Source organism: Amblyomma mixtum, chromosome 5, assembly GCF_055824585.1.
Source record: "Amblyomma mixtum isolate Tamu chromosome 5, ASM5582458v1, whole genome shotgun sequence".
Lineage (NCBI taxonomy): Eukaryota > Metazoa > Arthropoda > Arachnida > Ixodida > Ixodidae > Amblyomma > Amblyomma mixtum.
Genome location: NC_143016.1, coordinates 46580367 through 46640879, shown reverse-complemented (window position 1 = coordinate 46640879; position 60513 = coordinate 46580367). Strand labels below are relative to the sequence as shown.

General features: G+C 48.0%; 1 protein-coding gene across 1 annotated transcript; it reads left to right on the top strand.

Moving 5' to 3' along the window:
* The first annotated feature begins 2178 nt into the window (after positions 1-2178).
* LOC149341984 (arylsulfatase B-like) lies at positions 2179-32115 on the top strand. Its single transcript, XM_089542057.1, has 9 exons — positions 2179-2271; positions 11273-11432; positions 16139-16251; positions 20195-20305; positions 20807-20932; positions 21043-21169; positions 27656-27949; positions 30433-30860; positions 31981-32115. The coding sequence occupies exons 1-9, from the start codon at positions 2179-2181 to the stop codon at positions 32113-32115; spliced, it is 1587 nt and encodes a 528-aa protein (XP_089398183.1).
* The last annotated feature ends 28398 nt before the right edge of the window (positions 32116-60513 follow it).

The window sequence follows — 60513 nt, the reverse complement described above, 5'->3', positions numbered from 1 at the left end:
CAAGGAGACTCAACTGCGCACGGGCAAGCTGCCCAATTGGTCTTTTTAAAGCGGTACACTGCGGCAAGAGTATATAGCACGAGTCTTTTTGTCAAAGCTTTGATGGGAGCGACATATAGTTTGCCTACTTTTAATTTCTAGATTCGCGGCAGTTCCAGCAGTAACAACACATAGTAAAAAAAATGGTTAATAGACACGCTGTACACCGAACAAACAAGCAACATCGTTGTCGAGTCGACGTTTACGTGCTTGTTAAGGACGTAAGCGCCTCACGGCCGCTGGCTTCCAGAAGGGGAGAGATTTCAAGAGTCCCTCTTGGTTTGGTTTGCTTAGGTTAAGTTACGATAGGTCGCGAAAAAAAAAAAGAAAGGCAACAGTCCTACTGAGAGAACACCGCACTGTGAACGTCGCCGAAACGTGCTATGAACGGAAAGATGAAGAGGCTGAGAGAGGCATTAAGGAAAAGTGGTACATACTACACATCATTTGGGAGAAGCATGGGTGTGTCCAACACGCATGTGCTGATGACACTCGTGTCATAACTCAAGCTGCGCGTGCGCACAGCAAACATGCCTGCGGACCTTTGGACTATAATTCAGAGAGCGCCGATAGTCGAAGAGTCTTGAAAACGTAATGCGCTCAGCAGTAGCCACAATAGAGCACTTTATAAATGCCTCAGAGTGAAAAAAAAAATTGAGTTTGTTCCCTTCCAAAACTACATGTGAGCTACGCAACTTGTAGTATAGAACTCCGGAGGAATTTTGCACATTTCTGGTCCTTCAATTTGCACCGCAGCGTCACAGAACGGTCGTTTCTACATTTCATCAAAACCGAAATGCCACCGCCGAAGAAGGGAATTAGTTATTAGACAGGCATTATTTAGTCGAACAACCTGCTTTCTCCGGGATAAATATGACAGTATTGGTTGTGAAGCCTTTCCGCGAATGCTATAGGGGTTTAATTTTTGTAGCCAAATGTCGTCATCGACCACGTCGAAAGGCTTTCAAAAACCGACAAATACACCAAGTGCCGCACACTTTTTTCAAACTGTTCTGGAATAAATTCTTTGTGTTCAAGAAGTGCCCGTTCATTTGATTTGTTTTTGTGAAGCCAAATTGATGTGAAATCAGCAGCACCTACTTTTCAATGAATTGTGATAAGCGCATGTCGAAGAATTTTTCAAGGAATTTTGAGAACACAGGCAGTATGGAGACCGTTCTATAGTTGCCCAAATCATTTTTTTTTATTTTTTATATATTACTGTCACATTTGCGGCCTGCATTTTCGTCGGAAAGACTGTTGGTATTATAACCGCATTAAATAGTATGATGGCAAGATCTGGCGCAATGATATCGTCTACATGTTTCACAGGTTGTACTTGGAGGTGATCCATAGCGCGGCATGCACATGTTTGTAGGTTTTATAATACAGACAATACTTCCTGAGCAGTTGCAGGTTGCAGAAATACAGAGTCACTGTTCGTATTACTCATATATTCTGAACCGTCGAGTGAGCCATCGTGGTAGTCGCACAAAAGAAAATGTTAAGTGCGTCAGCTAGTCCGTTCTCAGGTAATTCAAGGCTACTTTACTAAGAAAGCCGAAAAACCCGAGGTACTACGTGTGAAACCTCAACCTTTGACGTTTGACAGAGCGCCAGCGGTGGAGGTGCGCAAATGCGTCAAGGCGCGCAACCGCCACCACCCCTGCGCGGCTGCCGATAACGGCTGACGATAAGATGATAAGACGATGCGATAAGACGATGCGGTTGCCTTTGAGGCGGTGCGCGCAAGGGCTTTCGCATGTCCCAATCGGTTAAACTACTTTAAAACCCTACCATTTTTTGTAATCAAATAAAAATTACTAGTGTAATCATTTCTTCCCGAAGGATAACTTGCTAGAAAGTTGAAGGAAGGACAATCCGACTCCGTATTTGTGAACTTAGCCATCCCAGCATCTCACATGCGGCGGAAGCATTGAGGCTTTAGTTATCCTGCGCTAGGAAACGTCAGGGCGTGCTGTAATGAAACGAGAGCGACATGTTGGGAAAGGAAAGCTTGGCTTGTCACGCTCTGCTCATTCCAGGGGCAGAGCAGCAGGACGATAATAGTGGCGGTGTGAAGGCTGGCCTACACAGTTGCGCGGTGCCAATTTTAGCTCCAGAACTTCACAAGGCAGGATGCTTTGTCTGGCGCTTCTGCTTTCGGCTCTGCCGGCGGGTCTGTGCTCTAAAGCCCAGCCGCACATCGTGTTCCTCCTTGCAGATGACATGGTGAGTGTTCGGCGTTTATGCCGAGCCATACGCTAACCGGCAAGCAGTAAATGAGCAGTTTTTGTAATAGAATCTTGTTTACGGTTTCCTCCATCGTAATTTTGCACGGTGCATGTCAAGGACGGTGCTATTTGTGTGCACTGGTTTGAAATGCACGAACTTCCGTTTCTTACTGGACAACTCTGTTAACGTTAGACGCCAGGCTGACCACTGCGAAAAGCTTTTCAAAAAATGAGTTAAGTGATGCTGATATTACTTCCCGCCGGTAAGTCAGTGCACCCAACTGGTTTCAAGCTGAACCACTGCAGCCAACAAATGAAGTAATGTTTTGAAACAATGAGCGATACAGATATAACGAAGGCTAAGGAAACACCTGTTGTCATTAGGCGAAACCGTACAAAAAGGCTAGAAGTTGATCTCTTGTGCTTTCGGATTATGCTCGGGCATTACGAGCTGATTGGAGCCCTGTTTGTGTCGCTCGCATTACCTGGGAGGCAGCCACACGGGGCGTCTTGTGCAGACGAATATGCACTTCCGTAATCCATGAAAATAGGCAGAAAATCATGACCAGGCACGTGGCAGGATAACGATGTTAAAATTTCAAGGTAATATTTTTATTGAGAAGTTATTGTAGCTTGGCTTGTTGGTGCAGATTTTGGAAAGACTTGCGAGTGCAAAAAACGAACACGCACGTAGTGAGAGAACGAGCTCGTCAATTACCTTTACTACGTCTGTGTTGTTTTTTGCGCCCCTAAGTCTTCCCAAAATACTTTACTCGATTCATTTACATTTTCTGCAGCGCCGTGAAGGTACAGTTGCAGGGGGATATTTGCATGCACAAGTCGAACACATGGCATGGGTTAACCATTTCAACAAGATACAATGAATAGCGGGCCAAAAAGGAGCCTGAAGTGCGCATTCACATTTGTAAAAGTTTTCACAGAAAAAATATACACGAAAGAAGGGTTGAGTTGAGTTGAGTTTAATGACGCATAAGCGACTAAGGCTGTCATGCGCTAAGCTCAACGCTTGGCGCATGATAGAAGGAAAAGCGCGAAACACCAACTGAGCACTGAACATGTGACAAGCCCGACAGTAATACTCGGAACATAGCCTCGGACTGGCATTTCACAGCATGACGGAGCAGCCTGTTCCATTCATTGATGGCACGTGGAATTTAGCAGTGCCGAAAAGTATCAGTACGGCACTTTGTCTTGCGTATTTCGTATTCGTGGTCGCACCTTCTGAACTGGAATTGCAGTGGCAGCAAATAAGTTTGAGGGTTCATACCGGTTTTATTGAAATAGAAGAGGGTAGAGAAATTCCAATCTATTTAGCAAACGTTCAGGTGGCATTTGATTGATTGATTGATTGATTGATTGATTGATTGATTGATTGATTGATTGATTGATTGATTGATTGATTGATTGATTGATTGATTGATTGATTGATTGATTGAAAACATCTTTGTTTGCTGAATCTTCTGGGAACATGTGGGTGGGCCGCCTAGTCCGGTAGTCCACTGGTTATTGCTGCTGCGCTGGCCCACCCCACCAGCCAGTGCTGACGGTCAGGATCATCGCTGAGCAGAATAGCCTCCCACTGCTCCTCTAAGAGGTTTGTAATGAGGTCAAATAAGGGATTAAATTGGCATGCACACTATGTGGTAGAGGTTAACTACCTCTCCACAGTGTGGGCACTGCGGAGAGTATAGTGTAGGGTACCACTGGTGTAACTTAGCTGGCGTCGGGTATGTGTTGGTTTGTAGTCTCCTAAGGGTGTTCTCTTCTAACTTATTGAGGGATTTGTGTGGTGTTGGGTACTCCTTTCGGGTTGTTCTGTATGGCGCGAGATTGTCAGCATACACTGCCAAACCTAGTAGGTCGCGGCACCCTTCATGGTCATCAGGGGGAGACGCCCGGTATAGACGAGCTCGGGCATGCCCGTGAGCGGCTTCGTTTCCTCCTGGTACTTTGACTATCAAAAGACCGCGAGGCGAAAGCTTTTCCACGCAACTTTGGCTGCTAACGAGACAACGGCCGTAGGCGCACACGAGGCGGCTATGGGGCGACTTAAATTAGCTAGTCATGACCCATGACTAGCTAGTCATGGCTCTCGATGGCGGCTTCCGCCAGTCGGACGACGCGTAGTTTAGTTTCCGGGTCGGAGCTCAGTAGTAAGGCCTCCCATTGGTCTTTCGACGGTATTGAACAACTACAGATAAGAAGACGAAATTTTCGTTTACATTTTCTTTCATTACTTCTTAACGATAAGCTCAGAGTTGACCCTTCTGCTTATCTTTCGCCAATATCAACACGGAATACACGACACTATCACAAAGCTCTTTTAAAACCACATTTTGCGCGCACAAACTCGTACAAGTTTTCCTCTTTTCCACACACCATATCCGACTGGAACCGAACCTCATCAACCCTGAAAAATCAGACGCGTTCCTCAGCCATGTTTGATATTGCGTATTATGTATTTTTTTCTCCTTTGTCTTGCACTGCTGTATTCTTGTATTACTACATTATTGTTGCTGTATTGTTGTATTTTTGTTGCTATAATTTTTCTTTTTGTGAACCTGCCCTTCCTGCTTGGACCTAACCATGGTCTGCAGTATTTACATGAATACAAATAAAAATATATATATCTCGTCCCTCCCGGGGGGCATGAGGACATTCCCATAGTATGTGGTCCAAGTTGGCCCTAAGTTCGCACTTTGCGCATTTGTCTGAAAATTGTCCTGGGTACATAAGTCTCCAGAGGGCCGGGTTTGGAAATGTGCAAGTTTGTAACCGGCGCCAGCTGATGGCTTGGTATCTCATTAAGGATCTATCCTCTGGAGGAAGTCTAGCTCTTTGAAAACAATTCTATTTGCTGTGTAATTTCTCTGCATCCCACCATGCGATCCTTCTTGTGATCCATGACTAACTAGTCATGACTGGTTAATGACTCACGAGTTAGCCATGACTAATTAGTTGATGACCAACTAGTCATGATTTTTAATGACCAACTAGTCATGATTGGTTAATAACCAACTAGTCATAACTAATTAGTTCATGAATTGCTACTGACTAGCTGCTCATGACTAATTAGTTGATGACTGGTTAATGACTAGTTAGTCATGACTTGTGACTAGTAATGAATAGTTATGACATTCACTTCAATTGTAACGGACAGACAGAGTCATGGCCGTAAGTATAAACCATTAAAAGCTTGCGCCTTAATAGGCGCTCCTCTAGTGATTCCCATTTCAGCTCCTGTTTCATATTGCTTCTACGAACATTAATTTAAAACAATCCACGTTAGGAACAACTCGCGAGCGCAGTTTTGAAGAGGGATCCCAAACTTCACAGGCATGCTCCCTAATTGGTCTGATATTAGTGAAATATAAGTTTGCCTAACTTTCTGAGGAGCATCCCAGAAATTCCTTTTTAGAAGTTTATCATTCCTGATATCATTTCAGAAATAATGTATGTAATTTGTTTTTCTTCAGGTCAGGTCAGCCGAAAAATAATTATGGAGATATTTATAGTAATTGGTTTGAGAGAAAGTCTAGTTGTTTGAAAGATAATCTGACACAATAGGAGTACGCCCGTGCATGAAAGAAACAAAGTAGCATTTTGTAGCATTCAAAGCAATGTCCCAGTTTTCGCACTAGTGTGTTCTGGAGAAGATCTGTCGCATATGGGGCTTTAATTTAATAATACAAAAAACACAGTCAACCGCGTGCAACCGCTTCTTGCAAGTAAGATTTTTCACTATGCCGTTGATAAATTAACTAGAGCACAGAACTAACACAGATCCCTGCGGGACATCAGAAGTGAGCTATGTCTGAAAAGTGGCCGTTGATCAAGATTCTTTGCTTGCTCCGTTCAAGGTAATTTTGGAGCGAAAAGCTTCACTAAGAAGGTCGGAGCAGAGCTTCGCGTGAGCCGGTGCACAGATTTGCCAGTTCTGCGCATGTGCGAAACCGAGTGACGTCACACGCGGCGCAGATGGGAGCAGCCGTCGCCGCCGGCTCCGTCGCCTGACCTTTCGTCGCGGCCGCGCGCTACTCCTCGCCACCGTCTGACCTTTCGATGCAGCCGCGCGCTACTCGCAAAGAGCAAGCTTAAGCGATTTATTCATCAAAACAACTAAGTAATAAACAATCATACTGAACTACGTCCGCAGGGTATACTAAGAAAGACCGTCAGGCCTACCTGCAGGATCAGCTTTTTTGTGCTGTCGGCGCTAACCAGCCCAGCTCATAATGCCGACAGGCCCCTCGCGAGTCGGATAAGATGAATTTAGATTGAGGGTAGGAGGCAGCCAGGGTGACTGCTACCTCCTCCGCTGGGTTGCGCTGGGGGCCTTAAAAGTGAGGCCGTCCACCTGTCTTTCCTAGTGAAAGACTGCGGCCGTGTACCATCCCTTAGCGAAAAAGAGGATGTGCTAAAAATGCATTTCAAACGTATTGTATTAATTTCATATTTATTTCGCATTTTTTTGTCCCTATGCTTAAACTGCAATACGAATGCTTTCTAAGTATACTAGGAATAATTTTTTTGAACGTTCTTAAAAATACGTGAAAAGTACATTTTTGCCCGCTTAGCATATTTATAATGCATTAAAAATATAATAAAAATATACATTAGAAATATACTAAAAATATACATTTAATACATTAAAAATATGTGTACTCGCGCTTGCAAAAAGTCTACTGGGCGGCTCCATGGAATGACACGGGCTAATTCTTCAACTGGAGAACAAATCGCACACGGGTATTTATCATTAATTAACAGGAGTCTGATATTATAAGGTGACGTGATTGAATGGGAACGGCAGATACGTACACATAGCATACCAAGACGACAGCGACACAGCAAACCACAAATTCTATGACAAGCGCTATACTTGGCTTGCAGTTTATATACCCAGCGAAAGCGACGCACTATTTTGCGCGGTGAGGCCTTTCTTTGCGCAAATACTGTGGGCTGCCAAATTATCGCAGAAGTACCCTACTGGTCGCGTTCCAATCTGGGGTTAATTGAGAACGGAATTGCTAGTTGAAACTTGCGTCAGACACAGGTCAGGAGTCGAACTGTCAACCAACAGATACATGGTCGTGTAAGGGAGCCGGTCTGCCCTGCCAGACGGGGTCCTTCCCGCTGGCTTATTCAGACCCAGAAGTACCCAAGGCGCTTTTGCTGGTATAATGCTATCACGTTCTCACACGGAAATGTTCGAATGACATTGAGCGGAATGACATTCGGATTCGACGGACTGCCGCGGTGCTGCACGACACTTTCGAAACGACGACGGCGGTCACACTAGTCCGACAACGACAGTATATATCAAGCTGAACAACAGCATGTAATTATAGTGAAATATCTAGTTTACTATAATATGATTCTAGAGGGACACGTTTTTCAGGCCGACGGCACCGACGAATCCGGTCGGCGGACGGTCAGCCTTGTCGGCGGCTGAGCGAGAGCACGGTGATGAGGCGGCGGTGTGTATATGCTCGTGCTTCTAAATGAGCGAAACGAACGGCTATATTTCACGTGTGCACACCTGAACACTCACCAGCGATAAGCGCTTGCCAAATCAATTTCAGTCGACGACGGCTCTGTTCCCTTCCGCGACGACTAGGCCCAGCGAGTTCGCAGGGATTTCGGCGGTTGTGAAGAGCGAATCACAAGCTTTAGCGAATGCAAATAGTCACCAGGTGTAGTTTTGGCAACAGTGACCTGAAATCAACTATTGCTTACATCGCAGGGCACGCGTACGATGAACGGGAATTGCCGGTGTGACCCAGACTGCCGAGCCGTGCTTTACGGCCAGCAGCAGTCGTCGCCGTCGCTAGCTTGTGGATAACAGTCGCCAGACATACTTCTGGATAAAGTAGATTAAAAAAAGTACTGGTCGCGTCGGAGAAAGCCGGGACAAGAAGCGAGTAGCGCCAGTCCTGCGCGATGCCAACAACCCGGTTTTCTCAGGCGTGCGATCGCATCATCGCTTCCCACACATTGTCGCACTGTGTAAACAAGCACGAGTACAACCAGTAAAAAAGAAAACAGATTGTTTAATAGAACGAACGCGCAGATTGCGTTTTATGTTATGTAAACAAGCGATGTAAACAACAGTATGAGTGCAGTCGTCCTCATCGGCGCACTCCCGGGGAAATTTCATGCTGACGCGGTTAATATTCATTGGCGTAATATTATCTTCAAGCACTCCCTTAGACAGAACACGTGTAGCATCGTTAGATGACATTCGGTTTGAAGGCATTCGAAGCGCCCGTGTAGCAGGAGTATAAGTGGTGATCACCTTCCTGCTAGAAGTTACCACAAACGAAAGGATGACACAAAAGGGAAAGTTTTCACTCCTCGCTGAATCGTCATTTCGATCCCTAGATTGTTGCACGGCAGTTTGAAGTGTAATGCAAATATGTTTACGCGGACAGCCCATTTGTTAGAATTTAAGCATACTTCAGACGGATTAATTGCGTATTTACGAAAGTACACTTTAAATAGATGGCCAGCACCAAAATGCGATCCCGAAACTCGATTTTGAGCATTAGATTGTTCAACGACAGCTTGTAGTGCGCTGCAAACATGCTAATGCGGACTGCCAATTTGCTAGAATTTCAGTGTTCTTTGGACGAATTAATTGCGTATTTATGGAAGTACACTTCAAATACATTGACGACACGCAAATGCCATTTCCCGAAACGCGATTTCGAGCACTCGACTGTTCAACGGCAGCTAGAAGTGTGCAAAGACGTTTAAAAGTACTGCCCGTTTGTTAGAATTGAAGTATATTTCTGATGAATTAATTTCATATTTACGAAAGTTCACTTCTAATACATTGACAAGATGCTAAAACTACATACATATACGTTTACAAGGGCTGCCCGTTTTCTAGAATTAAAGTATACTTTCGATGAATTAATTTCATATTCCTGAAAATACACTTTTAATACACTGACAAGATGCTAAAACTTCATACATATTTTTTCACGTATTTGAAAAGTGCTCGAACTATGCTTTAAGTGAGGTATTTTTGGCACATTTTAAAAATATATTTCGAATACCAAGCATGAATTTTCAGGAACGTATTTCCTACATATTTTTAGTGCATTCATGAATACAAAATATGTTTAAAATGCAATTTAAATAGCCCACCGTATATTCGAAACGTATTAGTTTTTGCTAAGGGATCCTCCCCTGGAATGGTGTGGGCCCGCAACGTCTACGTAGAAAACGCTGTGTTTGGATCAATAATGGCGGTGCAGGGCATTCGCTCGCGCCTGACGCCGTCCATAGTGGTCTTCTGCTTCTCTGTCCATTTTGGTAGGAAGGGTTCGAACATGGAGGGCGCCTCTCTATAGTTCGGGGGAAGGTACTGCCCTATATCCAGACGACGGTACTGTGTGTAGCGATGTACATCTATAAGTTCTTGTATAGTGTTGTGCATTCCTAACTTTAAGAGCTTGTCCGTGCTAGTGCTCTTTGGTAGGTTTAGCGCTGCTTTGGTAGCCATGCGGATTAGAGCATTGATCTTACCTTTATCCGCACAGTAGAGGTTCAGGTAAGGAGGGGCGTAAAGAATGCGACTAAGCACAAAGGCATGCAGCACCTTGAGATTGTCTGCTTCTTCTAGACCGGCTCATGAATGTGAAACCCTTCTAAGAAGATGGATGACGGAGTAAGAGGACTGTTTTAGTGCTTTCAGGGTAACGTTGTTTTTCCCCGTGTCCTGTAAATGTAGGCCAAGAATGTGGAGGGTAGGTGTTTGCGGTATGGGAGTGTCATGCAGGTAAATCGTGATGGGGGAGGTAGGGACGCGCCGCGGGCGGATTAGGAGGAGTACTGACTTTATGGGGGAGCATTCAAGCCCAATGTTTGCCGCGTGAGTAGCTATTGTTGTGGCGGCTTCCTGAAGAGTGGATTCTATGCCGCCATCCGAGCCATATGTGGTCCAAACCGTTATATCATCCGCGTAAATTGTGTGTCCTAAGTGCAGGATGCGGCTGAGAGCCTTGGCCAGGGGGATGAGGGTGAGGTTGAAGAGGAATGGAGATAACACTGCCTCTTGCGGGGTACCAATGTTACCAAGCGTGAAGGAGAGGTCTGTGCGCAGTGCACTTCGCACAATCACAATTAGGCTGCACATATGTATTCAAGGATGCATGAATTCAGGGGGCAATGATTAAATTTTTTCGTTAATATTGCCTTCCATTTACTTTTGACGGCACCTACATATTAAGACAAACAGGAATTCCTTACCACTCATGTGGGAGAACGACCCGTTCCTCTCGCTCGTAACGCCTCCCACGGCTGCGACAACCTCGTGAAATACTTGCATAGGCCTCTTTTTCGAGAACCAAGCATTGGTGCAGAAAAGTTGAGCACATATTTATTTATTTCTCTGATCACAAAACTTCCTTCATGACAATCAAGAACTGTTAGCGGAGTGTTTCTTGAGCAAGGAATATGTGTGAAAAATAACAAGTTGTCCGTAATTGTACACACATGTCTTGCTCGGATTCTTTGCCTCAATCTATCGAAAAGGTGAAACAGCTGATGTGATGAGTTCAAATTTCGCATTAGGAAGTAACGGAACCATCTACATTTTTTTTTATTCTCATGCTTATCGGTCACGATTCATTTCACGTTAAGAGCTGCATATGGCACGTTCGGAGAAATCGCGGCACCGTCCGGGCGCCCTAATTAATCCCTCTTCTCACAGCCCATGTGGCCAACACCACGCTACATGGTTGCTAACTGCACCCAACTATTACAACAAGACAGCAAATGGCGCTCACTAGAACTTGCGCATAGAGCTAATGAGATTGTAGCACCATATGAACGCAACAGGCGTTTCTGAACTTGGCCCACAGTCACTGAACACTCCGACTGATACGAACTTTGCCCGCAACTGAAGCAGTTGTTGAAATTCGCATTGCCGCAAGGGGAGCGTCCGGTGAATTTGCGTTGTTCTTTTTCAGGGATGGGACGACGTGAGCTTCCGCGGGTCTTCTCAGATCCCTACTCCCAATTTGGACGCTCTGGCCGCGGACGGTGTGATCCTGAACAGCTTATACGCCCAGCCCGCCTGCACTCCTTCGAGATCCGCAATCATGACCGGCCTCTACCCGATACGCACAGGTGAACCATAGAAAGAGAAACATAGATAACAGTATGGGATGTTGAACGCCTCAGAACGTTGGTAAGAGTAGCCCTGCGCGGAAGAAAACACTCACGGAACGAGTAGAAAGGTTGAGACACGAATGATCTGACACGAAAATCTTGATGGCCTTTCAGAAACAAAATTTAATTCTGCGTCATTTAACGTGCAAAAGTATTGTCACGTATCTGTAGGAAAGCGAATAAAAAAAACTGTATGTTCCTCGTACTTGGGCAGTAATCACTCACACCTTGCTAATGATGAGTTGAAATTCATATTGGTTCTAGGTGTACATGGCGCAAAGGGCATTCGTAAAAAGAAGTTGAGCATATATTTTTCTATTTCTCCGACCACAGAGCTTCCTTCCTGACAATCAAGTACTGTTAGTGGAGTGTTTCTTGAGGAAGGAATATGTGCGAAAAATAACATGTTGTCTGTAATTGTGCATACAAGTCTTGCTCGAATTCTTTGCCTCAATCTATCGAAAAGTTTTGCTTTACGGACAGCTCAGCTCGCCGGCCAGAAATGGCTGGTGGATCGGGCTTTACGTGAAGCACATGCCCGTGGACTCCTGGGCCAGTAGGGGACCACCTTGGAAGAAATTTTTGTGTAATAAAGTTGTTTCCATCCTTCCTATCGAAAAGGTGAAGCAGCTGATGTGATGAGCTCAAATTTCGCACTGGGAAGTGACGTAATCGTGGGCAATTTTTTTTCTATCATTCAACCTGTGGCATGTTTCGATGAGTAGGCTTCATTTTCTTGTAACATGCGACTCTTATGAAACGAAGGTGTTGATGCAGACTTCAGGGCTCTCTTTACGATAAGTTGAAAACACAGGACGAATGAAAGCTAAGACACAACTCACCAACGCAAGTGTAGCCGTTGAATGTGGCTCTGTGTTGCCTTTCGTGTCCTGTGTTTCCGAGTTATCGGAGGTGTCATTCACACGTGCTCTTCACCGCGATGAAGTTGGAAGACTCCTTGACCTTGTAAGTGAGGGATCCGTGACCTAGCGCTTGCAGCCGCTGTCGCTATCAGTGTCTACTAAAACAACCGCAGTCCAAGCTGCTGTGACCACCTGTTACGGCTCTCCGGGAAACATGTCTCCCCAAGAAGCTGGATGGTGTTACTATGGAAGAAAGTACGCTTCCGAAAATTCGAGCCGTATAGTACGTGGCTCAGTGGTTAAGGCGCTCGTCTACCGAGCCTCAGTACCCTGGTTCTAACCCGACCGCGGCGGCCGCGCTTCGATGGAGGCCGAACGCAAGTCGCCTCTGTGCCGTGTGATGTCAGTTCACGTTAAAGGTCCCCAGATGGTCGAAATTATACCGGAGACCTGCGTTACGGCACTTCTTTCTCTCTTTCTTCTTTCACTCCTACCTTCCTCCCTCCCTTTACGGCGTGGTTCAGGTGTCCTTCGAAATATGGGAGACTGATACAGCCCGATTTCGTTGCTCAAACAACAATTTTATCTCGGTCATGAAAAACAAGCACGTTCACTTTCAGTTTGAGAGAGAGGCGCGCTCCTGACTCGCAGCAGGTGCTCCCGGCTATGTGAGACAGATACTGCGCCTTTTCCTTTCCTCACACAACCAATTTTTATTATTTAGATAGCAATTGCCGCGGCCGGCAACACTCTTTTGCTTCACTTTTTTATTTACTTATTTTTTAAATAAACCACTACCACCACCATTAATATTATAGTACGTGGCTCATAATGCGTTCATTTGTTTCTGTGGTTCTGTGCGAATTTAAGGCTTAGGGAGAACTTGCAACCCTAGCTTTTGGTCTACAGGTGTTTTTTTTAATAGTTTTTGAGGAACGGAAATGGTGCAGTAATTGTCCAAGATCCCGGTGAACACCCGAACCGCGCCGTAGAGAGGAAGGTGAGAGTTAAAGAAGAAAGAGAGAAAGAAGTACTGTAGTGGAGGGCTCCGGAAGTCCTTTTATTTATTTAGTCATTGTTATTATTAATATCATGCTTGTTGTTTTTGTTGTTGCCTTTATAATTTTGTTTAATTTATTACATTTTTTTTTACGTTTTGAGCACCTGTCAAACAACAAAAGCAACAATAATTTCGACCACCTGGGGACCTTTAACGTGCACTGACATCGCACAGCACACGGGCGCCTCTTGCGTTTTGCCTCTATGGAAATGCGACCGCCACGTGTATTTGTTCTCGCTTCGGCGAGCGCTGCTTCGGCCGCTTATCTTTTTTCAGCAGCGTCGATCCGCTCCGGCGGACGCAGTAGTTGCTGCGACGCGCGTCTTTTCTTTCCTTTTTCTCTTTCCTCTGATCTTTTAACTCTCCTCTATCTGCACGTGGCAGCGGTGGTGGCTTGGCTCGAGCCAGTAGGCAAGCCCGTGCAATTGCCTTTTCATCCTTCTCTCAGTCACAACAACAAAACTCCGGCTCAGTAGCCGAGAGCGCTAACACTCACAAACTAAGTTCTGTGTCCAAATTTTCGCAACTTCTCGTCATGCAGAGGGAAGCAACGGAAGCAGATAGCTGGCTAATGATGAAACCATGCAATAAGATACACTTTGAAACATTATTTGGCCGGTTCTAGGTATCATGTGTTTATCATCATGCCCTTAGCCTTAGCAGGAAGTTTACAAAAATGCAGCTCGTACAATAAACAGGTTTTGAAGTCTAATTAAGTACTGCCGTCAAAAAATAAGTCTGAACTCCTACAAGAAGTAAACTGCCTTTATGAAAAATTCGACTCGTGAATTTACTTACGGTACCGTGAAAACATGACAATTTATTCTTGTATACGTCCTCACAGCTATTTGGCAGCGCTGTACGACAAGGCTTATAGTGGTGGGGTTTAATATCCCAAAGCTATATTTCATAACGCTATTTCGCCGTGCGCAAGGCGGCCGCTAGAAAGGTGTTTTGTTCGCACAGCTCGGCCTGTTTTCCCCTTCTTTCTCTTGTAGACGGCACCGCGTGATTAAACGCAAAGAGTGAATTGCAAATAGATAGTTCGCACACGAGACCACAGCGTCTGCCGGGCACTTCCACGGTCAGAAAACAAATTAATGACGCGCACCTAAAAGTAAAGAAAAATGAAGCTGGGATTGTGATCTGCGCGCGCACATGCATCAGCACGATACCCGTCATTCGTGACCTTCAGTGAAGGTTTGCTACATCGGATGAGAACATGTGGGTTCGCAGCTGAAACAGTTAGGGGGGGGGGGGGGGGGGGTTGAGACATACAGAGCAAGAAGTAAAACATGGGGATTGTTTGTCTCAGTCAGCCTCTGCACACTGCTGAGAGAGATATGAACTGACTGAGCGTTACCAAGCACACCAAATGGAACTATACGGGGTGTTTCAAGGAACAGTTTCAAAAATTATCAAAAATAGGCTTTTTTGGGTAAGAATATCGCTTCGACGGCACAGTATTACCACATACACCAGAAAACAGAAGAACTGTCTTAAGTAGTAAGCTGGTTAACTAATTTTTAATAATGAACTTTTTAACTACTAGAGTTAGGCGCCTAGTTGCAAGTGGAGATTTGTAGCCGGTAGCCAGTAAAAGCCATATAAGTTTTTAGACTTTCAGCACCGCGATTACACTCGCCGCTGCAGCTCGACAAACTTTGGCTGCATCGTGCGAACTTGCATGCGCTTTCGAAAGCATGTAGGCAAAGCAGCGCTTCCAATGCACGTAACTAGTCGAAAAAGCCAAAATTTGTCGAGCCACAGCGGCGAGGGTTAGGGCGTTATCGAAATTTTAAAAACTGATATAGCTTTTACTAACAACCGGCTACAAATTTCTAAGTGCATCTAGGAGCGTAAGTCTACTAGTTAAAAAGTGAATTATTAAAATAAATTTAAAAGCTTACTACTTACGACGATTCATCGGTTTTCTGGTGTCCGCTAACACAGGTAATATTATGTCGCAATATCCATATTTTTACCCCAAAAAGGGCTGAATTTCGATGGAGACGAAATTCTAGGGGCCCGTGTACTGTGCGATGTCAGTGCACGTTAAAGAACCCCAGGTCGTCGAAATTTCCGGAGCCCTTCACTACGGCGTCCCTCATAGCCTGAGTCGCTTTGGGACGTTAACCCTGGGATAAACCAATAAGCCAACTATTCTTGAAAACTTTTTAGATTGTTCGCTGAACCACCCGGTACAACAGGTGCGCATGAATGGGTTGGAATTTCGCGCGCATATTCTGTGCATTTCATCTGAGAAGCTAAATAACGCACAATGTGACATTTTAAATTGTAAATTGCGACGTTTAATTTCGCGATGCGGCACATGGGATATGAGGCAGTCTTTAGTGGAAAGTCCGGGGTTAATTCAGACCACTTTCGCGCATCCTTATTACATATTTGAATTTCGTCTCTAACAGAATGCGGCCTCTGCGACCGGGATTAATCCTGCGAGCTCAGTCTGAGCAGTACAACGCCAAACCACTAAGCCACCACGGCGAGTGCCAAAGCTCCCATACACGCTCTAATGGTGCTGTTGATTTGTTTGTGAAGTGTCCTGAATTCTCTTAATGGACTGTTGCTTGGACCCTGTACCACTATTCTCATTGGATGTATTTTTGTTGACGGTGTATCATGTGGATGCTACGCAGCTTGGAAGCCAGCTATGCAGAATGTTTAATTACCTCTCATCGCAGGTATTTTCAATAAGGATTCTATTTCTATATTTTCTTCAGGCATGCAGGGCGTCCCAATCCTAATAGGTGAACCCTGGGGACTGTCGTCGGGCTTGCGGATTCTGCCCGAGTATCTCAAGGATCTTGGATACGAAACTCACCTGGTTGGAAAGGTAATCTCTAGATATCCGTTGAAATGCGCAGTTTACTTTCGCATTGCATTTGCTTCGTTTTGAAGTAAAATGTATTTCGATTCAAGCCAATTATTTGAATTATAGCACGTAAATGGAACTACTTAAATACTAGGCGATTCTGCTCTTTGATCTCAGCCAAAAGTGGTGTCCACCGAGCTATGTGAGACAGATACTGCGCCATTTCCTTCCGCCCCCCCCCCCCCCCCAAAAAAAAAGAATTATTAAATACTATGATCTTGGTAGTGTTAATTAAACTCATCAAGCACGACATGTGGATTAACAAAGGAAGTTGGACAAATCGTTTAATCGTCTAGGCCGATGCCCCGCACCGTTTTCGCGTGCCTCATCTAAAGCACAGTTGTGGATTTCGTGGCTATTTCCTATTTTATTAAAGCTTGTCATTATTTGCAGCCAATGAGGTACTTATAACGAAACCCAAGGAATGTACGTCAAGAGATTACAAAACTTGAGTTTTTCATTCAAGTTCTTGAAGCACTGCATTATGTGCACTCCGCATAAAACGGTCCGATCACTTTCTTTTTCAAAGCAAATTTTGAGGCGCAAAATCCACGATATTAAGCAAATCAGCGCTAACAGTGTCGCTCGCAACACACCAGCTCTTAGTAAGCATATATGTGTACACTGCCATTGTCCACCATATATTCAGCCCATTATTGTATACAGCCATTTTTCACAGTGAAATGCGCCTACTGGCTTTGTCGCCAAAACCGTTTCTTTTCCTGAACGTTTCACAATCCTGAAGTAAATAAATTGTTCTTTCGGTTTCGTTTTTCCAGTTTCCGCGGAATGGACAAAAAAAAAAAATGGCTGGGGCTTAGCTAAGGTTAATCCTGGATATCTCGAAGCGAAAAGCTCCGGTGATGCTTATGGTTAAGCTTATGGTTGTGCTTTATGATCACTTCTGTTCGGTAGTATCCCTCTCTTCTCCTTCCATGTTGAATGCGCACGCCTATTCTCTGGCAAGCGGTTACATAGCCGGCCTCCGCGATAAACACGCGCTTGCGGCAAACGTCAAACGATGACGCATAGCGCGCGGCAGCGTGCGCCTGTTCTATGGACAAGAGCACCTTATATACTTTCAATTGCGCACTGCGCACGGCTGGGGCAAAAGGTCAAACTGTGGCGAGGAGGAGAAGCGGCGGCGCACATCCGCAGTAGCCTGCTCCGTGCGTGACGTCACTCGTGCTCCGACATACGCCGGCTCACGCGAAGCGCGGTGTTGACTAGCGTAGGGAAGCTTTTCGCTTCAAAATTTGTGGAGCTAGCTTTCCGGCCTAGCGCATTTTTGAGCGAAAGCTGGTTGGAATTAGCGGCGTTTGGGGCGGGCGGTCTGGCGAATGCATGAAACGAGGACGGCAGCGCTCACACATCATATTTGCAGACAGTTTATGCACGCGACGAGCCAACCTGACACACATGTAGCTGCTTCTTTTCTATTTCGCGCACGTTTACATGTGTGGCTTCGCCTCTCTTTTGGAGCATGTTTAGCTGCTTGACTTTCGCCTGTGCATTTCGAGCACGTTTAGGCACTTAGCTTACACTCTCTGTTTTGAACTAGATTGGCCACTGGGGTTCCCCCCCCTACTCAGCCAGCACCATCGCTAGCGGTGCGGTCTTGCAGGTTCTGATGGGATGTAAATGCGCTTTTCACGAACATTCCTCGTGGGCTCCTTCTCTTCGCATCTCGGCAACGCGGCACTGAACTACGTACTCAGTTACGTCGTACCTAGGTGCACACCTTATCCGCGGCCAAAACTTGTGTTGAGTGGACAAGGTACAAAGGAAAAACGCAGAACAGCGCCGGAGGGAGCGGGGGGGGGGGGGGGGGGGGGGGGGTGGAGGTGCGAGTGCAAGAAGAAAGAGAAATAGAGGTGCCGCGGATTGCCGATGCTCCGGCGGAACCCTCCCCTACGGCACCTATTTTTTCCATCCTTATTTCCCTTTATCTTTTTCCTCGTGATGCTGTTCTCCTTCTATTGAAGCCCCCCCACCCCCACCGCGATGGCTCAGTGGTCAGAGCGCTCGGATACTGAGCCGGCACATCCAGGTCCGAAACCGATTGCGTCGTCCGCGTTTCGATGGAGAAAGAAAAACATTTATTCTAGAGAAAACTACATTGGCCACGAACATGCGATTTCGCTGTGGCGGTGCTCCGAGGAGGCACAGAGACCGACCTTGAGCCGTTGCCTAGCAATCGCCGCAGCTGGCGGACGCCGCGCGCTCACCGCGCCATCTGGCAAGAGGTCACACCGCGCGCCTCGACGCGGAGCCGCCGCCACCGTCTGGTATGACGTCACACCGCTTGCCTCGTCGTTGCGCTCACCTCCGCTCGCTTCGCCAGCTGTGTCGCATGCCTGATAACATGCCGGAGGATTGAAAACCAAGCTATGCCTTCGGATTCGTTACGTATATCCTGGCATAGCCGAGCTAAGCCACTACCAATTTAAAACGACCCATAAACGCGTCCGTGTTCTTATCGGAGAGGGAGTTAATGTTCCTCCCCCCCAGCACGCTGAGCAACTGTTGCAGGAGACTGCCCCAAGAAGAGGCCATTTTGCCGATGACTGCTCCATGAAGAGGCCGTTTTGCCGAGGTGAGAAACTCAGGCCTGCCACCTGGGTATGATGTGAGGGAGTGATCGACGTTGTGTGAGGTTGGCTCTTGGACAGTTCCAGTATGTGTCGACAAGCGTGGGTATGGAGGCACACACTTGGCACTGGGGTGTATTGTGTCCTGCTGTTCAGGTGGCCATGTGCCGTGCGATGTCCGGGCCCGGTAAGATCCCCAGCTGGTCGAAATTATTCCGAAACCTTCCACAGCGGCACCCCTTTCTCTCTTCTTCCATTCCCTCCTTCCTCCCTTCCCATACGGCATGCTTAAGATGTTCTCGTGCAGTCCACCTGCTGCACCTACACCTGCTTTTTCACTTATTATCAGGTGGTTCACGCACGTAGGAACGTTAACATCTAGGTTAGTACTTACCGAAGTGGTTAGCAACATAGCCAACTAAGCCTGTTCGGGAACACGTTTCCCTTCGACCTTATCTGCCATGACGTGCAATTTTCGACAAGCGCTCAACCGCTGTCCATTGCGTTGTATGCCGAGAGAGTTCTCTAAAAAAAATTGGCCTTAAGCTTTCCCTCGCCAATCAGAGGAGCAAGATTTCTAAGCCGAGCTTATTCCTCGAGAAAAGTTATCACAAGGACATCTTCAGTATCCTCTGCTGAAACCGCCTGCCTTCAGAGCGTTGTATTGTGTCCACCAGCAAAAGGATGTCCCGCGTAATAATAAATTTTTAAATCATTCTTTACCCGAGACATGCGATGGCTTGAATGCCCTCCCATAGATGGCCACCAATATAACTGAACAGGATCAGAGCACTGGTGATATACTTGGCCAGTTCAAGTGAAATATGATGTTGGTAAACCATACACTACTCCACCGATGACATAAATTTGCTCCTGTGCCATTATTTATACTTACTCTAATTAGAGGTTTCTCCTTTTGTCTGATTCAATTGTTGCGATTTTACTATCCTCTATTCTGAGAGCTTAAATCACTTATTTCTGTTTGTTTCTTGCATTAGAACCTAAATAACGCGGTGTTAGGATTACTTTCTAATGAGTTATCTTTCGGGCACCAACGGATTACACTAATAATTACCCATCGATAAAAAGCAGTTAAAAAACTTTCCCCCATGCTTTCTTACTTTCAATGACCGTTGGCTTTGATGAAACGTCTGTCTCTTAAGCATTTGTTAACCTCGTAATCGCCCACGTGAATCTCTTTGTTGTGCTCTGTCGGTAGAACGAATGGCTTCACGTATATTTCAGATACGTATACATGTTTTACATGTCTCTCTCATATATTTACAGTCACCCGCACATTGGTCTTATCGCAGTGGCATCTTGGCAGTTACATGAAAACTCTCACGCCAACATTTCGGGGATTCGACAGTTTCTACGGTTGCCTCAACGGCGAAGAAGACTACTACACCCACAGCATAACTTACGTGAGCATATGCCGGTTACGGCTACTGAACGGGTGAGCATATTATGACTTGCAATCTCCGCGATTATTCACTGCCGCCTGTGTACAATAATTAGCCCATGCAGTGATAGCGGTTGTTGCGTTCATTTGGTTTACACAGATGTTTCGCTGCGCCAGCCGCCAAGGCTGCACCGTGTTCTTGTCGCCTGTTAAGAATCCAAGGTTGTAGAGGAGGCCACAATGAGTTACTTCGCTTTCGAAAGAGTTCCTCGTCCATCTGGGTGTGTCAAAGCGCCCTCCAGCCCTTATATTACTGTGCCGCGAAAACCATCAAAGATTCTATGTTTGGAATAAGGATGTTTTTTATCATTACGCTAAAAGAGAACAATGTTTCTTTATTTTGCTACGGCCTAAGCCTTCTACTAGCCAGCTGGATTGAAAAAAATACACTTGTTACGGTATCCATGAATGTGTCCCTCTACCCTCTGAAAAATATTTCTGATTGATCCGTGTTGGTGAGCAGGAAAACCACACTGGCCTCGACTTCTGGTTAAACGTGGAACCTCGCTGGACGGACGACGGAATTTACTCAACGACGCTTTACACCCAGAGAGCTCAGTACCTGATCCGCAACAGACAAAAGGATAAGGTGAGGCAGTCGAACTCCTGGTTCACGATGGGAGTATTTGGGTGTCCTGTCTGTCGAACCGTTATTTAACAGGTTTTGCGTGACGCTGCGTATTTCTTTTCGTCCCGCAGCCGCTGTTTCTGCTCCTGAGCTACCAGGCAACGCATGGAACGGACGGCCCCATACCTCTTGAAGCGCCGCAGGAGAATATTGACAAGTTTCCCTACATAGGAGAAGAAAGCCGGACCATTTACGCAGGTCAGTGAGCTTCGTAGTTACTGCGAGGGCCATTCACACGTCTTTGTGAAACCTGCGTGGTAAATTTGTGCTAGCGCTGCGCACTGAAAGCTGTGGTGTCATCGCTTGCCACGTGCTTACTTACTCTGCGTGAGCCATGCTTCAATCTGATTACGAACAGGCAGTCATAGAGACATTAGTGATAAATCCTCAATACTGTGAAGACAAATTTGAAATCGTGAATACTGCCAAGAGCTGAACGCTTCCATAAAAATCCACTATTACTGCGCCTATTACTATTATGCACTATTACTCAGCCCCCACGGTATTATTAATGCAGCGTTATATGACTGTCGCGTCAGCAAAAAGTGCCCGCAAATTTGTCCACATGAAATGTTCGTTCTCAGAAGATGAATGTTTGCAAATGGGTTAAGTTTATGACAAAATGTTGCGGTGGGAAAATTTGGTTGATGAGGTGTACATAGTTAATTAATTAAACGCGAAGAAACGCGAAAAAGTACACTTAGATGTCTAAATAGCCATGGACGTCGATGTAGTACGTGGACGTCAGAACAGCCGCGGACGTCGGTGTAGGGTGTGGACGTATTGCTTTCGCACTGTTACAGCACGCGTCGCAGCAGTAATCCCAATTTTTTTTAGACATACGGCAAGAGTGAACTTGCCGCGTGTTATCTTCGTTGTCGTCTAGTGGAGTGCGCGCTGGCCCGTGATCCTGTGACGGGCCCGTGCCTGCCGCCCGCGCCTTGTGCTTCTAGTTATCTTCGTTGCCATTAAGTGGCGAGCGGTCGCAATAAGACTCGTGCCTAATACGTAGAAACGCCTCTCAGGAAGACATATTCAAATTTTCATGACCTGCCTCACCAGTTTCAATCGTTCCCCCTCAGAAAATCAATATTGGTGACGACTTCAACGGTAATGTAATCAAACACGTCCAATTCGTCGTCGACGCCGCATCAGGGGATTTCGCACTTGAAACCAATCCAACTCAGTCGTCAACTCTACGAAGCAAGTGTATCGATCTACATTTCTGCAGGCAGTGCAGTGCAAAAGAGATTACACCCTTATGCACACTCTCCTTACCGCAAAGACGGCATAACGCGGGAAAGCATTTTCATGCTTGTTTGTCTTTCCTCGAAGCCGTTGGCACGCGGCTTCATCCCTTTGATCATGATGCGAAAAGCAACCAGTTGTACCTCGAATCACGGCAGCCACGCTCAAGGGCTTGTATATTGTTCGGAATTGCTACGGTACTTTGCGCCTTGTCTCCAAAGTTCTTTGCCAGCTTTAAATTCAGAGGGCCGAGACGAGTTGGGTTTCTGTTCTTCGACAACCGCCGAGAACGTTTGCTGCTGTCACCTCCGCTGAGTTGTTCAGTTCTTTCTGGGCGCGAATCAGCCCAATAAAGAATTAAGCATCCCTTCAGTTCGCTCGACCATTGTTCACAACGTCGTCAGCACCACCTGAAAACGTGTAGAGGTGCCGCACCATCAAGCAGCCGTGCTTCTGAAGATGTGTCTGATGCCCAGTCCTCGTCGCCCGTCTTCCAAGATCCCCGAGAGCGGCCTACTTTCCACGGCCTGCCCAAGGGAGGTGTTGAGGAACTGTTACACAAGAGTGATCGTGCAGTGACGTGCAAGATGGTGGGGCGACCAGACAAAACTTCAGTCTATGTTCTTCGCTGCAGATGGCTAAGCCCAAGTAAGCAGAAGTCTTTTCCGACCAGGGTGGAATTCAAGAAAGGAGTGGTGAAAGTATTCACCAACATTCTGGAGCCGCCGCGGTGGCTCATTTTTTATGCTGCTCGGCTGCTGACCCGAAAAACGAGGGTTCGAGGGCCTTTAAAGGAGAAATTCTAGAGGCCCGTCTACTGTGCGCACAGTGCACGTTGCAGTGCAGTATACAGTGCACGTTAAAGAACCCCAGGCGGTTTAAATTACCAGCAGACCTCCTCTACCAAAACCAAAGCCAACATTCTCCTCAAAAACAAAAACAAACGGGGTTGCTGCTTCAGGCACGCCGTCCACTACCAAACGACACAGTCACTGCTAACGCTGAAATAACACGCCTCTTCTATGGCGCAGGCACTGAAAAGGAATAAGAGAAGAATGTCGAGTCCTTCAGGCGTGGCGTTAAGGCGCACCTTTTCGTACGTCTCATACGGAACACGTCGAAGATCGTTGCCAAATACACCACTGCCCTGCTGAAAAAAAGTTCTATGATGCAATAACCTCATAGATCATTCATCATAGAATATCATACAATCTGTATGACATATCATACGAATTGTATGATATGTCATACAGATTGTATGATATTCTATGATGAATGATCTATGAGGTTATTGCATCATAGAACTTTTTTCAGCAGGGTGAAGTACCTGCCACCGAGATGACCCTGTACACCCGATCTCGCCGGTACCGCCGGCAGCTACATCGCTTTTGAATGAGCCAACCGGACACTTTGACGACACACAATAAGAGTTTGTGGGAGGTTATCCGCAAAATCATTCGCGAAAAGCTTCGCAGAATGCGCCCATCATCAGCGCTGCCTCAAGCCCTTGCGACTGCTGATGTCGTTCGCAAGTAGGTGCAGCAAGAGCTAGGTGTTCCGAAAAAGGCGACAGCTTCAGTAGAACCAGCTGCCATGTAAGTCATGGCAGCTGCCCACAGCTAGAGACACTCAAACCCGAACCAGCAACCTTAAGTGCCAACCCAGCGACCACAACCAGCGGCCAGTTCAAACATGGAGCAACTAGCCATGCCTAGAACAGTACGCGTCTGGCGGACCTCTGATTAACGGCGTCTGCTTTGCTTCCGCCGTGGTGAACCCCATTACATTCTTCCGCACTGCCCCTACAGAAGACTGGGCCTATGTGGCCCCTGAACTGACGACTCATTACAATGCCCCGGCAAACAATTCGCGAGTAACCGCGCCGAGAGGAGTACTTGTCATTAAGCCGTCTCTCCCACTTACCAGTGCTGTCCACACTAGAGGTTGAGGTTGCGGTAGTTGTTACCTACTGAAGGTGTTAGCCTTGCAATTATTCTGTCCGCAATAGGTCCATAGTAGCGACACTAAGATATTAATTAAAGTTGGAAATTCTCGGCACACATTTGTGACCTCTGAGGTCTACACCGGCATGCGTACAGTCCCTACATCTCTGGAATCTTGGTCACAGTCTCGAAGAAATTTCGCAAGAATGTGGGAAGCTTCCTTTCTGTATGAGTGGTGTCCGCGCGGGTATACATGGTCTAGAAATGAGCCATATGGCGCTCGGGCCCCTCTTGAGGAAAGCGAGCGGCATGCACCTTTCCGCGGTGAAATCCGGGCAGCTCATGTGATAATTTGTTAATCACCACCCACATCACATGAAGAACACAGCGGAGGCGATGCCAGGCCCGTCTTGTGCATCCACGCTAGAGTACGGGCTGAACCCGTGCGAATGCGGTGCGGTAAAGTACCTTGAGGTCTATACAGTCCCTTGGTTACACACGGTTGGTTTGGGAGAACACCCCAGGGATCTGAAATGGCTGAGGACCGTTTCTTTGAAGCATCTCTTGACATCCTGAGAGACTTTTTTTTTGATGGACATGCAGAGAGAGCTTTATAGGCGAGGCTTCTCGCCACCTCGTTGCCATATACATCTACGTGCGTGGTATACCCATTGGAAACGTAATTTCTACAGTTCAGATTATGCTCCATGCACAGATATTTAGGAGACAACTTTTCAGTGAGAAGCTATGAAGGGTAGATTTCGAATATGTCATAAAGACAATACGTCGAGCCGGAAAAAAACCTTAGACTTCTTAAAGCCTCTTCAATGGCCACACTTTCAGCCGTTGGGGAGGGCATAACTCCAGCAAGGCGGAGAGACCAGGAAATATTCAATGAGATATGAATTGCCGCAGCACTAGCTTCGCTGATCATGTCCCCAGAATGTTAGTGAAAACTTGGAGATGGTGAGCATATTTTATTTTAATAGGTTGAAGAATGAGAGGGCGCGTTTCCCCCAAAGAAGTACTCCGCTTAGCACGAACGCAGAGATAATTAGTGCACTGTTGAAATTATCAGATCATCAAAGTGGGTTTAACCACTAGCTTCGTCTCCGAACTTGATACCTAGGACACTAAGAGTTTTAAATGCCAAGTAAGACCAGGACTAAAGTCAGGGCTCGTCCAGCTGCCGTCTCACCAAGACGACCAAGCTGCAATGAAGCCGCACGGTAAGAGGTTTAGGTAATGACTGGCAAAGAACTTGTCTGTTCCAGGCCCACTGCGGAACTTAAAGGGCTATTCTTGGACTATTTCGGTGCAAAATTTCAAAGCGGTCGATCTCTAAAGCAAAGGGGGATTTTAAAGGCGACTCTCACATTATGCAACTCACCACTAGGGCCGCTGTAGTCTGACCATTGAGGGGAGTAAATTTTCTAATTGTTCATCTGCGATTCATCGGATCGCATATTGTTTAGAATACACTATATGACTATGTTACAGCATTCTGTAGAATGGAGGTAATGTGTGTCGACGGACCAGAGGTATTAAAGGGCACCTGCCTAGGGTCCGGCCATTTCTGAAAAAGAAGCCCAGTGCATAGATGAGGCATCGAAGATACTAGAGCCATGCGGGCCCCGAAAAGCTGTAAAAATTCAAATGAAAGCCCGGTCGTTCTTACCTTCCACCAGCAAAAGTCCGCGCCCTCTACTCTGGCTCGTTTGACGTCATACGGGTCACTTTCGCTAAAGGCATTCCATTGGTGCGTCGTTTTGACTGACGGGAGAAGGATGGGCGTAGCCGGGGCGTCGCATCGTCTGCGTAACGGTTTCCGCAGCGCCTTCCGTTTTGGCCCATGCCTACAAACCCGCAATGTACTGCATACTGCTACTGACCAATGTACTGCATACTGCTAGGAGGAAGATAACATTGCAGGAGTCACAATTAAAGTTGCCATTGAATTTACATTTAAAACCTGAGGCTGTTCTTATTGCACAGCTTGTTGTTTGCATATGTTTGCAGACCTGGCATCTACTTTTTGCGCAGGGTCGGCACTCCAACCGGAGGTGGTTATATGTTTTTGAGTGTACTAGAAGGTTTTGAATTTTTTTCGGTTGTCTGTAGACTACGTGAGGGGGAGTAGTGAAAATCTTGGCGAGGCGCTCACCTTTCTTTTTTTTTTCTCTCTTTGTTTGTGGGTGTGTGCATGTGAGCGCATCTACAACCCACGTATGTCTAGTTAAATTTCACTCGGCCCGCCTTGGCTCATCGTGCCAAAGAAGTTCCACATGGCGGAAGTCCCCACCCTTTCCACATTTTTTCGTTGTATTTTGTTTGCTCGTTTAAGTCGACTACACGTGAGTGCATCTCATATCTATTCTGTGCTTCGGCCCCTGTCTGTTTCCATACACTTCACTTGCTGCCGCTACGTTACGACTCAGGCCGCCGTCCATTCTTCCCTCCAGCACTTTTTTTTCTCCCCTTCTTTTTCCCCTCGATCGCAGACCTGGTTGGCGGGTGGCGACATTTACTCCCCCCCCCCCCCCCCCCCCTGCCTGTTCCGTTTGTGGATCTCTTTTTTTTCTGCGTCGGCTCGCAATAAATGCTTACCTAAATGAAGCGTTTCTCAATTTCGCATTTTACCTCTAGCAACCAAGACCGTTTATCTTTTTTCATATATATATATATATTTTCTATAATTTCTGACGCTTCTTGCTGTTCGCTCTCTATTAGAGACGCTAGCGCAATTCCTCCTTCAGTTACGTTCCCAGCCGATGGCGGACCAGTTAGGGCGTCTGCGCAGGTTTCTCCAATTAGCCGGGAAGGAAGCTGCTCCCGCTTTCGTCCTCCTGACCGATGAGCTAGCGCACCTCAAACACATTTTAACTAAAGACACTAAATCGTCCGTCATTTTTGAAGCGAAAAGCTTCACTACACGCACCACAGCCGAGCTTCGCGTGAGCCGTCGGAGCCAAGATTTGCTACAGCTGCGCATGCGCGAAACCGAGCGATGTCACGCGTGGCGCAGGTGGCCGCAGCCGGCGCCGCGCCGACTCCGCCGCCTGACCTTTTCTGCGCAGCCACGCGCTACTGCGCATGTGCGCCGCCTCCTCACTGCCGCTTCTACTGCGCGCTCGCCTCCTCGCCACCGTTGGACCTTTCGTTGCAGCCGCCTGTTTACCACAGTTAGTACGCAAGCGAAAGGAAGGCTATATAACGCGCTTGCCTATCAGTGCTTTGTGCGCGAACTGCGACAGCCATGGCGTGAAACAAATCATAACTGCAGCTTTTCGCTGTGTATATCCAGGCTTAACCAGAGCTAAGCCACTGCCAATTTTTTCTTGTTTGCGTCTCGCTTCTTACTATTAACCAAAGATGCTAGGAACACTATGAATAGTACTCTAATGAAAGCGTTACCCTATTTTCGCAAAACGCCAAAGGTACACTCCATCCAGCGAGGCCCCAATGCTATCCATGTGCGCCATCTTTACTGCAGGCATGATGGACGTGCTGGACCAATCTGTAGGAGAGGTGTTCCGGACGCTCAGCGAAGAAGGAATGCTAGACAACGTCGTCGTCATCTTCATGAGCGACAACGGCGGCACACCGTTTGGCAGCCACTCCAGCCGCAGCTTCAACTGGCCGCTGCGAGGAACAAAGGCGTCTGTGTGGGAAGGTTCAACAAGGGTGCCAGCTTTCATCCGGAGTCCTCTGCTTTCTAGGAGACGAATGGTGTCCCACCAGCTCATGCATTTCACGGACTGGTTCCCGACACTCTACAGGATAGCCGGTTGGTGCCATGATGTTCATTCATTCGTAATGCAAGCTATGTGGAAGTAAATGATAGGCGTGAGCTTAAGACAGGAATAGAATAACGCTGGCCAGAAAGAACTTGAGTTCATGATGCCCTGCTTGAATTCAAGAAGAAATGGGAAAGAGCATGGCTAGGAGTGCGAAGGCAAGATAACCGGTTGTTCCTTACAGTAAGTGGAATGCCAGAGAAGGCAAGCGTAGCAGAGGGTGGCAGAAATACATGTGGGCGTATGAGATTAGAGGGGCCTACAGGGATAAAGGAATCGCAGGTGCATCAGCACAGGAGGTCATTTGGATGCGCCTTTGCTCTACTGAGGACGCGGTTAGGCTGATAAAAATACGAGGGAATTTCTTGGCATATCTCCCTGCGCTTTCGTGGTATCGTATGGTTTGTGTCGAATGCCATTAGTGGAACGCCCGTGTGAGGTATACAGAAAGCTACCGGCAGTCACACTTCCTGCTATTTCGTATTCGTAAGACCTGGCCGCCCAGTAAGACTACAGTCAAGAAAGGAGTAAACAATGGGTACTGGCGCACTGTAAACAAGCAGATTTCTCAAAAAGCAAAACGTTCTCTCCTTTTATTTCTGCTTTTATTCTCTCCAACGTACGTCCTCTGTCTTTAGGACATGAAAACTGGTACAAAAAGAGACACTGCCTCGTTGTTCATTATCAAAGAGCTAGCGAACTGAACCCTCGTCGATACACAACGAACCGCTTACATACTTCTCTCGAAGCCTTGGTGCAAGTATCGATTTCTGGGTCTTACTATGCGAAAAGAACGTAAAACATTTACGGAATATTGCATTCGAGTTCAGCGCCATAACAAAACTCAGTGGGAGAGAGAAAGTTGCAGTGCTGCACTGGCTGGTCATGATTAACGACTGGAAATAGCATCTTCCTCAGGTTTACATCTTTCGCTTTAGAATTCTAGAATGCTTAGCGTTGCTGATATATCATCCTTACATCATCGTCCTTGATGCTGGCACATCAACGAGCAAATTTACAAATAATATAATCAACTTGCAAACTACATGTCTGGGTGTCAGTAACAACTGTCGTTAAAAAGACAAGGATAGGGGTAGCATACTTATGGACCAAATGCTGGCCAAAAAAACAAGAATCCAGTTAAATGTTAACAGATTAGCCCTTAACACGTCAACGGTACCAGATTAGACAAAGGTCGTAGAGTAAAGGGCTAGTCAGTTAAATGTATGCAAACGATATTGTGCTGTTAGCAGATAGCCAGGCGGTGCAGCCTTTACTTTTAGCGCGATTAAGCAGGTCCGATGATTTTCAACGATTCAACTGATCAAGTGCTTACAATACAAGGCCATGAGGTGCCCTTAGGAGAAGGGTGTGAAGTGGTGAGGTGTCTGCAAAATATTAATGATGCCAGGGCTTACTTTTGGGTATGCGGTTTTGTGCCAAACGGCGATAGTTCCGTAGAGACTAAAAATAAATCATAGAGGTGTTGGAACATTAGCACTAGATGGCCATGGCAAAACCGCAAAAGAGCCAGTACAAGGGCACATGGACTGGACATCGCTCAAAGCCCAGAAAGCTCAGAGTAAATTATTATATGAAGAACGCTTGAGAAAACTGGACGACAAGAGCTGGCAGTTAAGGTAATTAAATACTTATGCAGAAAAAGCGTTCAGTCGCAGTGGCGGAAAAGGAATAGGAAACTTACCAGTAAGTATGCTGGTAAGTTGCACGCGCGGAGAAATAAAGAGCTTTAAGCGGCAGCAAAAAAGCACAGAAGGTAAAAACTAGATTGATTCAATGGAAAAGAAGCCGACTGTAGACCTATATCGGTGTTCGAAAAGGCTGATCAGGAAAGAATCCTTTTATGATAACTCAAAAGGCAGTTTCCTACACTTCGAAGCTGGATCAGGGCATCTTAGAACGCGTAACTAAAAAAGAAATTTACCATGAAGATGACACATGCACAGCATAGGTTAAATCTGCACAAGGGATTGAACGTCCTGTACCTCAATGTAGTGGTATCCCTGCGGATGTCCATGCAGGCACAGTCACTCTCCTCGAGGCCCTAAGGCTTAGAGATAGAAATGGTCATGTGAATAAATCTGCGGTGGAGCTTGGCAAAAAGCTATTTGAAGGTAGGTGGCTCAAAACCAGAGTGGTGACGTAAGGTTAGAAGTGTGCGATTAAGAAATGCATTTAAAGAAACTGGCGAATTAATAGCTCCATTAATTAAACAGATAAAGAAATCCCAGCATGGTGGCAACTGCCCACCCATCCATTCAACCATCAGACCGCCCACCCGTCCGTCCCCCAATCCGTGGGTTCATGCGTGTGTCCGCGTGCGTGCGTGTATGCGCGTGAGTCCGTGCGTGCGCGCATTCAGGGGCAATTGCACTGTCATATTATACGCAGTCTAGAAACTCGCTACAGATTTACTTGTCTTCCCTCCTACGTCACGGACTTGTGCTTTCAGGGGGCGACCCAGACAGCCTAGGAGATGTGGACGGCCTCGACATGTGGCGCCACCTGTCGACAGGTGCGCCGTCACCACGCACGGAGATGCTTTACAACATTGACTCCTCATCGGCGGCTATTCGTAACTCGCGGTACAAGTTAGTGCTGGACACGACAGAAGAAGACAATGGCCGCTACCCGACAGCTGGGGGCCGCCGCCCTTACAACGACCTCGACCAGCTGCTTGCCCAGTCGACAGCGGCAGCTGTGCTGAGGGACCTGTACAAGATTGATCACCTCAGGTTTCCAAGAGGATGGAGACAGCGAGCCACCCTTACCTGCGGCCATGGGAGAAGGAAAAACTTTTCTCCTGCCGATGGTGTATTCCTCTTCGATATCATCAAAGACCCGTGTGAGCTGAACAATCTGGCCGACTCACTTCCAGAGGTTAGTGTCCAAGAATATCACTGCGACGTCCTGCCTTTCAGCTTGTTCTGTCTTGATATCAAATATCAAATATTGCCGAGTATGAGAAGAATATTGGTTCTAAGGGGTGAATTCTGCGTTCATTCGTATCGTTTACGTAAGGCGATTCTAAAGCGTTATTACAGGCAGATTTTTATAAAAGAAAATGTAATAATTAAAACGCTGTCGGGTATAAGAATAATGGAATAAGTGGAATCTCGGATACTGCATGCATGCGTGCGGTATTAGAACGTCAGATGCGGCTGCTGCGTAGCTACGTGTCATCGATCAAATGTGGTTGCTGTCGGCCTAGTATATTAGGCCTTTCAACTCCAAATTATTTCCCGAAAAATGTGCCAAAACAGCCGCATCTTTTTTGCGATTTTTTATGAAAATAGATTTTGTCAGGCTTAAGACACGCGCTAAAAGTGCGAAACACTTTTCATTGGCAACTACCATCCTATAGTGCCGAAATTTGCAACCAACTGCTTTGCCGACCGTAACACGTCTTTGGTGGGCGGAGGAGCAAAATATCCGGCGGGACGATTGTGACTCGTCATTAGTTATTTTGGTGCAATGTCCCCTGACGAGTAGAACTCCACTTGGTGTTTAAAGGATTCAGGGGCCTAGTTTGGACGCTGCTTCTTCTATTGGTCCTTATTTATTTAGCAGTACAAGGCCGTACCTCTGCAGATATTGACGTGCTAAATAAAACACTCTTGCAAAACAGCGAAAATGGAAGGGTCACCAGTCGCGTCGAAATTGAGGCAACTAGTCAAGTTCGAAACAGGTTCACTGCAGGGAAAATTGTTGTGCATCAGTACTTAATGATGAAGTATTTCCTTTCAGGCGTCAAATCATGAGAGCTACATATGAACGCCGTGCCTCTGCGTTGAATAAATCTGGTGCACCTCGTAATTTTTTAGCACACAGCCCTCCTCACGCACTTCCCGATATATAGGAAGTTTGTTCTCCACTACGAATATATACCGACCGTTAACCCTTTTGAGCAGTAGTTGCGAAATGATAGCGCACCCTGGACTTCCAATCCTTCACATTAACGCATTTCGCTCTTATAGCTGCATGTTGATTTCTTTCACAGGTTGTATCTGCCTTGAAGAAGCGCATAGACGCGTACGCAGCAGTCTCTGTACCCCCGAAAAACAAGCCGTTCGATCCTGCAAGCTTACCTGAGAAACACAATGGGACTTGGGCGCCGTGGATTGAGCCATCGTAGCGCACGCATCCATTTCGATCAATTACTCGTCCTCAAGACCTGCGACGAATCCTCAATACCTGAAGATAAACTATTTCACGATAGTGTCATGTGCGCCCGAACAGCACGGCATGCGTATATTGCACTCCAGCGCTTGTTGCTTTTTTTTTTCTGAACAATTAAATTTCTGCAAGCAACTGAGAATGCTTCAAGAATACTTCCTTGAACATTTGTAAAACACTTCTAAGAAGTGTACATGATCTCAATGATAACAATTTATGCGCTATACATTTCGTACATGTACGCGTTGTATCTTTTTCTACGTGTACGACAGCAAATTCTAGACTGTAGCCTGGTTGATTTCATTGCATTTGGCTGGCCGTTAATCCTGATCTGTTTAGCTGAAGACGCTTTCTTATATGACGGGCTAGTTTCTGGACATGTCTTCAGTTTGTATCTTTGAACAGGTGGAAACAGGAATCAAGATCATGGCATTGATTTTTGCAGCTGGAAAGGTATTCCAGTTGGAGCCGGTTATCAGAAGAAAGGTTGGCAGCTTTCTTAGTAACTAAATTAAATCTCCTACACTAAGTTATAAATATTTATGTAATTCAGAAATTGGCTTCGGAAACACGTACATTTCGCCAGTGAACTCGATTGAACAGAGCGTAGCGAGTAAATTATGTTTTAGATAATTAAAATACACGCAGGGTTCACTCATAGAAGGATGAAGCAATGCTTGATTTTTTCAAAGCTGTTCACTTCAGCGAGAAGACTGCGCTATTATCTGCCTTTTCCACAGCACTTTTTACAACCAGCAATGCTTGCAATGTCTCGTGCCCTTCCTCACTTGTCACCTACAAGGCTCACAGCTTAAAAAGTCCCGAATCGCCTTAATAGTTGCTCGGTGTTTTAATTAAATGGACAGCAATGCCCAAACTTAGACAATGCGACAGAAACCTGCGGGCCGAGACCCTGCAATTCAGCTCTTACGCGAGGCTTCTACTCTGCCTTTTTTTTTTCTCTTCCTTTTGGATAATGTGCTGCCCCAGACTAGTAGATGCAGATCTGTCTGCTTTCTGTTAAAAAAAAAGGCTTGTCTAAGGCATTAAGGGTGTACTTGACTGTGTGCAGGAAAGTAGCAAAGCGAAACAATGCGGATAAAATAATTTATTTTAATATGCGCAACCTAGATTCCCGAGACTATTGCAAGCGTCAAAAGCATTGCACATAAAATGGGATCCAGCAGAACACCCCTCAAGCGTTATTATCAACAAGACACGTAGTCAACTTGGTAGTCCTAACATTCGCCTTCTGACGGCATGATGCCGCAGGAGCGGCTTGCGTACACTCGTCTTGCCGTGAGGCAGAAGACGGCAGACGAACGCGTAAGGGCACGTCACTCCACCAACTGCAGTAAATCGAAACTAGCATGTAGAAGTTTCGCGATACCAAATCGCTAAAGGCGAATTGGTGAATGCTATATTATACGCAAGGATTACTATCGTTATGCTTATTGTTGGTAGCAAAAGAAAAGAAGAAGAAAGATATGCGAACGACAAACTTGCTATTCCTTATCCTTTGAAGTTGCCTATCGCGGTTTCCACGGGGTGTTGCTGACCCCTCTAAAATAAAACCCTGCAGCAAAAGCAAAGAAATGACTAAGAATTAATTTGTCAGAGGAAAGAACAATTCAAATAATGAGTTTTACCAATTGCTTTTACTAGCGAGGTCTGACATAACCCGAGGCTAATGTCAGATAGTAACCATGCCAATATAGGTGACACTCGCCGATGTCGTGGGAGCCATATGAAACGTACGAGTCGGCTATTTGACAAGTGAATCCTACAGCTGACATTTAATCGTTGCGACTCTGCTTGCATTAGCCTAGCTGTCCAAGAGGAGTTGTGCTGAAGAAGCACACATGCGAGGTAATTAAAAGCTCCGGCGGAATTAGTTTATTCCTTTGGGAAAGAGTAAAGAGCAATGAACACGGCACGGCTGACAGCAAAGACGGTTAAAGTGCTCCTAACATCTGCCTTATTCTTAGAAAAGACACGCGAACATTTATGCTACTACGCATGCATGCGACGCGCGCAGTTCAGATCGAACTTAATACAAATACATGGTGACAATTAAAATCGCCCACGAAACACAATTGAACGTTGTACAAAGGCAAATAAGGCTACATTAAATCCTATTTTGTCGTATTCACTCTTGTCCCTGTTTTCTTCACGCTGTTGTTTCATAATGAATCGGTACCAATTCGTATTTCAAATAACAGAGCGCAAGTGAAACACTTACCAAATACGGTTAATGTCATTTGTTTCCATTTATTAGCGAAATATTGTGCTCCCGCTGGCGATCATTAGTCAACGTCTTGGGTTTCAGAAGCTACGCCAACGTTACACTCAACAAATCGTTTCGATTGAGGCTCTCCACACGTGTTGGTCTGGTTAACATTGGCTTTATTTATTCGAAAACAAAGCCACCCCGTTGTCTGGGCGAAAAAATGATGGTACAAACTTTATGCCGTGTGAAAACCTTCAGGTTATGCCACAATCGGTGTGAATAGAGAACAACCTGTGTCCGTTTCCAATGGGGGATGAACGATATTCAAATAAGAAAACTCGGAGGCTAAATCCGAACTGCGCCTGTATTACCCTAATAGTTGGGATGTAACCGGACCAGTTTGCGTACTAGATATGACAAGCTCCTTCGAAACTATTATGTGTTATTAGTTCATAACCAAACCACTAAAGAAGTATTTTCCCTTAACATTCGAAAAAAAAAAATGAAATCATTCCTGTTAATTTTGGTATTCTGTTTGGCAGCTTGTGTTTTCTTTCCTGTTTCTTTTTTGTTTTTTACGAAGTCGGTTTGTTTTTCTTTTTATGATCATTTCTGTTGCAGTGCCTGTTTTTGTGACAGTACAGTCCTGTTATGTTACCTGCTTACGGAAGCGGCCATTCAAGCCTTTTTGAGGCTTCGACAGGGCTGCATTTGTATTTATTTGCAGGAAATAAACAATACCTTTATTACTATTATTATTATTCCGACAGATTTCCATGACGTCGCGGTGAATTCCCTAACACCTTCTAGTGTGAACCGCAGAGGCTGTCGACTGCAAGAGGGTTAAACACTGATTAATCGCACAAGTTGCGATGCCATGAACATCCGTCGATGCCACTGACTGGATGGCTTCAATAAGAACGATTTGCCGCGGTCTTGAGTTGCACCCGGGTATAGAGCTTTAAGTATTTCTGACTAATCAAGAAAATTTTGATCGGTTTTTTGAAAAAGTGTCACCTCGCTCCAACAGATTTGAGAGTAAGTAAGTGAGAGCGAGGCTTAGCCGCCTACAACGACATCCATGTCGTAAGTGTGCGCCATATGACAGTCCATGGTTGTTGGGAACGTTTTACTTTAAATAAATTATTAACTCTGAGGTAGCATGCTACTACGTACCTTTTGTCGTTGAGACTGGTGTACAGTCCTCCCAATAGTCCCAGAGGTATTCGCAACGACCACGGTATTCAATAATGATGATAGTACTATTGATGGGGCATATGACGATGTTCTATATAGTCGGCTGATTTTTTTTTTTGAATTGTAGATTTGGTCTAAAAGCAGAAATCGCAAAAATTTATTAGGACAGGTTAGGTAAGTCTTTCTAAACAAGCTGTCAACCTTGTAAAATAAACCAAGTACGAAAGCGATGATCCAGGGCCATTAACTTGTTTTTCTGAAAAAAATATTCATTGCATGAATTAAAGGACCTGTATTTATGTCGTGCGACAGGCATGCTGATCAGTGTTGATGCATGTGTTATAAATATTTTTTTTTGCGAATTCAGATGTAACCAGGAATGCACTGAGCTAGTAAACTGCACTGCGATTCCGAGTGGTGCTTTGGTCTTATATTTCACTGCGTTCTTTGGATTCCTCATGTCAAAGCTTATCCTTCACCTTTCACCGTCATCACTTAAGTTACGTTTTGGCCGCCAACCATATGGCACGCCGCCGGCCGTCGACAGACGCCCCACCCGACCAGGAACCCGATTTTAATCCAGTCTATACCTTCAAAGATGTTACAACCTACTATCAGGACAGTCATCGCCTTTACCCTCGCCCGTGTAGAAGGTGAATGAGCGGCTCCTGCTCCACCTTCTCACCGATGCATTGCTGTGCCCGGAAGCACTGCAACATTTTGATCCCTCCTTTAAAGGCAGCGGGAACTGGGAGGCGACCCTGCTCGGCTGCCACGCCCAACAAGCCTTAGTCGGGCGTGCCCGGGCGGCGGCCACCGCCACTGGGGTCCCAAGCTAGGGACCTCCATCTAGTGCTTGTAAAGATCGGTCCCTTACGGACTGATCCAAACGTGCATCCTGCCCCCTCCTAATAAATATTTTCACCACCACCACCCCAGAAGCTATCGGACTGTGTTCATTGCTTTAGTGGGAGCATTTCTAGCCGCACTCCCCAGGTTTGAGCAGTGTGTGTTTATGTGTGTGCGTGTAAAGCTTCTGAGTAGCAAGTGCATCTGGGGTAGGCGGTGTGAGTAGAAGGAAGCGCCCACCTAAGAACTGCCCAAAGCAGGTAAAGCCGTCAATACGGACAACTTGAGACCCATCTCACTGACTTCGTGCGTGGGAAAGCTCATGGAGACGATGGTACTGGATCGCCTCTCTCCACACATTGAGGGTAAGGGCCTCTTTGCAGACACTATGTTCGGGTTCCGCCCGCACATGTCTGCACAGGATGTCCTACTCTAACTACAATGGGACATACTACGACCCACAGCCACAAAACAAAACGACAAGGCCATCTCGCCTTCGATCTTAAGGGGGAGTTTGACAATGCGAAGCATGGTACTATACTGTCTAACTTGAACACCACTAATTGCGGGGAGAAGGCTTTCGCCTATATCAGAGATTTTCTCTCTGCGCGTCAGGCACTCCTCCGGATCGAGGGCCAGGAATACGGCCCGTACGCTATGCGTACACGGGGTACACCACAAGGGGCGGTGTTATCGCAGCTCCTTTTCAACATCTCCATGATGCACTTCCCCGGCTAACTGGCTCAGGTGGAGGGCGCAAAGCACGCGCTCTACGCAGACGATATTACAATCTGGACCACCGTGGGGAGATGGACGGCCGCCTTCAGCAGGCCGCCTCCATGGTCGATGCATGTGCTTTCGACTGTGGTGTCCAATGTGCTCCCGCCAAATCAGAGCTTCTACATTTTAGGGCAAATCACAAGGACAACACGTCTCTACACATCTCTCTGTCGGGCGGTAGCACCAGAGCAGTGGCAGAGCTCCGGATCCTGGGTCTGTTCATCAATAACAGGCTTTCCGCGTTTCCAACAAGCGGGGTGGTCTGCGGGTGTCAGTAGATAGCGCCACCCAGCGTCGGTTGTAGGGAGCCGAAGACGACGAAGCACGGATAGCACGTGCGGATGAGTACGGCGCAGTGGGTGGAAGAGGAAGAAGGAGAGCTGGGACGCGGTCGGCGACGGACGCGTACGTGGTTCCTGGCGCCCCGAGTTTCCAGGCTTGGACCTACGCCGGGTACATCCAAGCTCACTGTAGTGCGGTGTCTTGTGACACCGATCACATGGCGTGGGCCTGCCCCTCCAACCCGGCTATGCCTCCCATCCCCAACCCAACCCGGGAGGACTGGGAGGGGACCCTGCTCGGCTGCCATGACTTACAGGCCCAACAAGCCTTAGTCGGGCGCGCCCGGGCGGCGGCCACCGCCACTGGGGTCCCATACTAGGGACCTCCACCTAGTGCTTGTAAGAATCGGTCCCTTACGGGCTGATCCAAACATGCGTCCTGTTCCTTCTTAATAAATGTTTTCACCACCCCCAGACCCGGACACCAGACCACCGTAGGCCGCCTGGAACCAGCAAACTTCGAGGCCGCTGTTTCTAGCATGCCGTACTCGTTCGGGAAGCGTTCGAACGTGGCCCACCTCCTGCACAGCTGACATGGAAGTTGCCCAGGGGTGCCTCAGGGCAACGTGTTGGTCATGTATCTATCTACAACGTGCTGGTCATGTATGGTGGTATAAATCTGCAACAATTTTTTTCTCTCTTCTTGCCTCGCCATTTCAACAGGTTGTGGCGTTCCTGAAAATGCTCAACGATGCATTCCGAGCCGTGGCATTGCCATTGCAGTGGGCACCGAAATATCCTTCAAGCTTTCCGGGAAAACTCAATGGCACCTGGGCACCATGGATGGAGTCCCCATGAAAGATACCTTACATTCTGAACGATTTCGCGAACTATTGAATCACCCAGAATAGTGCAGAGGCTTGGCAGCTCATTGCATGCTGTCTGGAAAAAACCACCGATTCCGCCCTCGCACTTGCCTGGAGTTCCAGGACTCAAGGGGAGGCGAAGTCGCTGTCTCCAGCCCTCCCTAACTGCGGTTCTGTTTTTCTTTCTTTACAAGAAATAGTGAATGTGAAGAGTATACTGAATAAACAAACTCATAACGCAGTGTTTTGTTGGTATCGTGCTTCTTTTTTAGAAACTAGTATTTTTTCCGGCAGCATGCTCTCCCAGCCTGCCTTAGGTTTGCCCGACTGCCTTTGTTAAGACGTCAAAGGAAATTGACCAACAGCGATCTGTGACGTAAGCAAGACGCGGTGGCGCTGCTGTCGCCGGCTGGGACGACTGGGGTAAAACTAGTGTTGAAAAGTAGGCTAAGCACTCATAAGAATACATGGAGGCAAAAGTTTTCAAGTGATTTCATAGAGCACCTACGATGTCGTCCCTTCGTGAAGGACAACCAAGTTCATCCGGGAACAGATTCTGAATGTAAGAAGTGTCATTGAGAAGGTTTGGTTTGGTTTATGGGGTTTAACGTCCCAAAGCGACTAAGGGTGTGGAGACGCCGTAGTGGAGGGCTTCGGAAATTAAGACAACCTGGGGTTCTTTAACGTGCACCTGATGTATATTTAAAACACCGAGCAGATAGAGCGCCTTTTGGAGGTAGGTCTGCCTTCACCACGCGCATTTATTGTGTAATTTTGAAAAGATAGCTTCGCAAAGATTTTTTTTTGGTTATATGTATGTCATACGATAGGGTTTCAGTTTGTATAATGTTTTGTATTGCAACTGGTTCATTCGAGACCGACAAATATGTATGTTTTTTTTTCTCCTGAATCGTCAGTAGACCTATTTCTATTTATTTTGGGATCCCTGACTAGCCTCTGGCTAAGGATCTTTGAGTGTTCTTATGTATAATTACATGTCTACTTTGAAATAACGAAAAGAAAGAAAGAAGAAAGACGAAACGTACTTGTCACACTCTTCTTCGAAGCCCTCGCAGCTGTTAACGACCGGCCGCCACAATGCCCTGTAAAACAAGAAATATATTTTGTTGAGTTTTGTTTACAGACGTTCATATGTGTCACGCAACCGATTCGTACCCCAGCGTCGGGCGACTCCAATGCGCACGTTTCGCGGTGTTTTAAAATTACATCGCCTTCGAAATGACGCTTCATACTTTCAGAATCTCTTCTGGGATGAACATGGTTGTTTTTCAAGAAGGAACAACATCATATATGCACTGTGACATCAGAAAACTGCTTTGAAACTTTCGCTTCCAGGTATTTCTATGGGCGCTAATCCTACTTTTCACCTCCAGTCTGGCTTCCGCGGACTCCCCCTTTGTCTGTAAACACGGTGTTGGTCAATATGCACCGAATTCTTGATTGCATCTTTTCTTCTGCATGATGGTATATGATATTAGTATGCATATAGATCGCCACGTTATATCCTCTAAGGCCGCAAAGTAATTATTTAACTGATTTTTGTTCATGCGGTTTCTGATTCATGCGCGGAACGATGCCTGTGACGTCGAGAGGGGTTTACGTTACGTGAGAGATGAACTTCGATATATACATTCGGTGATAAGTCGTTTGTTGCCACTGCGGCTATTGAGGCATGCTACCTTAAGCATTGTAGTGAATTAAAACGAAGTATCAGAATTATATTGGATTTCTTTTTATGTCTTAGGGGAACAAAGACCACGTTTCACGTAACAGCCGTCGATCAGCTGAAGAAACTAAAACCAAAGCTACATGAGCGAAAAAAGAAACACTTAAAAATCACTGATTGGCCGCAGGAGGAAACAACGGGGTGTCAGTGTGTACTAACGTCTAACGCATCATTACAAAAAAGAAAACACCGAAGCAAAAGCTATGTTTCTGTACTAACCAACGACGACAGAAGTCTACGAAAAAGGCTACGACACATTAAGGCCCGCGACTGAAGCATCGCCCTGTAGTTGGCGGTCCTGTCCTGGACTTCCGAAGCGCAAAAGGCATGACCTCGGGCTGCCTCCATTGAACAGTGCTTGATGCGACCGCAGCTTGCACTGAGGCAACAAATTTCTGGACCCTCGAGTTCCGCTTCGAGGTAACAAGTGCCTCTTCAGACACTCTGGTCTCGACACTCCGTTGCTTGGAGAACTACCACGACATTGGAAGTGCAGGTCACCTGTGCTACGGGGACCTCGAACTTTCTCATCGGCTTCCTGTGAACCGGCCGGTCACCTGAGGACGCTGCAAAGACTACCTCAGGGTAACGTTACCAGCAAGATCCAAGCGTGTCTCTGGATCCATTGGTATCATTGGCAGACTATAGCTGGGAGTTAATTGTTTGTTGCATTTTGAAGATCGCGTAAAATGCAGGTCGACTTGTCTAGCAGACCCGAGTATCACCCGAAAGTAATGGCGCACGGGATCCAACGGGCGAAAGCAGCAGGCAGAGGAAGAGAGAGGTAGAGAAAGAACTTAATTGCGAATCGAAAGAGGAGGAATTGTGAAGGCAAACTCCGCTTCTAAAATTTAAAACAAAAATTAATGCTGATTTAGCATTCATTATCATCATCAGCCTCATTGCACCCAGTGCAGGACAAAGGCCTATTCCATATTCCGTTAATTAACCCTGTACTCTTTGCCATCTGCGTCCACCCTATCCCCGAAAACTCCTTAATCTCTTCCGCCCACCTTACTTTCTGCCGACTCTTCTACGCTTGCCTTCTCTTGGAATCCAGTCCGCTGCCCATAAGGACCTTCGGTTGCCTTGCGTTCGCATTACATGTCCTGCCCAAGCTAATTTTTTCCTCATGATCTCGACTAGGTTTCCACTAAACCGTGCTTGGTCCGTGACCCAATATTTATTTTCATTTATTTACGTTTGCTCAAGGGAACCTTCAAGGTCAAGCTTCACACAAACCGATAAGCCGGTTTGACCTCCTGAATTAGTTTTTTCGCACTGCACAGCATAACAGGAAGCTGTGCTTCCTTTCACTTAAAGCAGTTACCTTATAGAACTCTGCGCAGATATTACTGCCATGAAATCTCTCTTGATGTAACCATGGGCCGTGTTATATCTCAAAAGATTACCTTTGTTTCTGCTCAGTCATACCTTGGAGGAGAAGGGGCTTTTTCTAAAATGCCTCTGCTGAAATTCCAAGCTGAAGTGAACATGTGTTTCCCTGCTTACTTTGCGAGCATGACTTTAGCCGAAGTTCAAAGAAATACAGAAGTAGATATTGGGAGAGGAACGAGGACATTGCTGCTTTGTATAGATGTAAAGAAAATGAAAACCATTAAAACAAGCTATAAAGTGTTGTTATATAGTTGCGCTTAGTATTGCTTACAGTATCGGCCTCGCTGAAGCTGTGAGCACTGCAACAGGTAGGTATGGCGTGAGCTGAGCGGGTAAACCCCAATAAGCTGTTCACATTTAAGATTGGTCGCTGACTGCCTAGCGCCTCGATATTGTTAGTTTCCGTATAGCGGGGATTGAATCTCAAGCGAAAAGAGGTCACGAAAGAACGCTGCGTCCAAGACCACCCACCTCGGGCTATTTTCATAACGGTAAGGGCCCACGAGTTTTCCTATAAAAAAAAAGCTGAGCACCCAACCTTTGATACAAATAAAGGCTACTTGCAGTCCTCACAATGAATTCTCAATCCATTATGCTACTTCTGTGTATATTCTGTCAGCTGGTCTTTTGTACACAGGAAGCGGCGAGAGATTCAGCTCGCGAGATAGCAGATATACCACGTGCACTTACGTGTGAATAGTAAATAGGAAGATAATCAACTGCCCAAAACAATTCCTGCCAAATATGGCCACTGGAATTCTATTTCACGACGGTTGTTTTCTTGATGTACATTTTTTTCTCTTAACCACTCTGTAGTGGGGCCAGATATGACCATTTTTGGTTTAGGCGGCTTTAACGTCCCAAAGCGATGCAGGCTATGAGGAACGCCGTAGTGAAGGGCTCCGGTAATTTCCTCCACCTGGGATTCTTTAACGTGCCCTGACATCGAACAGTACACGGTCCTCTAGAAGTTCGCTTCCATCGAAATTCGACCGCCGCGACCAGGACCGGACTCGCGTCTTTTGGGTCAGCAGCCGAGTGCCATAGCCACTGAGCCATCCCGGCGTGCAGGTATGACGATTAGCTAGCGATGTCTAGCGGTGTGTCTCGCTGCCTCTGAGTATAAGTGAGGCGCTGACTTGTATAGGAGAAAAGAAAACCAACCACCGCGTCTTTCACTACCACTGCGCTTTTCAATACGTGAAAGGTAGCGGCGGTTTACCCTGCTAGACACACCGCGCGCAACGCAAGGATGAATATACTTGAATATGCTGAGAAAAAATCTGCTCGCAAAGGACAATATCTCAAACTGAACCCAATTCTCCGCAAGCCTTTAAAGCTGCGGCGCCTAACGGGTCGCCTGGAAGGTCCACGAAACAACGACAAAACCCTTTAAATATGACACTGCCATCACAGGCCAGCAGTAACTTCAGCTTGCGGCAGTGAGGCACTTTCCAGCCTGCCTGACTAAACTGTAGCCGTCATAGTTCTGGCGACATTTGATGGAAAACTCCAGTCTATAAAGTAAACACGTATCCATTTAAACTTTTCGGTTCGTGCGACCTTCTGAGCCAGACGGCCCAATTGTCTATTTGCGTTATGCTTCATTCCGCAGGATGAAGGCATACCAGAATGCCTTCGTGGGCACATTAAATTAGGCCGACGTGACTCTCCTGCGAAAAAAGTACTGGTGGATCGTGCGTCCGCAGAAATCGTCTGCTGAAAAACGAGCAGGTATTTTATACGAAGCTCGTTATGTACCTGTATTAAATTTAAAAAAATAGCTTTTAAATAAGATTTTAACGCTTCGTAGCCCTTCTGAAGAATGTCTCGGGGAAAGACAATTTGATTTCTAGTTTTATACTTATAAATAGTGTTAGGGTAAAAGAACAATTCAAAAGACGTTTATTCGTCTTTTCTTTACAAAGGAGCTCTGGGTTAACAAGAGGCCGTGTTGCTTCTTTCGTGTCCAACACCTGAGTCTGTTCTTTACGCGCCGCGCGAGCGCTCGTCCTCGTCATCCTCTCCTCACATCACTCTCTTCTCCACGGGCGGCTCGGGTTGCTCGCCCTCCGGCGAAGGATCTCCGTCGGCGGGGATGAGCTGGCGCTCACATTCGGCCATCCTGTGCCACCGACCATCCCGGTCGGAATCGCCCTCGCGTTCCGATTCTTCAGAACTTGTCTTGTTGAATTCCCGGTCCCAAAGCTTCAGCTTGTCAACCGGTACAATACTGCTGTATGCCCTTCGCCTTTGCCGCGCCGGAGGCACGTTTTCGATGCGGTAGCGGTCGTTGGGAAGCCTTTCTCGGATGATGTACGGTACTTTGTATTTTTCTTTCAGTTTCCTTGACTCCCCACTTGCTGCCGGTTCTCGCTCAACTAGTACAACATCTCCGGGATTGTATGTCGGCGCTTCCACCCGCTTCCTGTTGTACCGCACCTGTTGCTTGCGTTGGTCTTTTTTTTCTAGCCTTTCCTTCAAAGCTTGAACCTTTGGATCATTCAGCTAGGAAACGGTTGCAAGAACGTGAAGGCCAGGAATAATACCCGTCTCTTCTGGAAGGTCGTATGCAGAGCGGCTAAGTGCATCAACATGAGCCATTGCCGCCCCCTTACGATATTCCATGTCGAAGGTGAACTCTTGCAGTCGCAGCCCCCATCTGCCAATACGGGGAAGCAGATTCCTTTTGCTCATCGTTGCCCGTACTGCGTTGCAGTCAGTGACCACCTTGAAGTTCATCCCAATTAGGTACACTCGAAACTTTTCTAACGCCTAAACAACCGCAAGCGCTTCTAGTTCGTATGAGTGGTATCTCTCTTCGTAGTCAGTTGTCCGCCGGCTTGCGTAGATGACAGGATGAAGCTGCCCATCTGCTTGTTCTTGCAGAAGTATTGCTCCTAGGCCGTCTTTGCTGGCATCCGTGTGCACTTCTGTTCTTGCGTCGAACGCGAAATGTGCCAAAACTGGCCTTTCAGTCAACATCATCTTCAGTTCAGTGAACCCGGCATCGTGCTCTGAAGTCCACTTCCAAACTGCGTCCTTAGACGTCAGTCGCGTTAGAGGTTTAGCGATGCTGGCGAACCCTTTTACAAATCTTCGAAAATAGCTTGCCAGACCCAAAAACTGACGCACCTGGTGTACATTCGTTGGTTCGGGAAAGTCAGCGACGCTCTGGATCTTTTAACTTCCGGGTCGCACTCCTCTGGCAGAAATGTCGTAGCCAAGGGAATCGACTTTCTCGAAGAAGAAACGGCACTTGCTTAATCGCAGCGTTAATCCCGCTCCACGGAGGACATCCAAAAGCATCCTCAGGTGGTCAAGCCACTCTTCCACGGTCGTTGTGGGCAGCAGGATGTCATCCATGTAGGCAAGAGCCACGGTGTATCGTAGGGGACCCAGTACAGCGTTGATCATTCTCTGGAACACTGCCGGTGCGTTGGCCAAGCCAAATGGCATTCGAACGAATTCGTAATGGCCGTCTGGAATAACGTACGCAGTTCTGTGTCTCGATTCCTCGGTCATAGGAATTTGATAGTAGCCTGACGCAAGATCTAGGCTCATGACGAAGCATTTCCCTCTTAGACGGTCCAGTTGATCCTCAATTAAAGGCAGTGGATACCGGTCCTTTTTTGTGACACGGTTGAGGGCACGGTAGTCCACGCAAATTCGTTGCTCCCCTGTCTTTCTTCGCACCAGTAGGATAGGACTTGCATAATCCGATTTGGAGTCGACAACAATGCCAGCTTGCTTTAGTTCTTCAATCATTTCTTTTGTGTGTGCCCGTTCGGCGTAAGAGAGTCGGTAGGGACGAAATTTCACTGGCGCCAGCGTTGTTAGCTCAATGCTCATTTCAGCGGCATTTGTGCAGCCAATCTCTGAAACGGTGGTTGCGAAGCAGTCCCGATACTCAAAAATAAGCTGTTCGAGCTTTGCACGCAACACCAGGACCTACTTGAATCTCTTCGCTCGGTATCATTAAGGGCTGGACAATGCTGGTGTCCGACTCACCCTCTCGTGGCGATGCATCGTCTGGGTAGCAAATTTCCGCTCGTGCGACTTGTTTGTTCTCTTTGATGGTCAGTTCATGATTGGAAATGTTCATTATAGGGACTACTGTTTCGTTGGTCCCGTCAACGCTGAGGACACAGCGTGGTATGCAATGCTCTCGACCTTCTTGGCACCTGAGCTGCATGTCCACGAAGACATCTGAGCGTGGTGCGCTACCAGTGGCGTAGAGCTTAACGAAACCCACGTATTTTGGGGGCACGACCGTTGTTTCCTTCGCCCATAGGCACACAGGTCGTTCTGGGAGCTCTGGAATTTCAATGGACTGAAACGTGTCGTCTCTATTGTCCTCGTTCCTGTGCTCCTCAAAAATCCGCACTGTGTTCTTCCACCTCACAATCGTGATGTGTGGTTGCTCGGTGAAAGGTTGGCCCACAAGTAGGGGTATGGACTGTGACGCGTCCGGCACGACCAGCACGGGAACGTCCGCTGTAGCTTGGTCGACCGTGAGGGTGATGTTCGTTTCCCTGCACGGTGTCACATGTCCGGACCCGTAGCCCCCGATAGTGAACGGCTTTGTCAACTTCGTGTAAGCGACTCCGATTCGGTTGGCATCCTCCTTCCGCAGAGTTACGCATTGGCTACCGAGATCGACGTATGCTCGTATGTCGCAGCCGTTCGCTTTCGCCATCATAAAGTACTTTTCGTTCGCCTCTTCAGCGGCTCGGAGGTCAAAGCCCAACGCGTTCTGAGCGACGCGCGCTCCTCTCTCCGTTTTTGCCCTGCAGTCTTTTTCTCCGTGGCCCACTCGTCCGCAAGCGTTGCGTCTCGCCTTTCGCTGTGGGGCCGGGCTATTGAGGGACACGTGACCGTACTCGCTGCAGTTGAAGCAGAGGGGCTCTCCTCTTTCATTCCATGGCGGCTTCCTCCTCGCCTTCGGAGAAAGGTTCTTGTGGTCGGTAGTGTTCAAGGCCGACGCCATTGCTTCGCTTTTGTTGCCATGGGCGTTGGCACATGCGGGGAAACGAGAGTAGTTCGGGGGACCACTTGATTTTGAACTTTTGGAGGCAGTGTTTCCCATTCTTTCTTCGAGGCGTTTCAGGCAGTGAAGAAGGTCTTCCGGCGACTCATACGTGCGTACGCCCACTGCTCTAATCACATCGTCATCGTACAGCCCCGTGATGAGGTATACAATGCAAGCTTCATCTGTGAGGTTGCAACGGCGAGCTTTCGAGAGCTTGTCGTAGTAATAACACTCGATGGGCTCACCGCGCTTTTGCCGTCGCTCCTGCATTTCCCGATGGAGTCGTTGGAATCCCGCTGTCGTGGGGAAGGCGCGCTTAATTTCTTCTTTCCATTCCGGACATGTTTTGTTGACGGAAGAGAGGGAGTCATACCATGTCTTTGCAGGCCCTTCCAACCTCGAGAGTGCGTTTCCAGATGTCAGCCGGTCGGACCAATGGTAGACTTGTGCCAAGTCGTCCACGCCCTTATCCAAGCGTCTACTGTCGGAGAGCTGGATGACACTGGATCAAACGATGGCACTAACCGAGCTGTCTCTCCCGCGCCGATGATAGGTGTGGCCGCTGCTTGCTGCGTCTGAAGCAAGGCAATTCCATTGATGGCTTCTCTCACTGCGGCCTGAACGCTGGCCTGCAGGATTTCCGCCACGTTAATCGTTGACGGAGGTATCGGGGATAAGTTTCCACTTGTCACCACGTTGTCGGATCCGCCTTCACTTGAGTCGTCGGCGTCGTCGTTCCCGCCATCGTTGCTCGGTCGTCCGCCATCTTCGTTTGCCATATCCGTTGAAGATGCTCCGGTGCGGGTGACAGGCATGGTGGGGCTTGCCGGTTAACTTCGTAAGTTCGGACGAACGTTGACTCTATCCCACTTCTGAATTGTTATGGTAAAAGAACAATTCAAAAGACGTTTATTCGTCTTTTCTTTACAAAGGAGCTCTGGGTTAACAAGAGGCCGTGTTGCTTCTTTCGTGTACAACACCTGAGTCTGTTCTTTACGCGCCGCGCGAGCGCTCGTCCTCGTCATCCTCTCCTCACATCACTCTCTCCTCCACGGGCGGCTCGGGTTGCTCGCCCTCCGGCGAAGGATCTCCGTCGGCGGGGATATTGTGACCAGATTTTGGGCAAACACCTCAGCCACACTGTTTTTATGTATCAGCACGAATTAAGTGTCGACGATGCGTTTAATAAACTTTTTATAGTGCGTATAGTGCCTACAAATGTCTGTTTTGTGCGTTAGTGCCTTTTTTCCAGATAATGCAAGGGACATTAAAAATAAATAAAGAACATTATGTGAAAGCGCCTCTAAAACGTGGTTCCCGGAAAAACCACAGCAGGGTACTACAGCCTATTAACACACGTACGGATGTGTACCGGTATTCTTTCTTCCCTGATGTAATTGAAATGTGGAACAGATTGCCAAGTGATGTTGTGGAGAGTATGAACGTGCAACAATTTGAGCTAGGTGTTGATATATTTTTGAGAAATGGTGCACAAATTTTGAACTCTGACTCATGATTGCTCATTTATGTATTTGTTTTTGTTCCCTCCCTGTAACGACCCTCATTTGAGGGTTAACAGTATGACCAAATAAATAAATAAATAAATAAATAAATAAAGCCTACTTCTGACGTCGGTGCCTAAAAATGAGCTATTTCGCCTAAAAGAGCCCTTAAAAACAATGCGGTTTTGCTTTCGAATTCCGTTTTCTTTCGGATAAATTAAAATTTTAGCTACCCACAAATGGCAACATTAGATGACCTCGACAATTAGTTGTGGTATGGTCTCTATAACGCGACACAACGACGCCACTTAAAATACAGCAATTGGTACCAGTGGAGAGCAGTCAGGTGCGTCCTTTAATGCTTCGCTGACCAATAACCACAACGTACGAAATCAGTTTTGAATGCATCAAACAAACCAGAAGCGCCAAATTTCTTCATCTCGTGATTAGCTTCCTGTTTAGTTATATAGCAAGAAAAGCTCTCACAACTGCCTACGTTTTGTTACGGGGGAATTCTTTTCGGCCGTACTCGATGTGGGCGGAGCTTCACTGCCGTCTGCTTGCTCCTGCCTATGGACTGGGTTGTCCGCTCCCGTCATGCATGCAGCTGCGGCGCTGCGCGCGGTCGGAGCTGGTCGGCTGGTACGTCGCCACCGATCAACCGTGTTTCTCTGACACTCTGGCGTGTCTGTTGCCCCATTATCACAAGAGCGACGCTTTACACCATCCCTGCAATCCGCAGAGTTTTCAAAAGCTCCGTCAACTAATCTTTAATAATCGGCCGAGAATTAATTATATTTGTTCAGACCCCAAAAAACACCGATTGCTGGTTGCCGTCTGCTCTCAACATATTCCCAATGGGCATCAGCTTAGAAACAAGAAAGAGGTGCTTAGGACGTCCCACGTTGACACGAATGCTTAGACATGAACTTGAAGCGGAGTACTCTTAACTGCAGTTCACACTGCAAGTCCTTGTCATGCTTGGATAGAAGTAGGCGAATAAGGTTATGTAGATGGTTTATGCTTTGTGATGTTGTAAGGTCGCAAAGCGACTGAGGCTATGAAGTCCAGAGGGGGACCGGAATGGGTATGTAAGTGAAAATCGAACTGTATGTTGGTGAAAAGTCGAAATCACCGTTGTTTTCGGACCGCAGTGCATTATACTGGTTAAAGCATTATTTCACTCACAGGACAAAAGGAGGAGAACAAGGAAAGACATCGTCTTCTTGTTAATGTTGGTTCTAATAATACACTCACTTCAAAAGAAAATAAAAAGGAATTTAATTCTTTAACCTCGTGCCGTCTTTTGACTGCAGCAGCCCTCTTTTTGGTGGATATATTTCATATCATTTTTAAATATATTTTCTTTTCATGGTGTTTACACTGTCATCCCTGTTTTCTTTCCTTCCTTTGTTTACCTCACCCCTCCTTCTGTATCTCTTGGTTGCTGCGTAAAGCCACTCGTTATTCTTGGTTCATCATGGCAGTTCTTTTGTAGCGCATAATTTTGGGAGTACTCCTTCTTTGCCTGGAGTTCTTCGGCTGTGCCCTGAATCCTCCCTATTCATTTCGTGCATGGTAACAAGTTTCTACCGCTGTTTCTTCCCCGTTTCCACAACATGCCTCTATTAGTTGCGCAGGTTCTTTTCCTTTGTGTCTACTGCAAGCTGTATCGCTCGCCGGTTGCATTGAAATTTTAATTGTCCGAAGCACTTCGTTATGGTCGCTTAAATCTCATCGGTTTTTAGGCACACCTTTGGGTGCCCCTTGCGTGCAGATGACACGCTGCAGACGGCGCTGTACGTACTCGTGATCGAGGCTTCCCACTGCGCTGACTGTGAACGTCGTGTGTATTTAACCAGTACCAGCCTTGGTCATTTTTTTCGTGTTATAAAGTTTGCCTTTCGTATAATTACTCTCGCTTCCCTCCTGCTGCATCACGCTGTGAACAAATTAGACCCCTGCGGCTACGCCGATGGTTTCCACCACGCCGCGGGAAAATATTTTTCCGGAACGTACTCAAACTCGAGCGCGGCCGTGCACACGTCGACCCTGGTTATGACTCCGGGGTACGGTTTGAAACCTTCTCATTCGTGGACACTGGAGGTCAGTTGAGCCAGCGGGAAATAATTTGAGCAGCATCTTGAAATTCTGGGCAGAGAAGTGCAACCTCGTAGCAGCAGTATCATTGGTGGTGGCACTTTTGAAAAAGAATAAGAAAGTGTCGAGAAAAACTATTCGAACCAATTCGTTTTCCAGCTGGTCTCAGCGGTACAAAAAGGTGTACTAATGGCTTCACATGGACACCCAAATGAACGAACTATGTCTCCAACTGGTTCTAGTTGGAATGTGTTCCATTTCGATAGTCCAAATGAACGCCTAATTGTACAAAATGAGTTTCCAACTGGTTCAGGTTACAATGGTGCTCCAATTGGACAGTCTAAATGGGCTTTCAGTTGGATAAATTGATAGTTTGTCCGAGTGGACCTTCTGCATACACTGCCCGATGGACACAAGTGTAGTATAAATGGTAAGTTACGTTACTCGGTTTGATAGGCCTTTGCCGACTGGAAAGCCCAATTGGTCTGTCCAACTGCTACCAATATATCCATGTGAACACTTGCATGTAGAAGAAACATGGCAGAACTAATATTATTCTGACAATAACAGCCATCGGCACCTTAATTTGCTAAATTGCATAAGTCTTGTGCGCTGTCTTTGCCTTGAAAATTCAATTAAATAACTTACTGCACCGAATTGCCGAGAGCCACTAGCTCGAGCATGATAGGTCCATACATGGGGCTTATAAGTGGAAGAAAAAGTTTGTTCTGCGGCTGTGCATTTCGTTTATGTTAGCAGTGTCTGAATATACTATTCATTGAGTGCGATCCCAGGAAAAAATTTCCGACTGGGAATCTGCTTGTTTTGACAGTGCTGGATAATTATCAAATTCGGAACATCTGCTGGGTCCACACGCTGTTTCAACCAATAGCAACTGGAACCAGTAGGTGCTCCGGTACCACAGGAAAAATAAAATAAGTTCAGAAATAACTCTCACTACCAACATTGGACAAACCGAGACTGTACAGCACTTAATCACTGCTCTTCCTCACGCAGGAGTTGCTGTAGAAATCCACGCCATGTTGCAGTCCTCTTTGGACGAAAGCCATGAGTTTTGAGTCCCCAAGGAAATTTCAGTAGTACTTGCCGGCGAACATTCTAAGATACCGAAGAGTGTAAAGCCATCGAATGTTCGTTGTACAATCACGCGCTCTTGCAACATCCGTGCATACTGAGAAGTCATTTTCTGCTAACAACGTTGTTCAAAGCGAGAAAAGGCATGACTTTATGGGGGTCTATTCTTGTAGTAACGCTCAAAGGGCTAGAAGCAGTTGTCGCTCTCTAGCACCAGCGTGCCAGCCCTAGCAGTCAGAGCTGTGACCCCCAACCCGCGGTGCGGTGAGTCGCAACCACGGCGGGTTCGGGCCAGAGGGGACAAACACGAGTATGCTACTCGGATGAGCGTTTATTGCTCCTGAGCAATACAATGCAGCAGCAACAATACAACCGCCGTAACGAGCGAGGATGTTCCGCTCGCGTACGGGGGTGGAAAACACAAAGGGCAGAACGCACGCAAAAATGTGGGGGAAGTAGGTTCCGCTCACCTCGCGTGGTTCCTCGCTCACGGCCCGCGGCGGTCAAGTCACACACGGTGGCCGGGCGATAAGGGCAGCGGTCTCCGTGGCAGATCTCCGATCCGTGCGTGTGCACGGCTCCCGCCAGAAGACCAGCCAGCCTCGGAAGAAACGCGTCTCCTCCCGGGCTGTGGAGAGGAGGTCTCTCCGTTGTAAGAGGGGAAAGAGGGAAAGTCTCCGCGGCGGGGAGCGAAAGGAAGCGGGGGTGGCGAGAGTGCCCTCCCTCGCAAAACCTCCCGAACGGCGCGCGCGTAGCATCGCGTGATAATTACGCGCGGCCGTTACAATGGGGCAGGGGATTCATGTGTATCCCCACATCCCCCCCTCCTTAAAACTGCCCTACGGCCGAGAAGTGACCGCGTTCACACAAAAGGGTGTACCGAGTGGGGCCGGCGAAACGCCGTTAAACTTTAAAAACCAATAAAGAAAAGATTCAGCTCACAGCCAGCAGTGCCGTCGTCGAAAGCCGTGGCGCCAGGGCAGGAAGGCAGTGTAGACGGCCGCCATGGACGACCGTGGAGTCCAGGGTTGAAGGGGGTCGATGACCGCAGGTCCCGTGCGTCGGCCAGGGCCGCTTTGCCGGGACGCGCGGGCGGCAGGCAGGCTCAGGGCAATTACGCACCGTGTCGTAGCGTACGGCAAGCCCCCACTCAGCTGGATGAACCGCTTGCTCTTGGCTCGCCCTCTTTTCCTCTCGTTGGGGGGGGTGACAAAGGCGCGCCGACCCATTTTCCCTCTGCCGCAGAGGACTTGCGAGGCGGGCCCAGCGGGGCACCAAGCTTCCCTTGTGGGCGAAGCCGCTGCCGCGGGGACAGGGGGACTCCAAGGCGGCCTCTCTGCTGCAGTTTTCGCCATGGTAGACACAGGCCCCGGTTTCTCCGAATTCTCGTTCGCTCGTCCCGCGGCCGACCGGAAGCTGTTCTTCTTCTGCGCAACTTGGTGGCGACAGCGGGCTCTTGGCTCCGGAATGCGGCCGCCTTCCAAACGGCCTGGCCCTCGGTGTTCGAAGCAGCAACGGTCGTTGCGGCGTCCGCTGGCTCTCCTCCGGGCACGCTGTGAAGGCTGGCCTGCGGCTGCAAGGCTATCTTTTCTTTTTAGTTACATTACCAATTTACACATTTTTTTTTTTTGAGCTAGTCTAACCCCGCTCGGTCTTTTCCGACGAGAAAGCGTGTGCTTGCTCCGGAAGCCGTGCTGCGAAATATGGAAGGGGTGTTCCGTCCATATTAAACAGGAGAAATTACTCCCTGCGCGTTGGTCAGAGTTGTTTCTGCCGTGGGCGCAAGTTGTAACGAGGTGCCGGGCTCTGTTGTCGAGCCTTGCCTCTCGGTGCGGCTGCCTGCTGGCGGGGGAGGGTGTTCTCCACAGGCCACTCGTTCCCTCTGTCAAAGTAGGGTTTGAGATCACAGACATGCACTGGCCCGCCGGTCGGTCTTAGCGTCAAGTCCGCCAGCCTGTAGACGAGAGAGGAAAGTTTCTCCCGAACTACATATGGTCCCGTCCATTTCGGCGCCAGAGAAGCAGAAAACCGCTTACTGGCATCGCTCAGAACGTGACTGCGCCTCAACACCAGGTCACCCGGTTTGTAGTGAACTTCCCGGTGAGAGCGGTCATACTGCGCTTTCTGCTGGGCCCGAGCAGTGCTCAGATTCCGGCGTGCTTTGTCCAAAGCCTCCGTCATCCTCGCGCGCAGCCCGGTCGCATAGTCAGCGCGTGCCGACCAAGCAATCGGGTTGTTGCTGCGAACCTGCAGAGTAAGTTCTAACGGGTTCGGCAGCTCCCTGCCAAGGTTGAGAGCGGCAGGTGTGTACCCAGTCGAGCGGTTCACGGTCGACCTGAGAGCAAACCCAATCTCGGGGAGACAGGTGTCCCAGTCGATGTGCGTCTCCGCAAATGCAACGAGCATGTGCTTGATGTTGCGGTTCACGCGTTCCGTGGGATTCGCCTGGGCGTGGTACGTGGTTGTTCTCCTGTGCTTAATGCCAAGGGCCGCACAGGAGTCCACGAAAAGTTTGGCAGTGAAGTACGATGCATTGTCCGTTATCAACTGCCCGGGGTAGCCGAATCGTGTGAACACCTCGATCAGCTTCCCCATGATTACGCGTGCCGTCAGCTTTCGAAGTGGGAACAGTTCCACCCATTTGCTGAAATGGTCTGTGACAACGAGCAGATATTGGTTTCCACTCGGAGTCCTGGGGTAAGGTCCCATGACGTCACAAGCCGCAATTTGCCAAGGACCCTGGCTATTGATCGGCTGCATGAGCCCAGGTGGGCGTCCACCACGTGGCTTGACCCTTTGGCACACGTCGCACGAGCGGGCGTAGCGTATCGCATCCCGCTTCATGCCAGGCCAGGTAGCGAGGCGGCACAACTTGAGGTAAGTCTTAGGGCCACTCGCATGCCCAGCGATGCACGTGTCGTGAAAGTAGCGTAAAAGTGCTCCTCTCAGCGTGCGTGGAATCACCACCTTGAAGGACTCGTGTGTATCCTTCTCGGAGGGGATATATCTCAGCAAGATGCCATCGGAGTCGAGCAGGAATCCATCGCGCTCACAGCATTACCAGCTGTGTTCGAGCGCCCCGCACGGACAACAATACCAGTTGCCTCCATGTGCGCCGCGGCCGCGCCGCCCGGCTCCCTGAGCCCGTCGAACACTTTTCGACAAAATGGATCCTCCCGCTGTGCCTCCAATAGCTCCCTTCTGCTGAAAACGCTCACCACTGAACTGATGCCTTCAAAGTGGTTTACGCTTTCGCCCTGGGAAGGCGGGGTGTCCCTTCCCTCGGGGCGTTGTGTGAGCTGCGCGGCAGTCGCGCTGCTCTGGCTGTCGGGCGCGGCGGAGTGGGCAGTGTTGTTACTTCCCAAGCCGTCAACAGGCGCGCGCGAAAGTGCGTCCGCCACCACGTTGTTCTTGCCCCTCCTGTAGCGCACGGTAAAGTCGTAACGCTGGAGGAGTAGCGCCCATCGCGCTAGGCGTCCGGACGGCTCGCCTAGGCGTCTCAGCCAAGTGAGTGCCGTGACCAGGATGTTGCTGCTGAGAAGCCGTATTGGACAACCACAGCAGGGACTGGATGTCAATCCCGCTCGCCGCCATGGCTAGTCTGTGTGTCGGCAGTCGCTCACACAGACACTCGGTTTGTCACACCTCTGGTGCCCCACGTTGGGCGCCAAGAATATGGGGGTCTATTCTTGTAGTAACGCTCAAAGGGCTAGAAGCAGTTGTCGCTCTCTAGCACCAGCGTGCCAGCCCTAGCAGTCAGAGCTGTGACCCCCAACCCGCGGTGCGGTGAGTCGCAACCACGGCGGGTTCGGGCCAGAGGGGACAAACACGAGTATGCTACTCGGATGAGCGTTTATTGCTCCCGAGCAATACAATGCAGCAGCAACAATACAACCGCCGTAACGAGCGAGGATGTTCCGCTCGCGTACGGGGGTGGAAAACACAAAGGGCAGAACGCACGCAAAAATGTGGGGGAAGTAGGTTCCGCTCACCTCGCGTGGTTCCTCGCTCACGGCCCGCGGCGGTCAAGTCAAACACGGTGGCCGGGCGATAAGGGCAGCGGTCTCCGTGGCAGATCTCCGATCCGTGCGTGTGCACGGCTCCCGCCAGAAGACCAGCCAGCCTCGGAAGAAACGCGTCTCCTCCCGGGCTGTGGAGAGGAGGTCTCTCCGTTGTAAGAGGGGAAAGAGGGAAAGTCTCCGCGGCGGGGAGCGAAAGGAAGCGGGGGTGGCGAGAGTGCCCTCCCTCGCAAAACCTCCCGAACGGCGCGCGCGTAGCATCGCGTGATAATTACGCGCGGCCGTTACAATGGGGCAGGGGATTCATGTGTATCCCCACAACTTTGAGCCAATTAAATTGAAGAATGTGCTTGTGAGCTATTGCTTTCATAGTTCAAGAGTGATTTCAATATGGACGGTGTTTATCATGAAACCTCAGCAGACGTGCGTAGGCTCCGGCAACGTGCGTAGGTTCGCGTAGGCTCGAGCAAAAAAAAAATTCAATTTCACGAAGTCCGCAACGCCACCTCGCGTCTCGTCTGCTTCTGATCAGTCGTGTGACAATGGTGGTGAGTGGTGTCACTTTGGTTACCATGCTCCTAAGAAAACTCCAGCGCTCTCCCACCATACCTGATCTTCATTTTTTAGCGTCAACACACTAATACAGGCCTTGCTTAGGTCTCATTCTCACACCTGTTTTTTCGGTTTTGTTCGCTCGGTGCGTTGCATCAACATGGAACTGCGATGGAAAAGAGTTTCGACGCCGAGGTCCTGATAGAGCTGATGAGGTTGTATTGTTGCTCAGTCATATTAAGAAACCAAGCTTCAAAGACAAGAAAATGAAAGCAAACACTGCCGTGCAAAATTACTTTTTGTGCTGTTCTCATTTCTAACTTATTTTATCTGGTTTTTAGTCAACTATAGCGTGGTGCATGAGAACGAAAACTACTACGAGAACTCCTTTTCGCTCCAAACTAATTATTCTAAGACTGCATCGCTTTATCTACGATAACAGCCAACCAAACGAGCTCGCAAAGCACAAGCAGACGACAGACGACTCCTGCCATCTGCAAATGGCATAGAGTTGCTTACTATATCTAGAGGGAAAGCTGGCGGCGCTGCACTTCAGCCACCACGGACGCTCAAAGCATCATGGGGCGGTGAGCTACTTGTTGCAAGACAGTTGTAGTTTTTCGGGAACACGGAGTGTCATTACTAAGATGTTTCATGCCGAAAACGCTCTTCGTGTGTGCACAGACGACTTTGGCTCAAACGCAGTGTGTAAAAGCCATAGTAGTGAAAACGAAACGACTCACGACGCCAATAAAAGGTTTCACTTTTCCGAAATGCCATTAAAAAACCTCTTAAAGTATCTAAGCAGCAACAATTTTTTAAACATATATACTTTTAAAAATGCGCCTGTTAATTACGAAATATTATTTTTGGTAGTGTTCATTACTTGGCCAATAGGAAAGCTAGCCACCTCTTATTTTGGACAAACTTTGCATTTACATGCTTTACTGCTCGTTTGTTCCAATTTGCAGAGAGGATATTGAATGTTAGGACATTCGTTGTTATCGAACAGCTTTATTTTTCGATTATTTTTTGGCCAAAGGTAGTAGCTCTGCAGTCGGTAGCTCACCGCCCCATGATGCTTTGAGCGCCCATGGTGGCTGAAGTGGTCTCGAGGGGCCCCTAGCTATGCAAACTCCCATAGATGGCTTGTCAGCTTTCCCTCTAGGTAATAGTAAGAAACTCTATGGCAAATGCGCCGTGGCCACGCTTGCAGACGGCAAAAAGAACACGTGATGCGCGGTCACATTCAGGGAGGGGTGGGGGGCGCAGCTCCCTGTTCTTCTTCGGCACTGCTGTAAGAATCAACCTGGATCAGAATGTATAAACATGTAGCCATTTTACTTGAGTATCTGTCCTCGCTTCGGCGAGCGCGGCTTCGGCCGCTTATCTGTTTTTTGAGCAGCGTCCGCTCCGGCGGACGCAGTTGTTGCTGAGACGCGCGTCTTTTCCTTCCCTTTTCTCTTTCCTCTGCTCTTTTATCTCTCCTCTATCTGCACGTGGCAGCGGTGGTGGCTTGGCTCGAGCCAGTAGCAGGCCCGTGCAATTTTCGTTTCATCCTTCTCTCAGTCACACAAGAAAAACAAAAAGAGCGCAGCTCGTTGGCGCCAGTTTCTACGTTTCGCGGTGGCTGGTGGTGAAAACATTTATTAAGAAGGGACAGGAGGTATGTTTGGATCAGCCCGTAAGGGACTGATCCTTACAAGCCCTAGGTGGAGGTCCCTAGCATGGGACCCCAGTGGCGGTGGCCGCCGCCCGGGCGCGCCCGTCTAAGGCTTGTTGGGCTTGTAAGCCGTGGCAGCCGAGCATGGTCGCCTCCCAGTCCTCCCGGGTTGGGTTGTAGATGGGGGGAATAGCGGGGTTGGAGGGGCAGGCCCACACCATGTGATAGGTGTCAGAAGACACTGCACTACAGTGTGGGCAGCTGCCTCTAAAGGAGGGGTCGCCGTTGTCCGTTGTAACCAGCAGTGGACACCTTATTCGCAATTTAAGCTGCGAAACCAATGGAGCGGCAGTTTGGAAAGCACAGAGCAAATTTTGTAAATTGGCTTTTGAGGAGAGGAAAGGCGCACTGTCTCACGCATCTCGGTGGACACTCTAAACAGAGAGAAGGCGCATAACTGCCTTTTTAGAACAGTGGACACCTCAATCGTACTTTAAGCTACGTGGCGGTAGTGACAGATGTGCGCATGCGTTGGCATTGACAACGGTGTGCCAGAAACGCGGCGCTGAAGGCACAGGCCTTCGGCGTTCGTTGTGTTCATTGGCGTTGCCGTTTACAATGTTTTACACTCCGAACATTTTAAGGAAAGGAAATGCTCATAACTCGCTCCCTGGGACATTGGATGTTGTTGCGACGATGAAAAGGAAATTGCAAGGGCGTGCCTACGAGCTCGAGCCGAGCCACCACCGCTGCCACGTGCAGATAGAGGAGAGTTAAAAGATCAGAAAATCAGAAGAAAAAATGGCTGAGGCTTAGCTAAGGTTAAGCCTAGTCAGATGCGAAGCATATTGATGGCTAGGCTTGGTAATACATGGCTTTCCTTGGTTGACGTTCATCCCGCCCTTCATCGGTCTCTGTGGCACGCTGAAGCTTTCGCTTCTCGTTCAAATCAGCCCTGCTTCTAGGTGGCATCCCAACACCTGGCCGCCTCGTAAGTGCCCGGAGAGTTGTTGTTGTTGTTGTGACTGAGAGAAGGATGAAAAGGAAATTGCACGGGCCTGCTACTGGCTCGAGCCAAGCCACAGCGAGGCAAGCTCAGCTTTATACCGCTGCTGTAGCGTCACGTGGTCAGCTGCAGCGCCTCTGATGTGGAGCCTCCACCGCCGCGGCCGACCGCGCGAGCCGGCAGCCCATCTCTCCTCTGCTGTGACGTCATGTTGTCACGTGGTGTCACGTGGTCACGCTAAAGGTCAATGGTAGCTCTACCGCCGCGCTCAACGGGCTGTAGTGTAGCTCTAGTAATATGCTTCGCATAAGAGAAAAGGAAAAGAAAAGACGCGCGTCGCAGCAACAACCACGCCTGCCGAAGCGGACGCTGGCTGCAGGAAGGGAAAACATTATTTTCACTAATGCTTATTTCTGCGGTTTGGGGGCATCTTCAGAGACGTCTTGGTTCTACCCCCAGGAGCCTTCTCTGTCGAAGTCGTTCGCCTCTAATCAATGGACGGCTGCCCTCAGTCCAGGGCTCCGCTGGCCACTGCCGCCCGTTGAGCTCGCTGTACCAGACCTTGTTGGTCTTCACAGCGGTCGCTGGACAGCAGAGTCTCCCATTGCTCCGCACTCGGGTTTTGTATTTTAGGGACCACATCTATGTTTTGGCAGGCCCATGTGATGTGAAATAGAGTAGGTTTTTCGTCGCACCAGGGACATTTGACCTCGTATATCGTAAGGTGCATTTTGTTTAGTATATGTAAGTTTGGGAAAGAGCCTGTTTGTAATTGTTTAGTTTTGTTTGGTTTATGGGGTTTAACGTCCCAAAGCGACTAAGGCTATGAGAGACGCCGTAGTGAAGTGCTCCGGAAATTTCGACCACCTGGGGTTGTTTAACGTGCACTGACATCGCACAATACACGGGCCTCTAGAAGTTCTCCTCCAAAGAAATTCAACCGCCGCGGCCGGGATCGAACCCGCGTCTTTCGGGTGAGCAGCCGAGCACCATAACCACTGAGCCACCGCGGCGGCTGTTTGTAATTGTCTCCAAGTGACAGCTCTCTCCAAGTGACAGCTTCCTCTCTGCTGAGAGATTTGTGATGTGGGGGATATTGCATTCTTCTGCCTCTATAGTTTTGTAGTATGGCCGAGTATTACCTGGGTGCTGGCGCGAGTTCCGCGGTCTCGTCGGATGCTCGGAAAGTAATGTATCCTCGAGCTATCCTGTCGGCCTCTTGGTTCCCTGCCGCCCCCGTGTGGCCCGGTACCCACACAATTTTGTGTACGATCTTGTCGTTTGGTTCTTCCTGCTTTTTAATTCTGTCGCTCAGTGGCTATGGTGCTCGGCTGCTGTCCCGAAAGACGCGGGTTCGATCCCGGCCGCGGCAGTTGAATTTCTTTGGAGGAGAAATTCGAGGCCCGTGTACTGTGCGATGTCAGTGCACGTTAAAGAACCCCAGGTGGTCGAAATTTCCGGAGCCCTCCACTACGGCGTCTCTCATAGCCTCAGTCGCTTTGGGACGTTAAACCCCATAAACCAACCAACCAATTCTGTCGCTCGCTGCGAGGAGTTTACTGAGCGCGTGACGACCTATCCTGCCTTTCATGTAACTTCGCCAGGCTGTTTGAGAGTGCGTGAGTATTATTAGCGAACGCTGGCTGAAAAAAAAATTGGCAGAGGCTTAGCTTGGTTAAGCCCGGTAGCTTGCGAAAGCAAACGAGGCCTTGGTCGAAACTCCTCATATATATACACATCCACAAGTAATCTTCACTCAGAGAGAGGAAGGGAAGGAGAGAGAGCAGCAGCAGCGTGGTTACCCTGGGATTGCGGCGACGAGCCGAGCTGGTCTCCAGTTTTCTCTCCACTTGGTGTGACGTCACCACAGCGAGCGCCTCCTCGCGGCTGCGGCGCGCAGCACACGTGCGCGGTGCGGCGTGGTTACCCCGAGACCGCGCCCACGAGCCGAGCTGGGGGCCCTTTTTTTCGCAGCTGGTATGACGGCACCACAGCGAGCGCCTCCTCGCAGCTGCGGCGTGCAGCAGATGCGCGGCGCGC

Bases quoted from the DNA above. Each gene is read 5' to 3' on its own strand.
- LOC149341984 (XM_089542057.1), top strand. From the start codon at position 2,179: ATGCTTTGTCTGGCGCTTCTGCTTTCGGCTCTGCCGGCGGGTCTGTGC. The intron at 20,933-21,042 runs GTGAGGCAGTCG...TTCGTCCCGCAG, and splicing joins GCAACAGACAAAAGGATAAG to CCGCTGTTTCTGCTCCTGAG. The intron at 21,170-27,655 runs GTCAGTGAGCTT...TCTTTACTGCAG, and splicing joins AAGCCGGACCATTTACGCAG to GCATGATGGACGTGCTGGAC.